The following is a 72,089-nucleotide window of genomic DNA, read 5'->3' on the forward strand; positions in this document are numbered from 1 at the left end:
ATAATAAGCAACAGTAGTCTTCCATCTACGAGAAATTCCTACCAATAAAATAACTAAAACTTTTGTTGCAATTCCTAAGTGTGCAGAAAAAGTGCAGTATCCAATCATTCTTTGTATTGATGGATCAAACACTTTGCTAGGTTTTATTGATATTTCATCAAGTACCATTACACATTCTCTTTCTTCTGTGGTCATACAAGATACTTCAGTCTTTATCATGTGCAACACTTCTAGTAGAATACCGCTATTAAATTTTAAATAAAATAATTGTCTTTGCAATGTCCGAATGCTAAGATAAATAGGAAGACGCTTAATAAAATCGGTGTAACCTTGTGTTCCTCATTTCATTTTAAAAACAAAAGCATCTTTTATAGTAGAAAAGCTCCACTTTAATCCATTATTTGATTTTCTATTTAAAGCTTCTATTTGATCTGGATGCAACTTTTTGTCAAGAATACCATAAATCTTGTTTTTATTTCCTTTCAAACGTTTTACTTGTTTGTAATGAGCTGCATATTTGTGTTTAGTGTCAGAATACATTTTATGAATGAATGAATGTTTATTTTCTTCAGCTACATACAGCCAGGAAGAGGGACTTGGTTTACAAAAAACCTTATCTCACACATCCTTCCATACTATACATGCATGCATGCGAGTTCCCCCCGCCCCCTATGCCCTCTGAAATCCCTTTCTCTTCTCCTCCTTTCTCTGTTTAACTCTTTCTTCTCTTCCCTTGCCTTACCTCTTCCTACTTAAATCTAAAATATAAATAGCTAGAGATCTTTCTTTGTACTGACGTTTCAGTTTGTACTTTGCTTGTAAAGTCTACTTATTCAATAAACTAATACTAAAACTATTACTAAATTATTATTAGATGGTCCTTTCCTATTTCTTTATCTTTATATGCATTATATACATTACGCCCTTGGCCTTGTATCCTACCCTACTACAAACTAACAAATATACAATATACAATATAATACAGATGTTACACTATGGTACAGTATAAATACTTAAATAAATAAATAAAATACCTTCTGATACCCTCCCCTTCTAATACAACGTGTTAGTACTACCTTTACAATATACACTATACAATTATACAGAGAGCTTATATGACTACTCGTGTGAAATTTTTCTAAAATACAAACCCTACTCCAATTCCTATAATTTCTAATTTTTCTTCTTTTTCTTACTTTTCTTTGTTATTTGAAAATCTTATTTCTCCTTTTCCTTGGTTTTCCCTTCCTCTTTACGCTTAAGCTTCTCTTTTTCTTTCCAAAACTTAATTAATAACTCTTCTTTCTTTTCGTCTAACTCCTCATTTTCTAATTTTCTTATTCTATCTTTTACATTCTCTCCTAATCCTACAAACCAATCACCTATTACCTTACATTCGCCTGTAAAATGCTCCATATTGTCTTTCCCCTCCTTACAAAATATACAAATCCCATTTTTCTCCTCCAACCAGTATTTATTATCATTTTCCATGTTTCCGCATCTTAATCTAATTAAAGCCCTTATTCCTTCTCCTCTTTTACCTCCTTTTACTATTCTTTCTTCTATGTATCCTGGGACACCATTTTCTTTTCTGAACTCCTTGTATCTTTTATTATACTTCGCTTCTTTTATTTTGCTTTCTTTTTCTTGCGCTTGTACATCTTTTTCTCTTTCTTTTAGCTCTTCTATTAGATTTCTCTCCGACCTTGGCATGTTATCAATCGCTATTACTCCCCAGCCATTTCTATTATAATACTTTTCTCTTTCTTTACCATATAATTTTTTCCATCCGTTCTTTCTTTTTTCTCTCCAGCATATCTTTACCCATCTCTTCTCCTCCATTTCCTCAATCTTTTCTTCGTACTTTTTTGCTCTAAATCCCCATTCTCCTCTTAACTTTCTTAAACCTAACCTAACTCTTTCATTATTAAATATCTTGCAGTACAAAAATCTAGTTTGAACATCCATCTCATATAATCCAAAAGTATCTTTCCTAACTCTTTCCTTTCTTCCCATCCTCATATCTCTACTCCGTATACCATCACGTTTTCTACCAAGTATCTAAATAAAATCCATCGCCTCGAAAAATCGTTTTTGTACATTCTTTCGCCTATATCCCATACTATATTCGCTGCCATCCTTCCCTTTCTCTTTAGCTCTTTTATGTGACACGCATAATCCCCTCTTTTGTTAAACGTAAAACCTAGATACTTAAATTTTTGTACTTCTTCTAATTTCCTTTACTTTCCATGTCCATTATCTTTTCTTCTCTCTTCCTCCACTATTGAAAACTATAACTTTCGATTTTTCTACATTTAAATCTAGTTTTCTATCTTTTAGAAATCTCTTTAACGTTCCCATCATATCCACCATGGCTTCTTTATTCTTTGCTAGTAAAATCAAGTTGTCTGCATACGCCAAAGACCAAATTCTTTTCTTTCTTATCTTTACCTCCCCTACCCTCCTTACATCTAAATACTTATCAATATCCGCGATATACAAGTTGAATAGTATCGGACTCAGAACACACCCCCCCCCTTTTTTTTGATAACGGAGAGGAAATTCGTTACCGCATACCCCAGGCCCCGGGGGAGGCCTAGTGGTTATGTGGGGCTCTTCCCCGCCGACGACATGTCGACGGGGACATACCCACTAAAACCTCTCCGGGTGTCCTGCCCTGGTTCATGACTGGGGGGCTCCGGGAACGCGTGCAGCATGCTTCCGGAGCCCCCCGACAGAACACACCCTTGTTTTACTCCTTTTCTTGTCTTAATCTCCTCTGTTAGTCCATCTCCCGTCCTGATTGTTGTTATCGTTTTTTTGTATATTCCCTTCAACCTGTCGATTATGCTTCCGTTTATGCTCTACTCCTCCATCAGTTCCCAAAGCTTTTCTCTGTTTACGTTGTCAAATGCTGCTCTTAGGTCCACGAAGAAGGCGAAGAAGGCGAACTTTCTTTCATTTCCATCTTCCTCTCTTTCTCTCTCTCTTTGGACAACATGGCTCAGTATGAATATGTTGTTCACTGTCTTTTTTCCTTTCCTAAAGCTTGCTTGGCTCTCCGATATTAGCTCTCTCCTCTACTTCCTTTTCCAAATTTCTCTTTATAACTTCTGCGTATACCTTGTAGGCCGTACATAACAGCGCTACTCTATAATTTTCCGTCTTCTCCGTGTCTCCTTTCTTGTGAATTGTCACAATTACACTTTTCTTCCAGTCTTCCGGAATCTCTTTCTCCTTCCAGATTTCCTTTACTATATTCACAAATCTTTTCCTTACTTTTGATCCTCCGTATTTCCAGGCTTCCATCGGAATCTCATCAATACCTGCTGCTTTTCCTTTCTTCAATTTATTTATTACCGTAATTATTTCTGCCTCCTTCAGCTTTTCTTCGTCCGTTTCCCTTACTTCTTGTTTTTTTGCTTGTTTCTTCTCTTCTGCTCCTCTTCTTTCCTTTTCCTCTTCTGGCACCTCTTCTTTCCCTCTTATTAGTTTTCCAAAATGTTCTGTCCAAGCCTCTTTACTTATCTCATTTCCTATCCAATTTCCTTTTCCTTTTTATTACTTTCCATACCTCCGCCTCATTCTTCAACTTCCTCAGTTCTTCTTTTTCTTTTGCTTTTCACTTTTTCTTCTTTTTTTCCATGTGTTCTCTATACTTCTTTCTTTCCTCTATAAATCTTTCTCTGTTTAGTTTTCCCGCTCTCCAACCTCTGTAAACTCTGTGGACTATCCTTTTCCTCCTTGTGCAACTTTTGTCCCACCATTCCTTGTATCCTAGTCTCTTTTTCTTTCCTCCTTTTACCTTTATTTTTGTCATAGCCTCGAGAACAAACTCCTTTAGCGCCTTCCATTTTTCTTTTATTGTTACCTCCTCTATTATCTCTTCTTTTGGTTCTGTCTCATTCGTTTTTTCCTTATATTCCTTTATATCTTTTTCTTTCCACCTACATCTCCATCTTTCTTCTTTCTTCTCTCTTGTCCTCTTCTTCTTCTCTCTTCCTGTGTTCCTCTTTATCTCCAAGACCAGGAGCATATGATCCGAGTTCGATCGGCCTACGATTTTAAAATCGTTTACAATTTCTCTACAATATTTGCTTATTACTACGTAGTCTATTAATGAGCTACCCTTCTCTCCTACATATGTGAATTCTCCTTCTTTATCCCCTTTCATTGTTCCATTCATAATGTTTCCCCTTATTTTCCCTACTAAATCTATGAATTCCCTCCCTCTATTATTAATTACTTTGTCTTTGCTTTTGCGTACTACTCCCCATCCTTCTTCATCATTCCTTCCTTCCGTACCAGTTCTTGCATTAAAGTCTCGTCCTATTATTACATATTCTCTTTTGTTTGCTTCCACTATCCTCTCTATCATGTTGCTTGTTGCATCCCAGTTTCTGGTGACGTATATCCCTATTATTATAAAACACCGTTTATCTTCTTTATTCCCGATTTTTGTTACTAACATCCCTTCTTCTTCTAATCATTTTACTTTTAGCTGCTCTTTTCCCCACTCTTTACTTACTCCTACAATAAAACCTCCTCTTGCTCTACCCCTCTTCTTCTCTCGAATCGCAAAGCTGCAATTCCATGAATGTGTCGTTGGTAGTCTCTTCCTAATTCTTTCCCATCCTTTCTCCTCCAACCATGTTTCCATTAAGCATACATAATCCATTTCTCCTATAAATTTCCAAAACTTTACATCTTGTCTCCAGATACCTGCTATATTCCAAAAGGTCAGTCTCCTCCTCTTTTCATTCTCCTCCTTCCTTTCTTCCTCTTCCCCTTCCTTTTCCTGGCTTAGTTGAAATCCTCCCGTCTCTTATCTTCTCCGTCTTCCACTCTCCTCCTTTCCTTTCCCCTCTCTTTCTCCTCTTCTTCTGCCTTTCTTTCCTTTCTCTCTCTTTCCTCCTCTATCTCTTCCCAGTTTCTCCATCTATCTCCTATCTTTACTCTTCCTGTCCCTATTTTTATTTCTATTCCCTTCTCTCTCTGTTCTCTTCTCCATTTGTGAATCTTCTCTTGAGTCTTTCTCTTCTCCCATGATAAATCATTTACTATGAAAATTCTGCCTCCTCTCAACTTACTCTTGTTTATCATGATCTCTTTTTTTTTTATCTTCTCCTTCCACTTTTGCTATAACTACTGTTCTGCTTATCCTACACATCCTTATTTTGCATTCTACTCCGATTTCATTCTCCAAAAACTTCTCTATCCATGTGTTCTTATCCTCTTCTTTTTCTAATTCTTCTCTTCTTCTACCCAGCCCTCTGATGACTATATTGCTGCTTTTTTCCTCTCTTTCCTTCTCGTGCATCCATCTTTTCAGTTTGTTCACCTCTCTGTCGCTGAATCTGTCATCACTACCTATTGATTTTATACTCCCCCTTTTACTTATTTTAGACGCTCTGCTGCTTCCTCCTCTTTCACTTTCTCCTTCGCTGCTTCTCAGTTCCTCTTCCTCCTTTTCTCCTATGAACTCCTTCCTGACCTCCTCCTTCCATCTTTCAACATTTTCCATTCTCTCTACCACATCGCAGAATCTTTCGTCCCAGATTTTCTCTTTGTTCTTCGTTTTATATAATTTCTTCTTTAACTTCTTTATCTCTTCTTTTAGTTCCTTCACCTCTTCTTTCCATTCTCTTCTCATCTTCTCTCGTTCTCTTTTCCAATCTATTGTCCTTGTCCCTCCCGACTCCTCTAACCTAAATGAGACTTTTTTACCATTTGATTTCTCCTCAGTTACCAACTTTCGCTGTCTCAAATCTCTGCTCCCTACCTTACCGACTTCTTTATCTCCCGCCTTGGTCGTCATCCTAACCTCTCTTCGCCGCTACTACCTATCTACCCTTCTAATTTCTTACTCATCTCTTCCTCCCTTCTGCCTTCACTCACCCTAAAACTACCCCCTCTCCTGTTTCTCTCTCTCTTCTCCTAATGCCCTCCGCTGACTTATTTAACTACGCAACGCCTACCGAATCTCGCACGCTCTTGCCACACATCCACTCACTCGCACGCCACCTAACCAAGTCCAAAATACATTTTATAAACTTTATTACTAGCTTTTTTAATAATATTATGCTGCTTTTCAAGGCTTTTAATTCTCTTCTATTTCTCTATCTCTTTAATGCCTCAACAATTGTTACAAAATTATCAGCAGAAATATTGTTATATTCAAATTTATTTGTTTGAATACTGATATCAAATATATCTGTTTGATTGCTGATATTATGACGTTCAAATGTATTAATTTGAGTACTGACATTATTATATTCAAATATATTTGTTTGAGTGCTGATATTATGACGTTCAAATGTGTTAGTTTGAGTATTGATATTATTATATTCAAATATATTTGTTTGAGTCCTGACATTTTCTGTTAGATTAAATTGTATAAAACTTTTGTCATTTTTTATAGGTATATTAGATTTGTTAACTGGACAAAATAAGAATGACTGTGTAACTTTTATTGGCATAGAGTCATTTAAAAAAGAATAATCAGGATGGATCAAAGAAATATTATTACTTGATTCAGATAATATTATTACTTGGTTCAGTAATTCCATTATCGACTGTAGAGTCTCTAACAGAAGACACTTGAGATAGCAATTTCTTTGATAAAACAGATGTTGAACAATCTGAATCATGTAAAACGATTGATTTTTTTGCATGAAAAACATTAGTAATATCCGATAAATAAACTTTAGTTTTGGAAGTTTGAAATCCTTTCAATAATGTCTTTAAATTTTCTCTGCATTTTCCATGTATTTTAATGTTTCTCTTTGTAGCTTTAGATTTTCAAATGATTGGTTTTCTAATGACTCTTGTTGCAAACTGGGTAGCTGTATTTTTTAATATTTTTTTGCCATCCTGTCACTTCTCATAACAATTTAGAGCAAAGTGCAACTAAAAATATATATACAAAATAACAGATATATGTTATATTATGTAAAAAGTAAAATCATATTACATTCCCAAATAGCACAAAATATTTATAAAACATTTACTAAATATTTATAATATTTATTTTAATATTTTATAAACATTTATCATAAATATTTAATAAATGTTTTCATGGCTGTAGATTGGACTGATCATAAATATTTATCATAAACGTTTCAAAAATATTTATGACAAATGTTATGGTAAATGTTTTGAACACATTTATTAATTATTATGATAAATATTATAACAAATATTTTGAAAATGTTTATTAATTATTATGATAAATATTATGGTAAATATTTTGAAAATGTTTGTTAATTATGTAACGTTACGTCTTTCCGCCGTGCCACCACTCCGGTCCAAACGCCGAACGCAACGCGTAACACCGAGCACGTGCACGCGCTCAGCTAGGCGTGCCGTGATCACGCGCTACCATGCGTGCCACGCGCCGCGTTCGGCAAACGGTCCTACTCCGGCCGGCCCTACCGCGCGCGCTGATTGGTACTTGCAACCGCGCGGACCGCTATATAAGCCGGCAGCGGGCAGCCGAAATCAGATCGCTCCGAGCCACCGATCTCAAACCTACTCCGCTCCTGCGCCGGGTATTCTCGACGCTCCTTAGCTTGGGCATTCTCAAGCACTTCCTCGGGAACGGGCATTCTCGTTCTAACTTTCTCGCGACGGGCATACTCGTCGGTCCTAACGGCTGGGAATACTCGGCCGATCCTATCCTCCGTCCGCGACGGGAATACTCGTCGTTTCCGCGGCTGGGTATTCTCGGCCAATAGAAACCGTCCGTCCCAAAATTCCGTTCTCGGGGATTCTCGAGACCAGCACCGTCGTCGAGGATGCTCGACGCCGTCCTCTGGCTCATTCCGCAAACCTGTTCCCTATGGGGTGACAACACTCCGCAGGGAGAGACCGCTTAGGCCTCTACCGTTGACCGCTCTCGCGTATCGCGGAACTGTCCGCTGCACCGCGCACTGCCGATTCCGCGATCGCGACCGTCCGTCGCGCGGGCCAATCACGGCCCGTTTAACCGTAAGTTAAGTTAGCCGCTTCACGGCAACTCCGATCATTGTTTCCGAGCGCCTGGCGCATAATGCCTGTCCGTCTGTTGCGATAACTATCCGAGTCCGTTCTTTAGTATTAAGTGACACCGCGAATCATATTTTCTTGTCCGCGGAACCGATGATTGTTTAACCGAGCAACCCCGATTGCTACCTCCGAGCGCATAGCGCATAACACGCGTCCGTCTGTTTCCAGAGTTGCTAAAATCCGTTTCTTCTAAGTGTGTAGATATTAAGTACGCCGCGAATACATTGTGACCGAACTCTTAGTTTCACGCGAGCCAACGACCGCACAATTAAGCACTCCAGTGCCGTACTATTCGTGGAGTTCGGTATTATCCGATAACGATATCGGGACCTGATGATTCTTTTGTACTAAACCATAGCAAAATATATTTAAACTATTTCGTTTTCACTACCAAACCACGGCGTTATCATTTGACACGAACCCGGACATCCGGCGAGCACATCCGAGCAACCGATCCTGAACCTAAATCCCGTAATCGACACCGAGAAACTACCAGCGTTACAATTATTATGATAAAGATTTGTAAAATTTTACTTTTTTTATTAAATTTATATAAAATTTTTTAGTATTAAAAATCGTATCAGCAAACAAAATTTTTTAAATATTTATTGTTGTGTATTTTAAATATTTAAAAAAACATTGTCTGCTGATTGGGAATAGTAGAATCCAACTAAAAATTATGAATTAATTTTAATTTTATTTATTATTTAATAATTACAATATTAATATACATAGACAATTCTTATCATTCTCGGTTAGACGTTAGTGGGGAAAAGTTCCTTCCACATGTTCTGGAACTTAATTCGTGCATAGATATCAATAAAAACGCCGCCGGCAGACAAAGTTCAGGCGCCACAACTCTCTTAAGCGGTAACACCACCTTTGAGGCCCTAAAATGATATCTAAGTTTGGGAATTTATTGTCAGCAAATAACTTTATATAAAAAAAGCTTAGAGGACTTTATTGTACATATATTGACAAGTACAAAAATATTTTTTAATTTTCTTTTATGCACAAAATGGCGGCGTACTAGCCCATTTACAAAATCGTCTTTTCTTAAAGATGAATTTTTGCGTGCAAGTTTTCTGCGACATGGTTTATGTTGGAACTAAACAAAAAAATTTTCATTATCTACACATTCAAAACTAAGGAAGTACGTAGGGATTTTTAAAAATATTAATTTTTATCAAAATGGCAGCTATTTATAGAAAAAAATGGATTTTTCACCCAAAAATTTGTTTAAAAAATTCTGATTACAAAAAGAGTTTTCAACATATCGCAAAAAGCCTACATATTTCCCAGTAGAATAGTTACAAGAAGATTGTGTTAAAATTTCAAGTCAATCGGATAAAAATTGTAAGAGTAACCTTGCACGCAAATTTGAAAAACTGTGTTTGAGAAAAACGCGTTTAAAGTTTTGATAACTGATTTTTTGTGTATAAACTTAAAAATTTTTAATTTAATTTAATCTGCGATGCCTGCCCTATAAAGCTGTCCTTTCACAAGTTCAGCAGCCTCATTATATTTCTTTCTTGTTGCTAATAATGATATTCTGGTCTCTTTTGCTTCTTGGGTGAGACTGCATGCGCTCGGCAAGTACGACGCGCCGCGCATCCAATTTTTGGCAATAATAATGACAAATAATGTCCACCATAAGGTTTTAGACTTGCAAAATTTGTATTAAACTATTATAGCCATCATTATAATAACAAACAGCCAAGTTTGTTGCATAAACACAGAAAAACTAATGGCGTTGCATAAACACAGAAACCGACGCTCTCAAAACTATTTACTGATGTAGTACAAGTAATAACATCTATATTGTGTTAGACAAAGGTCTATTTTTGGTATATAAATAAGGCCCAAATAACTATGAAGCATAGAGAAGACGGGGCCGATCCAAATCGCTTATAGCTGCTTGGTAGGCGCATAGAGACGATTTATTTAATCAGCTCAAACACTATAATACAGTTTGAATTTTGTTCTAAAACTACTTACAGCATATTTTTATAAGTGTAAACTAATGATTTAAAAAGCAAAAAAAATCGATTTTTTTAAATCTCAAAGGTGATGTTACCCCTCAAATTTATTTTTTTGAGGAATATATATACTCGGCATACACCGCCTATTTAATGTACTAAACCTCCTTAAGGATTACTAATGGATTATACTCAATTTACTTAAGGGTCTCAAGGGCTTTCAGATCTATGCTATAGATATAGACACACCTCGGCATGACTCGCTCAACGTGGCTCAACAGGAACAGGAAGTAGCTGCTCAGTTGCCGGTCGCCAGTCGGCCACAGATCGTTCACGTGACGCTGTTGGTATGTTCTTTTCGGTTTCACTTCAAATGCAGTTGAAAAGAACAGACCAGAAACTTACGATAGTGGCCTAGCTTACATCGAGCACTTGATACGCGTATGTACTATGACTCGTAACTTTCTGTTAAATTCTTTCTATTAAATCTTACTTTCGACGATGTGTGTATACATGATACATATATTTAATAATCTCGATTCATATTATACCAGTTTAGTATACTATTTTTTAAATTCATTGCCGAAATTAAGATAATTTAATAAAAAATTACTATAATAGTACGCGTATCAAGTGCTTGATGTACACCCAAGGACTTTGATTCTGTCCATGGGAAAATTTTCCAAACTAAGAAGTCACCACTTTCTACATACTCGCAGTTCATGATTAATGAAACAACTAGAGCTTATTGGTTGTTACGTTAATCATGAACTGTAAGTATGTAGAAAAATAGCGACTTTTCAGTTTGGAAGATTTCCCCATGGACAGAATCAAAGACTTTCGTTGTACACTAGGACAGTAAAGAGGAACCGATAGTACATACATACATCGAAACAGTATAAAAAAGAATAAGAAAAGCTACGCAACAATATCATCACTAATTATTTTATTTGTATTTATCATAAATATTTCGGAAAATATTTAATAAATATTTTAACAATATTTTAGATAAAGATTTTTATAATCTTTTCCGTCATATATATAAAATATTTATAAAATATTTCTATATTTATAAAAAATATTTATGATAACGTTTATTAATATTTATCATATATATTGTGTGCTATCTGGGTTAGAATGTTATATGAGTCGATATTCATAGTCGGTACTTATTTCAAAACTGTCTTAAATATAAGAATCAACTATCAATGTACCGGCTATACATAAAAATGATTAGTCGATGAGATAATTACTTCACATATACGACTATTCGTATTTTAGGGTTCTATCCAGGTCGTTTGATTCTTATCCAAGATAGCCAAGATAAACGTTGTTTTTCACATTTTGAAAAGTAAAATAATCGTAACCCCTGACTTTGTCTAATAGGGCAGCCAAAAACATCTTTGTAATATTAATATTAATTATAAACACTATAAACAAAAAAATAAGAAACAAATATAAATCAAAGTTACATAACCTTTTATTTACAATAATAATTTTAATTTTATAATTAAGGCCCGAACGTTTTGGCACGATCTCAAACGATCGGAGAACCGCTACGTGCGAGTTGTATATATGATAATCAATTCTCGTCTGGCACGCAGCTGCCAAAAGTATACGCATACGCGCGCATGCACACATCTTGCACGTATCGATTTTCCGTGCGCGTCATGGGATCGTGTCTAAATATTTTGGCCTTAATTATAATTATTCTTATTTTTTCTTGCTTGACTTTGCTTGAGAGTGGTTTTACATGAAGCGCGGAAACGCGGAAACGCGGAATCGCGGAAATAACTAGATTCCGCGTTTCCGCGTTCCGTCGTTTCTTTCCGCATGTTTGAGCGGAAAAGCGGAATCCAACGGAATCACACTGGTGTGTGCCGATGTGCATGTGTAAAATAATTCGAGTTTGTAATGGACGGCCCTGTAAGTATAATTTAAATAATTATTAATACTCAATAAACATAATAGTGCTATTATTTCGATAGAAAAATCTTTGTAATTTCTCACTTTTTTTGACATAGATATAATTAACACGTAAAATCTAAACTAAAATCTTAGATTTTGTATACGGATTAAATACGTAAATTTTTGTAAAAAAATTGTGCTGAGATTAATTATACAAATACACGTCAATTTACATAAACAAAGTTCAATTATACATTTGACATACGTTTTTGACCTCCAAGTTGATCATCTTTAGTAAGCATAATAAATATTATAATAAAGTTGAACAGCACAAATGTTTAAAATTATATCCATTAACGATTGGTACTCAATATCTAAATTAATAAAATAATTGTATTTTTGTTCACATGCAACGAAATGTGGCTACTGCGGTTTTAATCGTATCCCACGCAACACAAGGACATCCTTTGGACGTCCAATGGACGTCGCGGTCGGACATGTCTTGACGTCCAGATGACATACCAATTGTGTCTTGTAGACGTCTAGGAAACGTCCTTCGGACGTACAATTTACCGCCTTCTGACGTCAAATGGACGTCATTAGGACGTCTCAGCAGGACATAAAAAGGACTTTTATGGACGTTGTTTGGACATTATTTTATATTGCGCGATTAGGACTTTATTTAGTAAAAAATGATATTTATTAGTAAAAGTAGTATTAACCCTGCCGAAAATGTGCGATTAAAACCGATTAAAAAAAAAGTAATCCGAATCGATCGAGATTTCTGCACCGAAAATATGGTGTTAAGACAAATTGAAAATATTATAAAATCGGAACCCAGATAGATTTATTAAAACAGAATAATACATTAATATAAAACGTTATAAATATTTAATTTACAAAAAAATATTTCTTGTATCCTTTTCGTTAAAAAGGACTAAAAAAAGATTAAATTTGAATTAAATATTTAATTTTTGTACAAGATTAAATAACAATACAAATTGTTATTTACATGTAAAAATTATAAAAATTTATGTGGAACAGCGTTCCACACACACGTCACATTTGAAAAGACTGAGAGCGAGTATTCGTCTCGAGGTTATAACAAACAGCTCCTAAAAGTCTTACTGAAGTTATGAGCTGGGGAGTCGGCCGCGGTGGCGCCTAGATATAACGCCCGTGGCCGCATTCGACTCACGAGAAGATCTCTCGCGGCGTGGCCGCCTAGCGGTGGTGCCAGCACTCACTTGTTAAATTCATTTCAATCCGAAATTACAGGATTTCATAAATTATAATTAAATCGAATTTTAATATATACATGTATTTGATTCACAGAATCATGTAAACAGATATGATTCTGTAAATCAAATATATATACCTTGCTGCTAGATGTATAATTACTTTCTTTATATTTTAAGTTTACGTTCCAAAACGTTTTTTCCAAGAAAAATTTTACTTGATATAATATACGTTATTATTTATTTATATTTCGAGTAAAACTTTCCTAACAAATAAAATAGCCATTAAATAGCATATTAAATTAATCGTTATAGTATTATACATATGTATTAAATATTACATAATTTAAATATTATATATAATGAAATATTAAATATTAACGAATAATATATTTTATTAAAAAGCTATATACTGTATATTAAAGCTTCTCATATTATCAAAATTTGTAGTTTATGTTTATATATGGTTAAATATATCTTTTGTTAAATATTTTTTAACACGAAAAATTATCTTTATAATTTTATAATTTATAAAATTCTTGTGTTATAATAATAATGATAATAATGATAATAATAAAAATACTCAACTTCGTTGACATATATGTATATAGCGGACCTTTTCGGAACGTACCACCAATATCTGCTAGACATTTAAAGGACGTTCTTAGAACATCTTCAAAATGTCTTATTTAATATAAAGAACAACGCAATTTTCGAATGCATATTTATTATGTATGTTGGAAACATGTTTAATATACATAATATGTAAAATATTACGAATCATCCCAAATATGTCCTGCGGATGTCCTACAAACGTCATACTGCAGCTATGATAAACTAGGATGTCCTTCGGACGTCTTTGGAACGTCCTATGGACGTACGAGATACTAGGACATTACAAGGACTTTTGTGGACATGTATTGAACGTCCAGGGACGTCCATGTGTTGTGTGGGATTTCCACAAGTAAATTGTTGCTATCACCTTGCAGAAGTCTTCTTCTCTCAGTAAAAATAGGCCGTATCCATATACTTCGGTCTTTTCTTGTTTTTTGCAATTTTCTGTAACCTAAGTACAAATAAAACATTGGAATAACTTTTTTCTTAGTTATCTCTGCATATCTAAATTATCGGTTTATTCTTTGCTTGCATGAGATACTTCATAATAATTATCAACATGATATTTAGATCCATATTATATACACTATTAAAACATTAAAATAATTGGAGTATGTAGAAATATACTTTTTTCTTCAATCGGCTCCGGATAAAATACTACAGCCGTTGGAGCCGCATTGACAACGGATTTTAGGGTGCATCCCGACGGAGGAAAAAATAGCGGAACGGAACAGTTACGGAAAGGAGATATGGTGGGAGGTCAGCCAATCAGAGCAATTCCGTTTCAGTTCCGTTCCGATTTTTGACGACTAGGCTCCTCACGTATGAATGTTTGACGTAACGAAATTAAAACGGAAAAATTAACCTCACTTTCGTGAAATGTTTTCGTAGACAACACGTGTCCCAAGTGAGAAACAAATTTAAAAAAAGTTTTCTGTCGATCGTATCAGTTTTTTATGTTCAAGGAGCATGTCGTCATTGGTAAGTAATAATATATAAATACATAACATGTGTTAAGAACGCTGTCTCACATGTGTACGTTTTCACGTAAATTCAATAAAATTATATTTTATTAACTAGGACAGATTTAAATGTGGTTACTGTGGCTGGGTTGTTTGGCGTTACAAAAATGAAAGAATTTCTCACAGTTGCCTTGCAAACTGTGATCACTTATTCATGGATAACAATAGAAACCTCTTTATAGATGGTATGTATGCTTGTGTGTGTATATATACATTTGATTCAATTGATGCTTATACAATATTCTATGAATATTTTCCAAATTGGGCATCAAATGTATGTCAACAGAGCATAATTTGTCCTCGTTGTTCATCAAACTTAATCTGAATTATTTTAATTCTTTAGAGACACATTTGCATTAGACAGATAGCAACACTGCCATTGAAATAGATACTGCTGATAAAGAAAATATTGCTGAGAATTTTGAAAGCACTGCCCACGATAATTTAACAGAAAACATAGATGAAGATTTAATAGCTACAGTAAAAGAGAGACCAGCCCTGTATAACTATCGAATACTCGTAAAGGAACGAGGAAGGAAACAGAAAGATCATTTGTGGCAGGAAGTCAGCAACTGTTTAAAAGGTATCATTTATATATATTTAATTATGTTTCTTTATTTACGAATACTTTATCTCTATGTGCACGAACGCACGCGCGTACACACACACACACACACACACACACACACACACACGAATGATTGATTTTTGCACTTGTTTGTTTCGCAGAGAAAAAAAGGGTTAATGCAGAAGACTACGAAGAAGCCTATGAAGCGTATGACAATGTATCAGAGTTGTCTGAAAATGTTCAACGAGTAGAAAACGAATATTTCGAGAAAAGAGTAAAGTGCATAAAAAAGTATTATTAATTAATAAAGTAAATGATTGGAAAAGATCACAATTAAGTTGGCACAAAGAAATACAAAGACGACAATTAGTGAAAACTTTCCTACTACATCGTTTTTTGAAAAGAAAAGAAAAAACACTAATTTTGGGTTCGACCAATCTTTATTGAAGAAAGGAGATTTTATCAAGGAGATAGTGACAATTTAATTATAGAGATGGAAAATGATTCTGAAAAATATTTTGAATATTTGAGAATGACTAAAGAATCTTTCAACAAATTATTGGAGTTGCTTAAATCAAAGTTAACCAAACAACATTTTCTAAGAACTCCAATATCGGCCTGTACACGGTTACAAATCTGTTTACGTTATTTAGCGTCAGTTGATACAATGCATTCGATTTCTTTCGCTTTTCGAGTTGGATTAAATACAGTCTCCAGAATTGTAGCGGAAACTTGCGTAGCTATTTGGGATGTTTTAAAAGAAAAAGTTTTTCCTGACATAACAGAGGATTTGTGGATCCAAAAAGCAAAAAATTTAAAGCTTAGTGGGATTTTCTAAACTGTATTGGAGCAATTGATGGAAAACGTATTCAAATTCAGGTATATATCCACACACACACACACACACAATCACACACACACACACACAATCACACACACACACACACACACACACACACACACACACACATATACAGGGTGTATGATAAAGGTTGTCCCACGTTTTAACGTAGGAGTTGACTTACCGACTTGCACTTGTAGTTCACTAAACGCTCCTTAGATGGCAGATGCTTTGGCACAGTGTGGGAGGTTGATATAACTTGACCGCTCCGTTGTGATGCCCCACAACATCAGTTAATCGGAGGGGATGTAATGAGCACCGAGAGGATAATAACCAAAGATTATTATATTTTGCGTCTCAGCTTTACAATGGTTGAGCCGTTTCTAACGGTCTCTAATGCACGCCTCTTGTACGTATGTTGCTCGGCGTAATTCACTCGCCTGACCGCTTTGTCGGTTGGTAAGGTAATACGGCGCCGTTATCGGCATAGCCTGCAGTACTCCCCCCTGAGTGACAACGCTATGAACGTAAAAAAAAAAAAAAAATGTGTGTGTGACCTCTATTTACCAAGGTGGATGAGGTGCGGTGTTTACAATATACTTATAACTAAGCTTACATTAGACGCGCTTACAATAATTGTACGCTTGTAATATTTGATATGATTATAATAGATGCTCTAAAGGGGTTGAGTGCTTACAATACTTTAGTCGCTTGAACTAAAAATGTTTGAGAACAAAAGTAAAATTTGCGGTGCATAACGCTTACGTTAATTTAAAAGTTACTTGTTTCTGTGGACCCGAGTAAGTCTTTGGCGACGTTTCACTCAAAAGGGTGGGCTACGGAGTGTCGTCTAAAATAGGTACGTTGATACTATCACGTAAGAAGTGTGCAGGCTTGAGTCTTTTGACGGAAACGGCTTGAGGTTTGCCGTGGATTTCGAGTGTAAAGACTTGGTCGAAATCTCTTTTGAGGACTTTAAATGGACCGGTATACGGTTGTTCGAGGGGTTTTTTTACTGCCTCGCAACGCAAGAACACATGGGAACATGAATATAAATCTTTAAAATGAAATGGGCGTTTTTTATTGTGGTGTGTCGCCGGGACGGGTTTTAATTGACGCATGTATTGACGGAAACCTTCGACGAAGATTTGCGGGTCAGGAGTGAAATCGTCGTGTAAGAAAAATTCGCCTGACACGCGCAAGGTTGTGCCGTAAATGAATTCCGCTGGCGACGCTCCGGTGTCTAGGCGTACATGGGTGCGTAACCCGAGTAAAACTGTCGAAAGTACGCTAACCCAGTTTGGATTGTCGTGGCACATTATGGCTGCTTTTAACGTGCGGTGCCACCTTTCAATTAAGCCATTCGCGGCGGGGTGGTATGCCGTGGTACGGATTCGTTTACAACCTGCGAGAGATAATAGTGCGGAAAAGAGTTGCGACTCGAATTGAGCGCCCTGATCCGTCGTGAGAATTCGTGGTGCGCCGAATCGCGTGATCCAGTTATCAAAGAATGCTTGTGCCACTGTTTTTGCGGAAATTTCGCGGAGGGAAATGGCTTCCGGCCAGCGCGAAAAACGATCTATAATAGTTAAACAATATTTATAGTTTTGACAAATAGGTAGAGGACCTATAATATCCATGTGCACGTGATCAAAACGCTAGTCAGGAGTGGTAAAATGCGCAGGGATTTGTTTAACATGCCGTGTAGTTTTACATTGTTGGCAGTGAATACACGCTCGAGCCCACTCCGCAACGTCACGATGTAAATTGGGCCAAATATAACGCTGGCGAATTACGCGATCAGTGACTTTCGCATTTGGATGTGCAGGGTCGTAAAACATGTCAAAGACTTGTTTTCTGAGCGAAATCGGGATGTACGGACGGATGGTTTCACCCGACATTTCGCAGTACAATTCCGTGTGAGGTGGTCCCCAAACAAACTTCTTAAACTTAAAAGAACAGTTTTTAAAATTTAGCAAATGTTTCAGTTCGTTATCTTGCGATTGTTGTTTGGCTAACTCGACTAGTTCAACGTCAACGGGAAGTTGTAAAGCTTCTACGCGTGACAGGCTATCTGCTACCGAGTTGTCAACGCCGGGTAGATATTCTATATTTGTAGTAAATTGAGCGATGAAGGATAGTTGCCTAATTTGTCTAGGCAAGGCCTTGTCCGCTCGTTGGTTGAATACATAAATTAAAGGTTTATGATCTGTTAAAATTTTGAATAACCGGCCTTCCAGAAAGTGTCTGAAAAATTTGATCGCCTCGTAGACTGCGGTTAGTTTGCGGTCATAATTTCTGTATTTCCGTTGAGCTGAGGTGAACTTGCGTGAGAAAAACGCGAGAGGCTTCCATGAATTGGATAGCTTTTGCTCAAGGACGGCTCCCATCGCGGTGTCTGATGCGTCTGTAACAATGCGCGTTTCGGTGGTGTCGGATGGGTGAATTAATAGTGCTGCATTTGCTAGATCCTGTTTGGACCTGACGAATGCAGTTTCGGCCTCCGGGGTCCATGTGATTTCGCGTTTATCGTTCTTACGCGAATTCGTTAAGAACGCGTGGAGGGGGGCTTGTATGCTCGCGGCATGTGGCAGACTACGTCTGTAAAAATTTAACGCGCCTAGAAAACGTCGTAATTCGACAATCGTGCGCGGTTTGGGATAATTTTGGATGGCCGTGACCTTTTCCGTGGTAGGTTTGAAACCATGGGAGTTAATGAGGTGGCCTAGGAAAGTTATTTCTTCGACGCCTAAAACACACTTGGCTGGGTTTACAATTAATCCGAACTCTTCGAGTCTGTGGCAGACTATGCGCAGATGTTTCTTATGCTCCTCTATTGATGAGGAAGCGATAAGAATGTCATCTCTGTATGCAAACACGAAGTCGAGATCTCTAAGTGCGCGGTGAATATACCGCTGAAAAGTCTGAGCGGCGTTGCGAAGACCGAATGTCATTGAGACGTATTCAAATAGACCGAACGGGGTAATTATCGCGGTTTTTTGTATGTCTTCTTTTGCTATTGGCAACTGGTGGTATGCTCTAAGAAGATCGAGAGATGAGAAAATTTTTTTACCTTGTAAGTTTGCGGAAAAATCATGTAAATGTGGTACAGGGTATTTGTCCGAAATCATTACGACGTTTAATCGACGGTAATCGCCGCATACGCGCCATTCGCCAGACTTTTTTTTAATTAAATGAATAGGGCTGGCCCACGGACTGCTCGAGGGGCGGCAGATTCCTAGTTCCATGAGGCGTTTAAATTCAGCCTTAACCGCTTTTAATTTATCTGATGTTAAACGTCGAGGCCGTTCCGCGGTCGGAGGGCCGTTTGTTAATATGTGGTGTTCAACATCATTAGATCTATGAAAACTTTGTTGGGGTGCGCCTGTAATCTTTGGAAACTCAGCCAGGATATTAGAGAACTGATTTGAACGATCGACTGTTGATAAACATAAATTTGGAACCATACTAATGCTGCCCGTGGTGAACAACTTGGTTGTGCTATCGGTAAGACGACGCTTACTCAGACTAACATCTAAACCATAATGTTTTAAAAGGTCTGCGCCGATTATGGAAAATGGGACGGCTGCTAAACGGAAGTTCCATGTAATATCTCGGCAAAGGCCGAGGTTAAGCGTGAGACGACGTTCACCGAACGTATCGATGCGAGTATTATTTGCAGCGAACAATTTGAGCTCTGAAGGAGCTTTTCTCTGTTCCGGGGAAGCGGCTAGAACCGATATTTCTGCGCCCGTATCTACAAGAAAACGACGACCAGAAGTGCGATCGCGAACATGAAGGCGGTTACTTTGAGGTCCACCTTTCTCGACCGCCTCAATTCGAGAAGATGGATTTAGTTTTCCGCTGATTCTGTATTTGGCCAATGTTTGCATGGTTTTCGGCATGCAGTCGCATCTTTACCGTATTTCTGGTGTGCAAAACATAAGCCGGTTTTTTGCTCGTCGCGTTGTTTTGAATTGTCGCGTGAACGCGGTGTAGGCCAATCTCGTTTAGGTTTGATAACCTTGTTTTTGAGTGCATCCATTGCCTTTAGAGAGTTCTGAAATTTGTTTTTTTATGTCAGATAAATCATTTGTGTTTTCATGTGAACGTGATTTAGCTATATTTGGATGCGCCTGTATGGGGGCTATCGTTAAGTCGGGGCTGCTTATGTCCGCGATTTTGTCCGCGATTTCAGCCATTTTCTGTAGGTCGGGTTCATTTATTGTTATTAGAATTGCTCGTTGAGATTCTGGCAATTATTCTAGGAAAAGGGATTTTAAAATAGCTGTAGTGCACTGACCGTTATTCAATTGACGCATGTGACTTAAAAGATGTGAAGGTTTTTGATCGCCTAGGGGTTGACCCTTCAATAATTGACGTAACCGCGCTTCTGATGAGGTTGAAAAAGTTGACAAAATTCGCTTTTTTAGCGTTTGATAAAAGTCTTCGGGAGAGGGGTCTGCTGTAACGAGATCTCTGACATGCTTAACAACCTTGCTCTCTAGAGCGCTAATAAGAAAATCGGCTTTGGTGCGATCTGTTTTACAATTTGCGACTCGGAATGTCGCTTCAACTTGTAGGAACCAAGTTTCCAGGTCATCGCGCCAAAACGGTGGGATTTTAGGCACGCGGTACGAGCTAATCTGGGTGTCATCGTCTGGATGGGTGAGAACCGATATTATATACGGCGCTTTAGACTGACAAGGAAACACAGGGAAGTATCCGCCTCAGATTAAAACAAGTTTTTAATATGTTGTAGTACAGATAAAAATAAGGGACACGTATTTTTTTATACGTGCCCATATGCACTTTAAGGGGGTGCGCACGATTGGACACCGCACGATTGGACACCACCACTCATGGCGGCCGATGCCTAGAGTTTTTCCACTGGTCAAGCGCTGTGAGTGGTGGTGTCCAATCGTGCTGTGTCCAAAAGGGTGTCACCCCACTTTAAGGGGGTGAAACACCCCTTTGAATAAAATCGGTTTTTTTCTTTCGAAGCGTATGACGTCGAAACTATAAGAGATAGAAAAAAATGTTTTAAATAAAAGTTGAATGGCTTAAAGAGTAATTTATAACAGTGGAAAAAAAATATCTTTTTTTAAATTCTTTTTAATACTTTCCCCCACCACTTACCTATTTTTTTCAAAATTTTTATTTTTTTTATAAGCAAAATAAAGCTTATTTTATTACGAATTCAACGGTATATGATAAAGTTACGATACAACATTTCCATTTTCCAAAAATAATTAAAAACCTCTCTATACGCACGGTACGCGCACCCGTCCGCGCGTTCGTGCGCTACGGAAGTGACTCCCTCTGATTTTGACGTGCCTTTAATATGTTGTACAGATTAAAATAAGGGACACGTATTTTTTACACGTGTCCTAATACACTTTTAAAGGTGAAACACCCCTTTGAAGAAAATCGGGTTTTTTCTTTCGAAGCGTGTATCGTCGAAACTATAAGAGATAAAGAAAAATGTTCTCAATGAAAGTCGAATGCATGTTTTTCTTGCATAAGATGACAAAAACATTTTGAGGACAGTCTATGTCTAATATGAAAACGCAGACATTGAGAAAAACATTTACTACAAAGTAGAACACCACTACACTAAAGAATAAGAACAATTACGGTGTTGTAAGACATTAATTTCTTGTTTAGAAAATAATATGTAATTAATATAAGTTAAACATTTATTTACTGGTCTACATGATTCGACTAGAATAGTTGTTTTCTTCAACATTTTGCAGATAAGGAGACTTGGATTTAAAAAAATTATTACTCACACATTCCATATCTTCACTATCTAACGCCAGCTTATTAACTAACAACAAGAGAACTAACATAAAACTAATTAAAAAATTAGTTAGAAATTTCATCTTTTATACTGCATTTATACAATTCAATTAAAGTGTTTATTAAATTCCATTAATGTAGAAATATGCATAACTACGCTACTGGTGCGTGCACTTTGGGTCATTTCCTTACATACGTTACTCTTGAATCTATACATGTCAATACTGCCGAGACGTAAACATTCTATTTCAAGATAGGAAATGACCCTAAGTGCACGCACCAGTAGCGTAGTTATGCATATTTCTACATTAATGGAATTTAATAAACACTTTAATTGAATTGTATAAATGCAGTATAAAAGATGAAATTTCTAACTAATTTTTTGGGTGACACCCTTTTGGACACAGCACGATTGGACACCACCACTCACAGCGCTTGAGCAGTGGAAAAACTTTAGGCATAGGCCGCCATGAGTGGTAGTGTCCAATCATGCGGTGTCCAATCGTGCGCACCCCTAATTTTTTAATTAGTTTTATGTTAGTTTTCTTGTTGTTAGTTAATGAGCTGGCGTTAGATAGTGAAGATATGGAATGTGTGAGTAATAATTTTTTTTAATCCAAGTCTCCTTATCTGCAAAATGTTGAAGAAAACAACTATTCTAGTCGAATCATGTAGACCAGTAAATAAATGTTTAACTTATATTAATTACATATTATTTTCTAAACAAGAAATTAATGTCTTACAACACCGTAATTGTTCTTATTCTTTAGTGTAGTGCTGTTCTACTTTGTAGTAAATGTTTTTCTCAATGTCTGCGTTTTCATATTAGACACAGACTGTCCTCAAAATATTTTCGTCATCTTATGCAAGAAAAACATGCATTCGACTTTCATTGAGAACATTTTTCTTTATCTCTTATAGTTTCGACGATACACGCTTCGAAAGAAAAAACCCGATTTTCTTCAAAGGGGTGTTTCACCCTTAAAAGTGTATTAGGACACGTGTAAAAAATACGTGTCCCTTATTTTAATCTGTACAACATATTAAAGGCACGTCAAAATCAGAAGGGGTCACTTCCGTAGCGCACGAACGCGCGGACGGGTGCGCGTACCGTGCGTATAGAGAGGTTTTTAATTATTTTTGGAAAATGGAAATGTTGTATCGTAACTTTATCATATATCGTTGAATTCGTAATAAAATAAACTTTATTTTGCTTATAAAAAAAATAAAAATTTTGGAAAAAAATAGGTAAGTGATGAGAAAAAGTATTAAAAAGAATTAAAAAAAAAAAATTTTTTTCCGCTGTTTTAAATTACTCTTGAAGCCATTCAACTTTCATTTAAAACATTTTTTTCTATCTCTTATAGTTTCGACGGCATACGCTTCGAAAGAAAAAACCGATTTTCTTGAAAGGGGTGTTTCACCCCTTTAAAGTGTGTATGGGCACGTATAAAAAAATACGTGTCCCTTATTTTTATCTGTACTACAACATATTAAAAACTCGTTTTAATCTGAGGCGGACACTTCCCTGTGTTTCCTTGTGAGTATGAATTGACTACGAATGACTTAGCTCTACGCTAGTGAGTGTTGATACCTCGTAGAAAGTGTCCGGCTGGCTGTCCGGTTTGTTGGGTGCTGTTCTTCGTTGCTGGAAAAATCAGCTCGTCCAATGGGCGAACGGTGGCCATTATCTAGGAATGATCTCGATCGAAGGGTGATGAGATCCAAAATGGCGTCGAACTTGCTAAGATTCGCGGGTTCGTTTCAGTGGCTGTTCTTCTGAGTGAGGTTCAGGTCGAATTGCTGCCCTCTTAGTGCGTTTCAGGAACGGAAGTTTTGGATATTACTTCAGATGTGTGCGAGAACGCACCGGCTCTTGCGTTTCTTACTGAAGGCTTAGATGTTTTGCGACAGTCGGGGTCACCAGTTGTGGGAGGTTGATATAACTTGACCGCTCCGTTGTGATGCCCCACAACATCAGTTAATCGGAGGGGATGTAATGAGCACCGAGAGAATAATAACCAAAGATTATTATATTTCGCGTCTGAGCTTTACAATGGTTAAGCCGTTTCTAACGGTCTCTAATGCACGTCTCTTGTACAGTCGTTTTCATTATAGTTGCGACACTTTTTTTTTGGATGCATTTCTGAACGCGCAACTATAACAAGAGATGAGAACGACTGTAATTGCGGAGGTTAGCGCGAAATGTCAAATGTTGATATACAAGGTGTCACAAAGAAAATTTGGGCACCTTGGAGGAAATATAAGATAAGTATACTCGCAAATATTTTTCAAATAGAGTTTATAAAAAATATTCGCACATTTTTCGTATAGGATCGGCTTTGGTCTAATTGAGCTTTACATATTCGTCATTACAGCAACGATGAGCTGAGATGCTTAGATGTAGTTAAATAAATTATAACTACAATATAAAAAATTAAAATTTTAAATATTTGTTACAGTTATAATTATAATTTATTTAACTACATCTAAGCATCTCAGATCATCGTTGTTGTAACAACGAATTTATAAAGCTCAATTAGACCAGCGGCGGTGCAGAAGAGTCGTGGGGGTCGCCCCCTCCCTCCCCACTATCGAGGAGGAGAGGGACGACGGCGACCGCCACGGAAATGATGATGAAAGGGAGCGACCCCCCTCCCCTATGGCTGCCGGCCCAGCTTTTGGGACGCGCAGCCGTGGGAGGAGGGCCCCCCACCGCATTAGTGAACCCGGCGAGGCAGATCCGACCTGACGGTCCGGGGGGGCCGACTCCGAGACGTAGCTCGGAGCCGTACCCCCCCCTGCCTCGCCGGGGAGGGGGAGAGGGAGGATTCTCCCCCTCCCCCCAGTGTAGTTAGGAGGGCCGCGCCGCCGCACAGGGCGGCGCGAAGAGGCCCGGGGTTACGGCGGGGGCCGGACACCCCGGGCTTTACCCCCAAACCAACAGGGGAAGAGCCGGGGGGGGGCTGGTGTCCCCCTCCCCCGACCTAGGGCTGTCAGACCCAAGAGCCCTGCCGGGAGTGCCCACGTGGACGCTCCCGGCGCGACGAATCGGCCCACGGCCGACCGGGTCCGGGGGGCTCCGGAAGTATGCTGCACGCGTTCCCGGAGCCCCCCAGTCATGGACCAGGGCAGGACACCCGGAGAGGTTTTAGTGGGTATGTCCCCGCCGACACGTCGTCGGCGGGGAAGAGCCCCACATAACCACCAGGCCTCCCCCGAGGCCTGGGGTATGCGGTAACGCATTTCCTCTCCGTTATCAAAAAAAAAAAAAAAAAAAGCTCAATTAGACCAAAGTCGATACGGAAATGTATTTATTAATTAAAGCTAACTTTTTCTTATTTTTAGAAGAAGTAGAAGATACAAGGATGATATTGAAAGAAAGGTAAATAAGATTTTAGTTTAATTACGTAAGACGTAAGAAAAATTTTGTAATAAATATACAATTTATTATTTGCATAGGTATCACTTTCTGGTCCATTGATGCACCAAGCACGCAACATTTTGAAACAGATGGATGGTAAAGTGATGAAGAATGAATTTGATATTCAAATTCTTGATTTATTGGCGAGTTCTTGGCCAGACAGACCACCAGTTGAGAAAAGCTGGAACTATTGAAGGTAATATTATTTTAAAGTATGCGGCTCTTTATATTTTATTATAATATTTATCTATTGCATTATTTCTTAAAAGGATATGAAGACTAGTTTATTAGAAGAAGGGAAAACTACCTTACTCACAAAAATGTATAATACATATTATAGCAATTAGAGCACTGTGATTCGCTACGTTCACAAGATAGTTTTACATATAACATTGTGTATATCAATTTTGTAAGTACGTTAAAAATTTTGCAAGCAATAGGCCATTGCACGTCCGGAATGTTATCACTGGCTGTAAAGATCCAACCATAAGTTTGGTCTCTAGAATATCATCGATTGAACGCGAAATTGTATCGATTGAAATCGAAATTGTACAGGAGCAAATTCTGGTAAGCTTATGCAAATCCAAATTCTTTGGTGCATTCGTAAGTCGCCTTGAGTAGATTTGTTCAGAGTTTATCATACGTCTCGTACACTGGCAAATCCAATTGATTGAAACTGCAATTAAAAAATACAATTTTAGCCTTGTAATTTTATATCAATTTAATTTTAACTTATACACACATATACAAAATATACAAAATATCAAAATGTACCTATAAAGACGTAGCAGTGTATTTATGATACTCAATATTTGCTTTAAGATCCTCCTTTAAGATATTTACAGTAAGCAAGGTATTAAAACAATTTCTTTTTTCATATATTAACCAAATATGTGCAAATGAAAGCCTGTCAACTTGTCTTCTCTGTGAATTTGGAACTTTTGTATGCCGTTCATGCCTTCTAACGCAGCAAAACTTTGTAACTTTAGTACCAGTGATAAATTATAAGAACTTCGAACAATTCGCTTGATTAAAACCTCGCAATGCACCAGAACCATTGAATCTGTGAGTGGAAAAAAGATGGTATAATTCAAGTCTTTCAAACTTGAGCTAATACAAAATATCAAAATGTACCTATAAAGACGTAGCAGTGTATTTATGATACTCAATATTTGCTTTAAGATCCTCCTTTAAGATATTTACAGTAAGCAAGCCACCGATCAATAGTTCAAGTTCTTGTTCATTAAATATGAAAATTGGTCGTTTAAGCATAATATCATAAAATCCTTCCAAGAATAGACCTGTAGTTAGGAAGATTTAAAATATAAAAATAACGTAGAACGTGAAAACGTAATTAAACAAATAGTTAAAACAAACAATATCTTTCTACTTAATTTTGGAAAATTTACTTACTGCTTACAAATTGCTCCAGTCATTTTCATTTGACACATGAGCCTAATATATTCAAGTTTGGTCTTTTCCATAACAATAACTGTATTACGTCCATTTGGTATTAAATTTCGCACATTGTTGACGCCAAATTAATTCACCTAGAAACAACGCATGTATTAAGTTAGAAAAAATATATATTTTTTTTTTTTTTCTAACTTAATACATGCGTTGTTTTTAGGTGAATTAATTTGGCGTCAACAATGTGCGAGATTTAATACCAAACGGACGTAATACAGTTATTGTTATGGAAAAGATTTATATATACATATATAAAGCTAAAGATTACACTGAAATAATCATTTTTTACCTTCATGGAGAATGTAATATTTTCAATGCTGTCGCACAAGCAATGGGTGCAAACATAATTGGAATAAATAAATCACTTGTCATAAGTTCGGTGGTGCAACGAATATTTTATCCTCTATGTGACAGGATCTGGCTTCCCTTCTTCCAAAGACATTTTCGTGAGTAAGGTAGCTTTCCCTTCTTCTGATAAACCAGTCTTCATATCCTTTTAAGAAATAATGCAATAGAATAAATATTATAATAAAATATAAAGAGCCGCATACTTTAAAATAATATTACCTTCAATAGTTCCAGCTTTTCTCAACTGGTGGTCTGTCTGGCCAAGAACTCGCCAATAAATCAAGAATTTGAATATCAAATTCATTCTTCATCACTTTACCCTCCATCTGTTTCAAAATGTTACGTGCTTGTTGCATCAATGGACCAGAATTAAAGTGATACCTATGCAAATAATAAATTGTATATTTATTACAAAATTTTTCTTACGTCTTACGTAATTAAACTCTTATTTACCTTTCTTTCAGTTCAGTTTCTTCATCATTCTTGTGTCTTCTACTCCTTCTAAAAATAAGAAAAAGTTAGCTTTAATTAATAAATAACACATTTTCCGTATCGACTTTGGTCTAATTGAGCTTTATAAATTCGTTGTTACAACAACGATGATCTGAGATGCTTAGATGTAGTTAAATAAATTATAATTATAACTGTAACAAATATTTAAAATTTTTATTTTTTATATTTGTGGTAGTTATAATTTATTTAACTACATCTAAGCATCTCAGCTCATCGTTGCTGTAATCACGAATATATAAAGCTCAATTAGACCAAAACCGATCAAATACGGAAAATGTGCGAATATTTTTTTAAAAAATCTATTCGAAAAATATTTGCGAGTATACTTATCTTATATTTCCTCCAAGGTACCCAAATTTTATTTGCGACACCTTGTATACCAACGTTTGACATTTCGCGCTAACCTCCGCAACTACAGTCGTTCTCATCTCTCGTTATAGTTGCGCGTTCAGAAATGCATCTAAAAAACAGTGTCGCAACTATAATGAAAGCGACTGTACATACAGGCCCTTGGTGAAACTTTTTCTCAGATTTTTTTCGTATCATTTTTCAGAATATGTGTATAATTTTTTATAAAACGTTATAAAATCTAAAAAGTTAAAAAGGTATTTTTTTTTAATTGTAAAATGAGAAATCTTAGAATATTTCAGAATTCACATGAAAAGTTCTAAGAAAAGATGTGAACTTTTTAAGTATTTCTAATTGTAAGTATTTTCGAAAAATGTTCCAATTTGTATAAAAATTATGAGAAAAACTTTAACCAGGGATGTTTTCAAGAAAAATACGACAAAATATAAAAAATTTTTTATAATTATGGAATTGTTTTGAGAAATTTTTTTATTTTTTGTTGAAAAAGAAATGTAAGAAAATATTAGACAATCTAAAAAATTTCACATAATTTCACATGCATTCATTCTGAGAAACTATGAAATTTATTATTTTATATTATTTGGGAAAAGTGTTAAGAAATATTAAATAATTTGAACAATTTTTTAGAATTTATAATAGGATCGTTCTCATCGAGATATTATATTTTACGTTTCGGTGAAAAAAATGTGAGAAAATTTGAAAAATTTTTTTATAAGTTTACATATTTACTTACGAATTGTTAACATAAAAAATTATGAGAATTTTATAAAAAATTATGAGAAAAGTTTTTACTAGGGAAAGCTGTGCATGGTTATTATATTATTTCTGAAGTTCTTTAAAATAAAAATACTTCAAAGATAATATTTAAATTCAAAAGATTAAAAGTGTTAAAGAGTTGTGATAAAAATTGTGTGGATATTAAATATACTTAGTATTTTTTCTACGTTTCTATTTACTACTTTTATTTATTAATGATTAATAAATAGAAGTAGTAATCTGATTAATAAACAGAAGTAGTAATCTTAGTAATAAATGTAATATAACTAACTGTTACATCCGGAGGATTTCACGATTTCCCTTTTCGCATCCATTATATAAATTATGCTAAACAAGCTAAGGAATTGTCTGTAAAATTTACAATACTTATACCCGGAACTCCACGATTTCTCTTTTACAAAATAACACTATCACCCGGCTATTATAAGAAAAAAATCAAACATTGTTCTCGGAATATAGATATATATAATAACCACATATTACATCCGGAGCAATAAATAGAAGCAAAAAAAGGAAAAATCGTGCGACTACAAAATTACAAGCAACGATGTTTATTTAATAATTCATATGGACGAACAAAGCCTGGACTCGAAAGAGAAAAAATCTTAACGCTATTAAAGTCTGGCAACAATCAGAGATAAGATTGAGTCGCGAGGCCGGACGGAAACTATAAAACTATAAAATCAAAATTTACAACCCAGTTTTGTTTGTTCCAACCTATGTTTCATCACGAACGGAAAGATGATTCATATGGAAAGCAAGTCCCAAATAAACGGACGCGGTGATATAAAAAATCAGGACCGAACGTTCCAAGAAGAGAAACCGTAAGATAACGAATCCCTTAAGCGATTGGGTGATGCAACAACTCGCCCCTCTTAGAGATAGGAAAAATCGGGAGAAGATGGAAAATTAGCCAACGAGAGATCATCCGAGAAGATGATTGGTGGTGAGCATTGGTGAACTACCCAACAAATAAGCTCAAAATTTCGACAACAAGGAATCTCCAAGGAAAGGGAAAAAGCTCAAAAGGCTTTACCCAATCAAATCTTCATCTCACCCACTAAACTAACCCCACGCCCTTTTCCTAAGCCCTATAAAATGCGCAATTTCGAACACCTTGAGCATTCAAGTTCGCACTCACATACACGCGTTGCAAGTATCAAAGTTGTGCGCGTTATTTTCAAAATCGTTTTGAACTTAGAATCTGTGCTTAAGAATCACATACATTAAAACTCCGAGCAGCCCACCGTTGAAGCATCCCCAGAGCGGACAGCCTGCGCTGCGTCAAGCACCTTTCAACCCGCAGATTTCCGTAGTTCTTCCCTTTCTCTTCTCGTCTAACTAATAAGTAAGTTTTTTTTTCTCTTTTTCGGTTTTACTTCAATTTTCCATTCAACTCGCCAGGAATCAATCGCTAATGAGCAATCACAGCCGTTCATGTCCTAGCTCCTTGTTCCCAATATTATTATTTTTATTTCGGATTAATACAGCAATTCTCATTTTAGACAATTCCCGACTTTCTCTCTAAATATTTCTTGAATTTCTATGTAAATGTTTTATTTCTATTCTTAAATCTTAGGTTTTGATTTGATTCAATAGTTAAAATATGAATCTCAACGCATAATTACGATTACCATAACCGAAATTAATTAATTCCATCTCCTCCTGTGTATATAATAATGCGTATAGTTTAAGTTTCCAAAATTAATCAATCGCAATACCTATGTTAATATATATATACGAGTATATATATATTTTTAGTCTCTAGATCAATTATTCAATATGCACCGTTTAGCTTTCTCAATTAAAATAGATAATGGACACTAACATTAATTCTTAATTATTTGTAAGTCTTGATAATTAATTATGTTCTATCTTGTAATTTTTAATGTTTTTAAATCTCAAAAATAATGTTATTTTCATATTAAACAATGTACTTAAATTTTAATCTTTAGAATAATCATTACCTAATCGTTTTTATATTTTAAATAAACTAACTGATTACGTACTCCTGTTCGAGTTGATAATGATTACCTTGTTACACTGGTTTCTTTTTTCTATTAAGTAACAATAACCGATTATGTATTTATTTGCTAAGTCTTTTGAACCTTTATGTATGTAAAACTCAAGTATCAGAATATATGTTAAATTTTAGTTAAAAAGAAGCTCCAATGTAAAATTTTATTTCATCAACCCATCTCGTACTCACACACTAACCTCCCGACTCGAAAAGATTGCACTCGGTCCCGAGTTATAGAGATTGAATTCTCTGACTCAAATTAGGACCAACGATCGCACGATTCTGAAAAGGCGTTAAAGCGTGTCATTACACGTTGACGCATAATTTCGGAATCATCAAAAGTGCGTTCGGCTCATGCCGCACATCCCACTAGTGCGGTCACGAGAATAAAAGAATTTTTGTTGCATCCTTCCCTGCCTTTCTCAAGTCCCAGACATCTTTTGAGAGATAGTCTCTCTTTTCCTTAAGGCTGGATGTAACATAACCATGCACAGCTTTCCCTAGTAAAAACTTTTCTCATAATTTTTTATAAAATTCTCATAATTTTTTATGTTAACAATTCGTAAGTAAATATGTGAACCAATAAAAAAATTTTTCAAATTTTCTCACATTTTTTTCACCGAAACGTAAAATATAATATCTCGATCAGAACGATCCTATTATAAATTCTAAAAAATTGTTCAAATCATCTAATATTTCTTAACACTTTTCCCAAATAATATAAAATAATAAATTTCATAGTTTCTCAGAATGATTGCATGTGAAATTATGTGAAATTCTTTAGATTGTCTAATATTTTCTTACATTTCTTTTTCAACAAAAAATAAAAAAATTTATAATTTCTCAAAAGAATTCCATAATTATAAAAAATTTTTTATATTTTGTCATATTTTTCTTGAAAACATCCCTGGTTAAAGTTTTTCTCATAATTTTTATACAAATTGGAACATTTTTCGAAAATACTTACAATTAGAAATACTTAAAAAGTTTACATCTTTTCTTAGAACTTTTCATGTGAATTCTGAAATATTCTAAGATTTCTCATTTTACAATTAAAAAAAAATACCTTTTTAACTTTTTAGATTTTATAACGTTTTATAAAAAATTATACACATGTTCTGAAAAATGATACGAAAAAAATCTGAGAAAAAGTTTCACCAAGGGCCTGTATGTACGTGTAACTCGGTCCTGTGCCAAAGCATCTGCCATCTAAGGAGCGTTTAGTGAACTACAAGTGCAAGTCGGTAAGTCAACTCCTACGTTAAAACGTGGGGACAACCTTTATCATATACCCTGTATATGTGTGTGTGTGTGTGTGTGTGTGTGTGTGCGTGTGTGTGGATATATACCTGAATTTGAATATATTTTCCATCAATTGCTCCAATACAGTTTAGAAAATCCCACTAAGCTTCAAATTTTTTGCTTTTTGGATCCACAAATTCTCTGTTATGTCAGGAAAAACTTTTTCTTTTAAAACATCCCAAATAGCTACGCAAGTTTCCGCTACAATTCTGGAGACTGTATTTCATCCAACTCGAAAAGCGAAAGAAATCGAATGCATTGTATCAACTGACGCTAAATAACGTAAACAGATTTGTAACCGTGTACAGGCCGATATTGGAGTTCTTAGAAAATGTTGTTTGGTTAACTTTGATTTAAGCAACTCCAATAATTTGTTGAAAGATTCTTTAGTCATTCTCAAATATTCAAAATATTTTTCAGAATCATTTTCCATCTCTATAATTAAATTGTCACTATCTCCTTGATAAAATCTCCTTTCTTCAATAAAGATTGGTCGAACCCAAAATTAGTGTTTTTTCTTTTCTTTTCAAAAAACGATGTAGTAGGAAAGTTTTCACTAATTGTCGTCTTTGTATTTCTTTGTGCCAACTTAATTGTGATCTTTTCCAATCATTTACTTTATTAATTAATAATACTTTTTTTATGCACTTTACTCTTTTCTCGAAATATTCGTTTTCTACTCGTTGAACATTTTCAGACAACTCTGATACATTGTCATACGCTTCATAGGCTTCTTCGTAGTCTTCTGCATTAACCCTTTTTTTCTCTGCGAAACAAACAAGTGCAAAAATCAATCATTCGTGTGTGTGTGTGTGTGTGTGTGTGTGTGTGTGTGTGTACGCGCGTGCGTTCGTGCACATAGAGATAAAGTATTCGTAAATAAAGAAACATAATTAAATATATATAAATGATACCTTTTAAACAGTTGCTGACTTCCTGCCACAAATGATCTTTCTGTTTCCTTCCTCGTTCCTTTACGAGTATTCGATAGTTATACAGGGCTGGTCTCTCTTTTACTGTAGCTATTAAATCTTCATCTATGTTTTCTATTAAATTATCGTGGGCAGTGCTTTCAAAATTCTCAGCAATATTTTCTTTATCAGCAGTATCTATTTCAATGGCAGTGTTGCTATCTGTCTAATGCAAATGTGTCTCTAAAGAATTAAAATAATTCAGATTAAGTTTGATGAACAACGAGGACAAATTATGCTCTGTTGACATACATTTGATGCCCAATTTGGAAAATATACATAGAATATTGTATAAGCATCAATTGAATCAAATGTATATATACACACACAAGCATACATACCATCTATAAAGAGGTTTCTATTGTTATCCATGAATAAGTGATCACAGTTTGCAAGGCAACTGTGAGAAATTCTTTCATTTTTGTAACGCCAAACAACCCAGCCACAGTAACCACATTTAAATCTGTCCTAGTTAATAAAATATAATTTTATTGAATTTACGTGAAAACGTACACATGTGAGACAGCGTTCTTAACACATGTTATGTATTTATATATTATTACTTACCAATGACGACATGCTCCTTGAACATAAAAAACTGATACGATCGACAGAAAACTTTTTTTAAATTTGTTTCTCACTTGGGACACGTGTTGTCTACGAAAACATTTCACGAAAGTGAGGTTAGTTTTTCCGTTTTAATTTCGTTACGTCAAACATTCATACGTGAGGAGCCTAGTCGTCAAAAATCGGAACGGAACTGAAACGGAATTGCTCTGATTGGCTGACCTCCCACCATATCTCCTTTCCGTAACTGTTCCGTTCCGCTATTTCTTCCTCCGTCGGGATGCACCCTTAGTGTTCGTTCCGCGAATTTTTCCTTCTTGTATTACATGGAGCACGATTTGCGCGGAAAAGCGGAACGGAATGGTGAAAACTAGACATTTGTATTCGTTTCTTAAAATAATATTCACTTAATTTATTACAATTTTTAATAATATACTTACCTTTTCAACTTATTTATTGAATACAATCATTTAAATTAATTAACACCGTTAAAAATTTATAATTTATAATTCCTCATTCCGCTTTTCTGCTTGAAATATGCTTCATGTAATACAAGGCATCCAAAACGGAACAAAACGCGCGGAAATGCAAAAATCTTAGTAAGTCTCGTTCTTTTTGTCTTGCGCGTTTCCGCGTTTTCGCGCTTTATGTAAAATCACCCTGACTTCTTGGTTCTAACCTAAGTGTCGACCATGGCCTAGTTTACACCGAGCACTTAATACGCGTACTAACTCGTAATTTTCTATTAAATTATCTTATTTTTGGCGATGCGTGTATATATAATAGGCATATTTAATTATTTCAATTCATATTATACAGCTTAGTTTCTTTTTCTTTTTTTTTTATAGTAGTAAGGTACTTTATTCCTTGCGAAGTACATTGCGGACTTCCGCTCCGCTTACATAGTTTCAACATTTTTATTCCTCGCATCTTTTACAACGCACGAGAGAGAGAGAGAGAGAGAGAGAGAGAGAGAGAGAGAGAGAGAAATCACTCATCCATTCATATCTCCACACTCATTCTCTGGACCTCCGTTTCCGCCGCTTCCTTCCACACTTTCCTCTCTTCCTTCCACACTCTCATTCATACCCAGCCACTCTCCTCCCTCTCTCATCTCCTCCAGTTTTTTCATCCAAACCTCTCCTTCCCCCCTTCTCACCTAAAACCTCTCCTACCATCTCCTGCCATCCCTTTTCCGTCCCCCAATCCGTGCAATCCTTCCATATATGTTCCCACGTTTCCTCTCCCCATCCATATATCAGGGGTGACACTCTTTTGGACACAGCACGATTGGACACCAACCAAACATCTTGACTTATCTAACCAAACCAACGGAAAAACTCTAGGCATCGACCGCTGTGAGTGGTGGTGTCCAATCGTGCGCACCCCCATATATCCTACACTTTTTTTTCTCTTTCTCTTCCCAGTATCTACCTCCTCTCATACTGTCTCCTAACCTAAACCTCGCAATCCTTTTCCATCTTTCCTCTTTTCAATCCCTCTTCAAGTACTCCGGCACTCCCTTTTTCTTCACTTTGTTATACTATCTGTTGAACCTCGAGCTCCTAATTTTTTCCCACCTTTCCTCTTTCTGCCGCTTCCTCTCTCTTGTTACCACCTCTTCCCCCCTTAACCCTCCCTCTTTACTCAACTTTTCTATCTCCTTGATATTCCAGTTCTTTTTTTCATAGAAACCTCTTCTTTCTTTCTCCCATTTTTCCATCACCTTTCCCTCCTTCGCTCTACCTCTTATCTCCTCCCAACACAACCTTGCCAACTCCCCCCCTCCTTCTTCTCCCAGTTTTTTTTCATAACTCCATGCCCTCATTTCTGCCCTTCCCCTTAATTTTTCCCTCTGCATCTCCTCCCTTACCATGTACCCCGGTATGTACTTTCCCACCCCTATTACCCATTTCAAATACCTGTCCTGTATCCTCTCTACCCCTTCTCTTTCTTTTCACCCCCAAATTTCTGCCCCATAGCTAACCACCGTCGATACCAACTTATCAAATAACCACATCCTTCTAGCCCAGTCCTTTCCGAATTTTCTCTTTCCTATTCCACATACTTCTCTCACCATCACCGCTCCTTTTTTGACTCTCTCCTCTATATGTCCTTTCTGTCCCTCATTTGCCATCATCATGTAGTTCAGATATTTATACCTTTTTACTTCCTCTATTTCATTTCCTTTCCATTTCCATATTATCTTTTTCTGTCTCCCACCCCTCTTCTACATCTCATCATATTTGTTTTCTTTACATTTACTTCTAATCTTTTCTTCTACATATCCTTCTAATGTTTTTATTTACCCTTTCATCCCTACTTCATCCTCTGCCACCACCGCCACATCATCCACATACGCCAGGGAATAGATTTTTCTTCCCTTCACCTTTACTCCCCTGCCATCCCTCCTTTTCCAATTCCTCATCCAAATCCGCTAGCAGTAGTGTGAACATGCATGGGCTCAACGGACATTCCTGTCTCACTCCTCTACCTGTCCAAAAGTTTCCCCCCTTCCTTTCCCCCACCCTTACTCTACTTATTGTCTCCTCCAAAACTTCCTCACACCTCACCACCAGACTCTCTCTCACTCCCTTCCTCCTCATTGTCTGTATCAGTATCTCCCGATCCACCGAGTCAAACGCTGCTTTCATTTCCACAAACATAACTACTATTTTATTTCCGCTCTTTTCTTATTTATTAAATAATTTAACACGTATATGTGGTCTATCGACCTACCCCTTTTCTAAACCCCGTTTGACTCGGTGGTAATATCCCTTTATTTTCCACTTTTTCCCTCAACATCTCCGCCAAAACCGCCGCGTACACTTTATACGCCGTTTGCGTAAGCGTAACCCCCCTATAGTCTTCTACCTTTTCCCCCTCCCCTTTTTCACTATCGGTACCACTATCCCTTCTCTCCAATCTTCCGGCTATCCCTCTCCCTTCCACACTGTATTACATATCTCTCACAGCCATTCCCTTATTTCTTTTCCCCCATATTTCCATACTTCATTCGTAATCCCATCCCCTCCTGCCGCTTTTCTGTCCTTCAATCTTCTTATCGCCCAACCAATCTTCTTTCTACTAATCTCTTCTTCCTCGTCTACCCCTCTCCCCATTACCTCTCCTCTTATCCTCCACTTCACTACCCCCCACCACCCCTCTAAAGTGTTTTTCCCACTCCCCCATTTCAATCCCTTCCCTGACTCTCTTTCTCTTCCTCCTTCCTTTATTCACTACCTTCCACACATCCTTTTCGGATGTTATTTCTTCTATTTCCCTCTCCCATCTTTCCCTCTCTTTTTTCTTCTTCTCCTCACAATGTTCCCTGTACCTCGACCTCATTTCTTTATATTTTTTCCCTTCTCCCCCTCTCTTCCTCCACCATTTTAATTCCTCCATAACCTCTCTTTTCCTATCCCTACATTCCTCATCCCACCATCCTCTCCGTTCCTTCTTCTCTTCCTTCTCTACTCTCTCTAATGCCACTTCTACTTTTCTCTTCATTTTCCTCCAAACCTCCCCTACCCCCTCACCATCACTATTCCCAAGGTATTCCTCAAATTTCTTTTTTTCTTTCTCCGTCCAAACCCCCCTTCTTCCTCTCCCTCTTTTTCCTGGTCCTCTCTTCCCTCCGCCCTCCTCCCTCCATCCATACCATTATCGGCTGATGATCGGAGTCTACCCAATCCTCCACCTTTATCTTTTCCACCTTCCTTCTTGTCTTCTCATTCCCGATCACATAATCTGTTACGGTCCTACCCTTCCCTCCTGTATACGTCCATTCCCCCTTCGCATCCCCCTTTACGCTTCCATTCAATATTGACCATCCCAATTCTCCTATATAATCACATAGCTTTTTTCTCTCTCTATTCACCTTTTCATCCTTTGAGCTCCTTTTTCCCTGTTCTACTCCTTCCTCTTTATCCTCACCTATTCTTCCCCCTTCTCTCCCCGTCCTAGCATTGAAATCCCCCCTCCCCCTATTAACACTCTCACCTCTTTCTCTCTATCCTCCATCCACTCTCTCAGCTTTCCCATTTTTGTCCTTCAAATCTCTATTTACATACACTTCTATTAACCTTCACCACTCTTCCCTTAAATTTACTTTTACTGCTTGTAATCCCTCCTCTTTTCTTTCCTTATCATCCTCTTCTCTGCCTATCCCTTCCCTTATCCTCACAATCATTCCTCCCATTGCCCTCCCTTTCTTACTCTTCCTTGCCGCCTCTTGCACTTCCCACACGTATCCTTTTGGCAGTCATTTTCAAACTCTTTCCCATCCCTTCTTCTGTAACCAAGTCTCACTTAGGAACATCACATCCCATTCTTTTAGTCTCTCCCTGAAATCCTTCTCTTTGTTTTTCATGCCTGCCACATTCCAAAAGCCTATCTTATATACTTTTTGCTATCTTCTTTTTTCTTAATCCTCTTTTTCCTATGCTTTTCATTTTCTATATTTCCTTCTATTTCCTCCTCTCCCTCTCCCTCCGTCCACCACCCTGCTAAAAATCCTCTTTCTCTTTTTCCACCTCTCTACCCTTCTTCATCCCTCCCTTCCATTCTCTTACTTCTTTTCCGTGCCATTCCCTCAACTCATCCTTAATCTCATCCCATACCCATAATTTCTCCTCAATCCATATTTTCATATATCCCACTCTTACTTTCCTACCTTCCCTCCTTATCCTTTTCGCTTCCTTCTTTATCCACCACTCTATCCTTTTCTCTTTTTCTGTCAGATCATCCACTATTTATTCCCTTCTTTCCCTCAGCTTCGCTTTTTCTTTCATCACTTCAATTTTCTCTCCCACACTCGCTAATCTTACCCATACCATTTTCCTTCCCTCCTTATCTTTCTTCCCTATACTCCTTATCCTTTCCAATCTCGCTGTCGCCCCCGTCGCCCCTACTATCTCTTCTATCTTTTTTCTTAACCTCTCTATCCCTTTCTCCTTTGCTTTCACTCCTTTTACGATTATATTTCTTTTCCTCTTTTCCCTTTTCCTTTTTTCCCTCTCTAACTCTATTCTCTTCATCCTTTCTTCTAATTCCTTCATTTCTCCCTTTCTCCTTCTCTCCATCTGCTTTACCTTTTTTTTCCTTCCTCTTCTTATCCCCTTCATCTTTCTCCTACCCCCCCCTACCTTTCTCGATCTCTTCCACTCTTTTCTCTAAACTGTCTAACCTTTACCTCATATCTTCCATCCATTTCCTCATCTCTGCTTTCCCCTCTTTACCTTTCTTAATTCCGCCTTAATTTCCTTAAAACCCTCCCTTACCTCCTTTAATATCTCACTCAACCCTTCTTCTTCTTGCTTTTCCAGCTGCTTTTCTATACCAGCTTAATATACTATTCATTAAATTTATTACCAAAATTAAGATAATTGAATAGAAAGTTACTAAATAATACGCGTATCAAGTATTCGGTGTAAACAAAGCCATAGATCTAGTTTACACCGAACACTTGACACGCATACTAACAAGTAACTTTCTATTAAATTGTCTTAATTTCGACAATACGTGTAAATGTATACGTGATATCTATATTTAATTAATTATCTTGATTCATATTGTACCAGCTTAATATACTATTCATTAAATTTATTACCGAAATTAAGATAATTGAATAGAAAGTTTCTAAATATTACGCGTATCAAGTATTCGGTGTAAACAAAGCCATAGATCTAGTTTACACCGAACACTTGACACGCATACTAACAAGTAACTTTCTATTAAATTGTCTTAATTTCGACAATACGTGTAAATGTGTACACGCACCGACATAAATGGTGTCTCTCCGCGCTGACGCTCGGCTGCCGCACACACGCGAGCTACGCGAGACGCGCACGTATGTGTTTCGTGGCAGCGCGGCGGAGGTCGGGGTGCCGGCAGAAAGTAGTGGGGGGCCTTTCGATACCGCATCTTCCTCGCTCGACGCTGGATCGAGAGAGAAGACACGGAATCGCGGCGCTCGAGAACCTGACAGAAATGGTATCCCTTGCGCCTATACGGCTGGTATACGGGATACCGCGGTTCGTCGCGCGCTGTTGTAATTTTTAATTGTATAAAGAAAATTACTCGGATACAAATATTTGTTTAAAAAGTAATGTAAATAGAATTACGATTTTTAATAATAAATTAAAATTATGTCATCACAGCAATACAGCATTTACACAAAGAGAACAATTTTCTTCATCTAAGCAAATGATGTCTGTTTAATATCATAAATTCTTCCAAGAAGATTTTATATTGTTGCTTATATATGAAACAATAAACTGTTGAGTTGACATTTAATTTTTTTCTGTACTGTAATTACTATAATTGACGTAAAACAATACTCTGAGAGAAGAACCGAATGAACGTCTGATTTTTCTTAAATTTTGTACAGTAATTTGTAACGTCAAAATATGAAGAAGTCTGTCACTTCTCCGAGTATTGTTTTACCTCAATTACAATCTCCTTAGAAGAATTTATGATCTTAAACAGACATAATTTGCTTAGATGAAGAAAATTGTTCTCTTTGTGTAAATGCTGTATTGCTGTGATGACATAATTTTAATTTATTATTAAAAATCGTAATTCTATTTACATTATTTTTCAAACAAATATTTGTATCCGAGTAAATTTCTTTATACAATTAAAAATTACAACAGCGCACGACAAACCGCGGTATCCCGTATACCAGCCGTATAGGCGCAAGGGATACCATTTCTGTCAGGTTCTCGAGCGCCGCGATTCCGTGTCTTCTCTCTCAATCCAGCGTCGAGCGAGGAAGATGCGGTATCGAAACGCCCCCCTCTACTTTCTGCCAGCACACCGACCTCCGCCGCGCTGCCAAGAAACACGTACGTGCGCGCCTTGCGTAGCTCGCGTGTGTGCGGCAGCCGAGCGTCAGCGTAGAGAGACACCATTTATGCCGGTGCGTGTACGTGATATCTATATTTAATTAATTATATTGATTCATATTGTACCAGCTTAATATACTATTCATTAAATTTATTACCGAAATTAAAATAATTACTAAATATTACGCGTATCAAGTATTCGGTGTAAACAAAGCCAAAGAGAGAAGCAACATTGATGTCCGAAGCTCTGATTGGTAATCTGATTGATACTTGATTGGCTAAGCGAGCAGCCATATTGACCTTGTTTACACCGAGCACTTGATACGCGTACTAACTAGTAATTTTCTATTAAATTGTCTTGATTTCGGCAATAAATTTAAAAAATAGTATATTAAGTTGGTACAATATGAATCAAAATAATTAAATATATGTATTATGTATACACGCATTGTCGACAATAAGATAAATTAATAGAAAGTTACGAGTTAGTACGTGTATCAAGTGCTCGGTGTAAACTAGGCCATTGTGACCACAGCTGTTTGCAGAATGATACGAATGGTGTTTGATGACGTTAGAGCGGTCCCAAATTGGCGGTGAAGGACTCAATTGGATACTGAAGGTTATGGTGGGAGTTCGATGTCGCTTCTCTCTTTATATAGGACTTTAGTTAGTACGTGTATCAAGTGCTCGGTATAAACTAGGCCCATGTCGACTCGTCGACTGATATCGACTGTGGTCGACTGTTCAAACAGCGAGAGGGTTCCGATAGCGCACAGCCCGATAGCCCACCAACCAATCATCTTGACTTATCTAACCCAACCTACGGAAAATCTCTAAGCATCTGCCATTGTGAGTGGTTTGTGTGCTATCGGGATCCGCCGGAATACAAATAGTACACAGGGGCGGCGCACTCACCGCGCAGGTATGTCGTGAGGCGTCTGCTGCGCTTAGCTGATACAATACGGGAAGGTAGCGATAGCGCACAGTACTATTGCACACAGCCAATCACAGCGGCTGGTGCCTAGTGATATTCTTCTGTTCAAGCGCTATGAGTGGTTGTGAGTGGCTTGTGTGCAATAGTATTGTGCGCTATCGGTACCTTCCCCAAGTCTCAAATAGATTCGAAGTTCTTATTCTTTGCTTCAGTTGAGAATTTAATCAAGTTTATTGATTAGATTCAATTCTACTGTTCCTTCTGCTCTACTTTTGCGAATTTTAACAAGCAAGTTTCGAATAGATTTGAAGTTCTTAGTCTTCACTTCATTTGCAAATTTAATCGAGTTTATCGATTAGATTCAATTCTACTCTTCCTTCTGCTCTTCTTTTGCAAATTTTAACGAGTAAGTCTCGAATAGATTCAAAGTTCTTATTTTTCACTTCCTTTGAGAATTTAATTGAGTTTATTGATTAGATTCAATTTCACTCTTTCTCTAACTCTCTCTCGAGAATTCATTCAAACTTTTTTTTTACATGAGGAGAGAAGGGAAATCCTCATGGATACCCTTTCCTCCTGGGGGAGAGGAAAGCGGTTATGTCGGACTCTTACTGGCTAAAACCCCATGGTGGTCTTTTTTCACATGAGACATGGGGGGCGCCCCGGGGTTGCAAGGCATTCTCTAACGGGCGCCACCCGCGCTCGATCCCTGCAGCTCCCAGCAGTCTCGGGCTGAAAGGCCAGGCACATCTCGCCCGTTTGTCCCTCCAGCACGTGACTTGGCAAGGGTTACAAGACCTGGGCGTATACCCGGGCTCTTCTCCTCGATCGCTTCTTTCTCAAGGGAGCGGCGTTCGGGGCCGACTCCCTCCTTCTCTCGTCGCTCTCCTTCTGTGAGATAACAGACTCACAGAAGGAGAGCGCGGCTCCCCATTTCACCTTTCCTTTAAGCATGGCACTCATTATGGGAGAAGTCCGCCGTATTAACTCCCAGGGCCCGGAGTAAGACCCGACGGTCAACATCCCAAGCTGAACACTCCAGCAGGGTGTAATCTGCCGAGTCCACCCGAGCCCTGCAGTGGTGGCACATCCTGGTAGGTTCTCTGCCTTTTTGATGCAGGTACTCACCGAAACAACCATACCCGTTGAGCATCTGCACCAGCCTAAATGTGAGGGGTCAGAAGCGCCGCCGGCCTACCCATTCCTTCAAAACGGGCCCGATGGCGCCGACAGCAAGAAAGCCCGGCCCATCTAAGGACAGACTCTCGCCCCAATCTTCGACAGCACGTCGCCTCGCGTTGAGGTGCCACACTTCCTGCTCTTTTGGTGTCCAGAGTGCCGCCGCGGGGTCCCGATGGCGCGCGCATTTTCTGCGTACGCATCTGCGTACACGCGAGCCTCGAGTACCTACGGAAGCACCCCGGCCACCAGCATCGCCGCCACAGTATCCCCATGCGGCCCGAACGATCAGCTCCTGCTAAACGCTCTATAAGAGCGTCCTTAAACTGGCCGCCATATCGGAGTACCACTCGGGGGCGCCATACAGCGCGACCGAACGGGCTACCAAGATAGAGGCGGTGAGCTTTCCCTCCGGATCCCCCAAGATTGGGCATGAGCCTGCCAAGGCTGGCAGACATCATCCGCGCTCGAGGGACTAGCCGCAGGAAGTGCGGCACAAACGTCCATTTGCTGTCGAGGACGAGACCCAGATATCTCATCTGGGTCCTGATTCGGACTCGGACCCCCTCCACGGTCGGCTAGGCCCCGCGTGGTGGCCCCCTCATCCGAGGTCCGGCAAACCAGACGACCTCGGTCTTTTCGGGGGCCACGCGCAAACCCAGCGATCGTATACGACCCACTAGGTGTGCCCTCCCCCGCCTCTGCAAGGCAAGTAGTGCTCTTCCAATTTTCTCCCCAGGCCAGAAACAGCGTGTCATCGGCGTAACACACCACTCCCAGCCCGCGAAGGAGGGCGCTCCGGAGGACCCAGTCGAAACTTAGGTCCCACAGGAGCGGTCCAAAGACCGATCCCTGCGGGACACCACGATGGATCCCCCGTCTGTGGGTCAGCGGGTCCCGATAGCGCACATCCCGATAGCATACAAACCACTCACAATGGCAGATGCCTAGAGATTTTCCGTAGGTTGGGTTAGATAAGTCAAGATGATTGGTTGGTGGGCTATCGGGATGTGCGCTATCGGAACCCTCCCTCTGTGGGTCACCCCCTACCGCTCCGGGTAACAAATACTCCTGTCCCGGATGTAATCCCCGATCACCTTCTGCATATACGCAGGCATCCGATGGAAGCGGAGTGCCTGCCGTATACACTCCCACGGGAGAGTGTTAAACGCGTTGGCTGTATCATTTGACACAGCCAACACCACTCTCCCGCGGGAGACAGCCTCATCCGAGAGGTCACAAACTCGCCGAATAGCATTGACAGTGTATCGATCCTCCCGGAATCCAAACTGGCAGTCGGCCAGATCGGGGCCCTCGTGGGACAGGTGCTCTCGGAGGCGAGCAACCAGAATGCGTTCTAGCATCTTGCTCGCCTCGTTGAGCAGGCAAATAGGGCGGTAAGCCGAGGGTGACTCCTCGGCCTTACCCTCCTTACGGAAGAGCACCATGCTTGCCTCCTTTCATGCAGTGGGCAACCGCTCGGCCTCCAGACACTTCCCCAACAAGTGCCAGAGGCCGTCCACCAAAACTCCTGACACCAAGGCTAGGGCCTTTATGGGAATGCCGTCCGGGCCCGCAGCTGTTTTTTTCGCCCGGAGCCGTTTGGCAATCCCCAACACCTCGTCCCTCGACGGCGGGTCCCGATAACGCACATCCCGATAGCACACAAACCACTCACAATGACAGATGCCTAGAGATTTTCCGTAGGTTGGGTTAGATAAGTCAAAATGATTGGTTGGGCTATCGGGATGTGCGCTATCGGAACCTTCCCGTCTCTCGAGACTTAGTGCAAGTCCCCCCCCGGTCAGGCGCCGGCTGAGGGGGCACGCCGAGATGGGCCGCCTCCCCCGCCCCCGGAGAGAACAGGCTGGTGACCACAGTCTTGAGGAACTACTGGTCGAGACTCTCCATTAGGGGCGCGCCCGCCACCCTGAATTTGTTTCGTACAATATGATAGAGGCGCCCCCACGGATCACGATCGACCGTTTCGACCAGCTCTTCCCAGGTGGACGGAATTGGCCACGTGAGCGGCGAATATAATTATCAATTACAAATCATTGTCAAAGTTTTTTTAACTTTCCTTGTTAATTAATTAATTAGTATTAAGCGCTCCGTTCCCTCTATTTTACATTAATAAATATTCATTATAACCTCTTGTTCGACAATCCTAAACAAACAACTTGTAACGAAGTACATTAAAATATTATTATTTTTTTTTTTTAATAAACCAATGATTTAAATATAAAGAAATTTGATTGATTTCGCGACTTAATCCACCATCCCTTGTTCTAATAAGTTAAGCACAAGGTCCGATCCCAAGATAAAGCAGTTAAATTTGTTGCCTCAAAACAGGACTAAGGGACGCAGATCACTCGAATATTTGGTCTTTGGACCCCCCGCCTGTGGGCCATATATTTTGGGTTGACAACGCTTCGTGCGTGCCACAGTTGCACGCTCTCAAGTTGTTACGTCCCTCCCTTCTTTCTCCACATCTCACTTATCTTTCTTTAAACCTGGACGTAACAACAGCAAAAGGTTTAAAAGAAAAATAAAAAAAAATTTGATACTGCGGAGATTCAAACCCGGTCCGCCACGAAGGAAAAACGCTAGAATTTAGTCTTCTCAAGCACGACGCTCTTTTAGATAGTAATTCAATATTTTAGTACTTAACGTACAAACGTCCAAATGTTAAACCTTAATAAGGGGCGGAGCCCCTCCCCCGCTCAAGCATCTACTTTTCACGCAAAACTATTGAGAATTTAAAAAACTTATTTTAAAACAATTTTTCTATTATAATGACTAAAGTAGTAAAGTTAGATAAAATATGTATATGACCTTTTTTTTAGAGCTTATCACGAGCTTCATTTTTTGTTTGACACATTTTTTTTGTAAAATAAATATTTTCTGAAATAAGTAAGAAAAACTGTTTTTTCTTTCTGTAATGATATTTTTTTAATAAGACGTAAGCATTACTTAAAACCTTTTGTATGTTACTCAGTACCTTCCCATTGATAACATATGTCAAGATCAAAGTCGTCAGAGATTGCTCCCCTTTTGTAAAGGTTTACCGCAATTTTTTTAAAAAGTAAGGCCTATTCACGCTAACCCTTTTACACTTTTAATATACTTGTTTCTCCCTTTTAAATGAGCTATGATTCATCTCATTTGGTGTTTTACAGTTCTTACAGACGGACAAACGGAAAGTCAAAACGCGCGGACGGAAAAACGGTACGTATAACGCGAGATTCGGAACGGTCGGATTTAAACGCGGTATCTTACAAACGGTGTTTATTTACAGGTGCGCGGAATTCCAAGCCGAGGTTCTCGGAATTCGGAATCCCTGTTGACGCGCTGGTGCCGTAGCCTTGCCGAAGGCCGTGGCCACGGCCGGAGACGTCACACGCACGGTACAGCTGTACTTATACCCGATCGCGACGCGCTGCGGTTAATACCGCGATGTTCGGCGGCGATGGTAATCGACTCACGCCAAGATCTCTTGGTGGAGGCGCGGAACTCCACACCCCGAGTCATGAGTCGATACCGAGACAGGATGGCGGATCGGGAAAGTGCCGACTACCAAGATCTCCTGGTGGAGCCCAAGATAGACTTGAGCCCGTGAACCGGCGGTCTAGGAAGCGGATGGCTCGTGTCAAAATTGCTTGACTGAAGCTAAGTTCACTGAACTCCGTTGAGCGTTCAGGATATACTTCGTTCTCGGACGGAAGGCGGACGGAGAAGAAGCCTCGACTATAGAAGCGGCGGCGCTTATATAGTTGAGTCTCGAGGGCAGGTACGGTGCGGGGGTACGGAACGGTACGGTATCGGTGGGAGGATCCCTGCCGCTCGAGATCGGTCCAGCGGCCGCCACTACGGTCGAGCGCGTGCGCGCGGAGATCTATCGACGCACGGATACGTATACGCGCGCTACGCCGGTGTTATAATTTTTATTGGCGCTGTGCGCCGTTTTTACGCTGTCCGGCGGTTGTTCGGCCGGACAGCCTGAAACGGTGGACGGTCCAAGGGGGGGTGCGGAAAGGCGGTGTGTTACACCACCTCCTCCCCCTTTGAGTAGGCCTGAATCGAAAGGCCTAGAAGCAGTCATTTTTCTTGCTGTCTTCGATGGCGGGCCGGATCTCCTTGCTGGATCGAAGCCGTCCAGCCCGGTCAAACCGCAGTCTCCAGCGGCGGTTCCTTACTCGCACGGTGTAAGCGCGGCTGACGTGGACCGCAAAGTACGGCACAAGTCCACGACGGTGCCGGGAGTGACCTCCACGACGATCGGTGGCGGCGGTGCGGGGCCCATAACCCGGTCGGGTTCGAGCATCGGTCGCGACTGGTGTCTCCGCGGTGCGATGACCCGCGGGACCGGCGGTGGCGGTCCTCTGAGCCACGGTATCGTGGCTGTTTCGGCCGTAAGGTTCGGCGGTGTCGTGCGGTTTTGACGGATGACGGCCACAAAGGTGTCCCCTCGGTCCGGCGGTGGTTTCGGCGTTGCCGTTTGTCTCATTCCGAGCCGTTCCGGATCGTAGGGCTCCGGCGTTTCGTCTAAGAGCTCGGCGATTTCGGCGAGTATTCCGTCTTGCTCCATTTCTCTTCCGAGAATGAGCCGGCTGGTTCTCGGTAGCAGCGCGCGTATTCTGGCTACCGATGCGCGCGCTTGTTGCCGGTGTTTGTCCACGTGTTTCGGTTGTGCGGCCGTGTCGCTCTTGCCGGGTCGTCGCTCGGTTCGGCGGCTGGATCACGAGTGCGCCGCATGCTGCGTCGTTGTCGTCGTCGTCGGTGTCGGATTCGGCTTCTCTTTCCTCGGTCGGAGCGGGGGCCGACTTGAGGTCCTGTACATGGATGTGTTGGTAACATTTGCCTCCCGCGCTTCGGAGATCGTAGATCACGGGCGAGATGACGCGGCGTACTTTCAGCGGCCCGATGTATCTTGGCGCGAGTTTCGCGTTGAACGCATCCGCGCAGCGGAAGAGGAGGTGGTCACCCTTCCACACCCAATCTCTCCGTTTCGGTCGCCATTCTCTCCGACGCAGATTATATTGCTGCTGCCGTTGAAACGCGCGCGCTAACTTGATCCGGACGAGCTCGTAGATCTCGCGCAAACGGTGTTGCAACGCGTGCGGTGGTTGTGGTGCGCCGGCTGGCGCGCGTTCCTGCGGCCGTCGCAGCTCGCGGCCATGATTCAAGAAGGCCGGCGTATGCTCCGTAGCGTCATGAATGGCGGTGTTGTACGCGAACTGCAATTTGGCGAGGCGCTCGTCCCATTTACGGTGATCGTGGTTCAGGTATTGCCGTATCATGGTCTTCACGGTGCGGTTAGTGCGTTCGGATTGCAGTGCGGGGCGTACGCCGGCGCAAGACGGTGGCGGATTCGCAGTGCTCGTAACAGGTCGGTCAGGGTTGCGGAGCGGAGCTGGGTGCCATTATCGGACCAAATTTCTTCCGAACATCCGTGTCGCAGTATTACTGGGGAGGGTCCCAGATGCGCACAGGCCCAATTGGACACCACCAATTATAGCGGCCGATGCCTAGAGTATTTCCGTTGGTTGGGTTAGATTAGATTACGTGATTGGTGGTGTCCGATCGGGTCTGTGCGCATCTGGGACCCTCCCTATTACTGCTTTGGTCAGCGCGGCGGTAACGTTCGTGGCGGTAGTGCGTCGGAGCGCTCGCATTTCCAGCCACTTCGTAAACCGGTCCTGCATGGTCAATAGCCAGGTGTGCCCCTTGGTCGATCGGGGAAGCGATCCCACCAGGTCTATCGTTACGTGTTGCCACGGGTGCGACACGTCGGTCGGGTGGAGCATTCCGGTCGGCCGCCGTTGCTCCGGTTTATGGGCCAGGCATGTTCGGCACTGTCGGACGTAACGCGAGATTAATCGGGCGGAACATGCCCGGCCAGTAATAGTGGCAGGCAATGGGAACGATCATTTTCGCGGTCCCGAGGTGCCCGGTGGTCGTGGTACGTCGTGGTACCGGTGGAGGAGATCGGTGCGATTCTCGCGCGGCACGCACTCTTTCCACTGTGTGTCGTTCGGCGCGTCGGAAAAGTCCAGCGTATGGAGCACGTGTCGGTAGAGGCAACCGTCCTCTATACGGAAGTCAGGGGCGGCGTCCGGAGTGTTGGAGGTGATGCTCCACCACTTCCGGTACCACGCGCAGGCCGTGTTCGCGGCGGCGTTAACGGCCGTTTGCCGTCCGCAACTTTGTTTAAGCTTAAGTTAAACTTTGTTTACCCTTTTCGGTATTGCACCTCGAAGTTGAACTGTCGGAATTCGAATGCCCAGCGGCCTAGACGTCCGGTCGGCGAGTTTAGTTTTTGCAGTCACCACAGTGATGGTCGGTGACTACCTTGAAGCGGTAACCTTCAAGGTAGTCTCGCATTTGGCGGATTCCCCAGAGTACAGCGAGACACTCAAGCTCGGTCGCGCTATAGTTTTGCTCGGCGTTATTGAGCGTTCAGCTCGCGTACGCGATGACGCGCTCGACCTCAGGGAAGTACTGGGTGAGTACGGCGCCCAGTCCTGTCGTGCTCGCGTCCGTCTGCAACACGAACTGTCGCTCGAAATCCGGGCAGGCTAGGACGGGTGCGGACGTGAGCGTTTTCTTCAACGCGTCGAAGGCCGCTTGCTCACGGTCCCCCCACGACCAGCGGGCGTTTTTTCGCGTGAGCGCGGTGAGCGGTGCGGCGACGGTCGCAAAGTCGCAAATGAAACGGCGGTACCAAGACGCAAGGCCAAGGAATTGCCGGATCTGCAGCACGGTTTGCGGAGCTGGCCAGTTTACGATAACCTTCGTTTTCTCCGAATCGGTTCGGATTCCGTCGCGGTCGATCACGTGTCCCACTTTAACCGCTCCGTGCAGAAACGGCATTTTTTGGTGTTTGGTCGGAGTCGCGCTTTGCGCAACCGGCGGATAACTTCCCGCAGTGTGTCGAGGTGCTCGTCGAACGTCTTGGTGACGACAATGATATCGTCCAAGTAGACGAAAACCCGCGGTTCTAGTTCCGGTCCGAGTATGTCGAGCAAACGCTGAAACGTGGCCGGCGCAAAATAAAGCCCGAACGGCATCACTTTAAACTGCATCAACCCCCGGCCCGGCACGGTGAAAGCGGTAACGGATCGGCTTGCCGGTGCCAGGAATATCTGCCAATAGCCGCTCATTAGGTCAAGCGTCGAGAGGTAACGCGCGCCTCTTAATTTGTCGAGCGTAGCCGGTATCTGCGGTAACAGGTAACCGTCGCCATAACCTCGTTCACGCGGCGGAAATCTATACAGGGGGAGGTTCCGATAGCGCACAGTACTATTGCACACAAGCCACTCACAACCACTCATAGCGCTCTTGAACAGAAGAATATCACTAGGCACCAGCCGCTGTGATTGGCTGTGTGCAATAGTACTGTGCGCTATCGGAACCTTCCCTCTATACAGAACCGCGGTTTTCCGTTTTTCTTGCGCACGATGACAATCGGCGAGCTCCACGCGCTACGGGACGGCTTGATAACACCCGCGCGTACCATTTCGTCGACCTCTTGGTCGATGCCTGCATCGCCGGATTTCGAGGACGGTAGCGCTGCTTGATCGGCGGATGATTTTTGACGCAAATGACGTGTTCTACGCGATCGGTTGGTCCGCGTACGCGGTCACTCTTCGGTAGCTCCTCGGCGAGGAAAGCCTGCAACTGCGCGTCTTCCGCGGGTTCGGTGCTAGCGACGGTCGTCGGGCAAGCGGCGTCTCGCGACGCGCGGTCGTCCTTCCGGTGTAACGGCGGCGGAGGATTAGTTATTCGTGCTTGTGCCATGACATCGACGCCGATCAGCATGTCGACGTCGAGTCCGGGTAGCACGCGGAACTCGTGTCGGAACGAGCGTGCCGGAAATACGACCGGCAGCACGAGGCAAGTCTCTACCAACGTGCTGGAGCCGTCCGCGAGGTAGATCCGGCGACGGGTAGCGTTGTGTACCCCTTTCCGCGAAGGCGTTCGGCGGCGTCAGCACTCAAACGAGCCCTCGGAACCCGAGTCCAGCAGGGCTGTGAGTGTGGTGTCTCCAACGGGGACGTCGATGTTTGGTCGCGGATTATACTTTATTTAGAGGACCGGGGAGCGGTTTCGGTGCCCCCGGTCCTGGTGGCGTTTCCCGGCGGCGGAGGGCAGTCGCGGGTAAATACGTTGTCTTTCCCGCACTGGGAACAGAATTTGCGGGCCGCGCGGCGGCATTCGAATCGCGTGTGGCTGCGCTGCTTGCACCGCCAGCAGCACTCGTTTTTGTCGTAGGCGGTAGCAGCGGAATTCGCGGACGGTTTTGGCGCGGATTGGCGCTCGCGGCACTGTGAGCTGATGTGCTCAAACTCCTCCGCTCGTCGCAGTAGTTCGGTGGCGCGGTGGACGTCGTCGCGGCGGACATATAATTTGTACTTGGGGTGCATGTTGTCGTAGAGGAGGTCGAGTTGCTCCTCCTCTACGTAACCCCCAGCGCGACGCATCATCGTTAACACGTCGGTCGCGTATTTTCTGTACGGCTCGTCCGGAGGCTGCGTTCGAGCTTGAATGTCCCGTCGTAACTGGGAAAAATAACGACGCGGCAGTACTCACAGAATTCTTCGAGGAACTCTTGCCACGTCTCCCACGCGGTCCGGTTGTTACGATACCAGAGGAGCACGTCTCCCCGTAGCATCTCTGGTAGTCCGCGAAGAAGCAACGCGTCGTCGTATCCGTACTCGGCTTGCAATTCTTCTATACGTTCCAGGAAGAACACCGGGTCCTTCCCGTCAAAGTGGCACCCCCATTTACGTATTTGGTTCATCATTTTCGCGGGGGGGTGTGACCGGACAAACGGACATTAATTTTATCATTTTCACTGTTAGGGTTATTTCCCTTACCTTTCGGATGTATCCTGCACGGATCTCACAGTCGCCAGGTAATTTGACCTAGTAATTATCAAGGTACAATGTCTTATTACTGTTTCTGTTCGTTACAGCAATCCTCGTAGCTGATTGGCTGGGCTCGTCCTTCCTGTCTACGGTCGTCGTGGGATTGATTACGCACCCGCGTGATGTTCGTCGGTACACAGGTAAGTAGTATTGTTTGTATTTATGCACTGAATTTAACGTTTATGCATTTGTTATTATAGGAACGCACATGGAAACGAGATCGATTCGTGCCGGGTATAGAGAGAACAATGCTGACTTAACACAAATCTCAAGTTTATTGTACACTCACACGTAAAATAAATTGTCTAGTATTACAGTCTGATTGATATGTACAAAGTTCTCGTATAATAAAAATAATGCGTATCTTAATATTAGAGCGACTTATTCGCGTCGTGCGCGATGATGCAAGATTGCATCATTCGCACCGGTATGCGATGACAGCCATGTGTCTTGCTTGGTGGTCTGAGACCTACTACTCTGTAATATGGCGACGCTTGGCGTCTCTCTCTCAGGTCCCTATTTGCTGTCGCCATGTATTAATGCGCCTTGCAATATGGCGGTGATGCCATAGTCATGCGCGGGAAAGTTTATTTGAATTTATGGCTTTTATTCTTATAATATAAAAGCAAAACAAAATAACATAAAATAAAACGAAAGAATGTGTGTGTGCGTTTAAAATTAGCTTGTTAACCCGATTACCGCTGTAGTGTATTGTTATACAAATAAATGTTTGAAATGTGATAAACGGATTTTGTGGTGCTTTTGATTTAACCTTAGTTTTCTTTTGGTTTGTCGAACAGTACTTGGTTGCTGTTCCGGGTCTTCTTCTTTTCCTGGTGATGCTGTTGTCGCGTCGACCTCCCTGGTGTGGTCGTTTGGCGCAGCATTGCGGTCGTTGTGGGATCCCGTGGTAGTTGTGGATTCCGTTGTGTTTGAACCGGTTTCCGCACTCATTTGGTTACTCTCCAGAGTGTTCTCCTTGGTTTGAGGGTCCATTTTGGCCTTTGGTGAGTATTTTACGGGGGGCAGCCCTTCATTTGGGAGTCTGTTTAATGTGACCACGGGTAAATTTACCCGTGGTTGCAGGGAGCGATCCTGCGACATAGCGCGAAGTCACTCCCCCCACTGCCTTGCCGGGGAGGGATGAGGAACACTAGTGTTCCCCATCCTCAAGAGTAGTAAAGTGTTCCGCGCCGCGTCTTTGCGGCGAGAAGGGGCTCGGGGTTACGGTGGGGGCCGGATACCCAGAGCTTTACCCCCAAACACCAGGGAAAGAGGCGGGGGAGGGACGGTGTCCCCTTCTCCCGACCTGAGGCTGACAAGGCCTAAAAGCCCTGCCAGGGGCGCCTACCGTTAAGGCGCCCCTAGCGAGCCGAGTTGGCCATAGGCCGACCGGGTCCGGGGAAGCTCCGGAAGTATGCTGCACGCGTTCCCGGAGCTCCCCCGTAAGGACCAGGGCAGGACACCCGGAGGGGTTTTAGTGGGTAGGCCCCCGTCGACACGTCGTCGGCGTGGGAGAGCCCCACATAATCGCCAGGCCTCCCCCGGGGCCTGGGGTATGCGGTAACGCATTTCCCCTCCGTTACCAAAAAAAAAGGGTTTCTCCCAGCCTCGGGTCGAGCCCACGGAAATAAATTGGCTGAAAGAGGAGGAGGAAACCGAGAATCCCTTGAAGCCGGTCATTGATTTGGACGAACCGGAAGGCCGTGTCCAGATCTCGGATGTTACGGGAGACGAATCCGACCTCCCGGTTTATGTACGACGCAGACGGGCCCGTGGCCAACTTCGCTTGGACGGAAGTGGATTCTTCAGGTCCCTTTCCCCACTTTCCGACGGGATGAACACTGAGAACCGACTCCAGGGGGTTTCCATGGAGCAGTTCAGGGTCCGCCGAGTCAACGTCATCCGGAGTTCGAAATCGGAGGGAGAGAGAACGGGGGTGAGCAATGCAAGGCCTTGGCAGCGCCTCAGGATTCTCCAACCTTATTTACGACGGACCAACAACGGCAGATGTCAGCTAGGAGTGATTTCCAGGAGTACAACCGCCGACTTGGCTGGTTTGGCCAATGGGTGGCTCCGGGAGGTTGAGAATGCCCGGGCAAAAGCATCCACGAGTTGCCCACTGAAGGGCGACCTGTTCGGACGCATCAAATTAAACAATCATCTCGCCCGGGAGGCGCTCATGACGCTGGCGTACCGTGCTAGCGTTATGAGTCGTCTCGGGCGAGATAACGGAGAGGAAGACACGACGGCCGCGGTCCGGGAGGAGAAAATTCGCTTCCTCCGGGCCAAGGTCGCCGAATTAAGGGGGCAGCTGGGGGTTGCCAAGCGCGCCCTGATGCTGCAGAGCGGCCTTTCCTCGTCCGCGGCTGTCCCACAGCCGTCAATAAGGAGAAGGTCTGCACTCCCTCTGCCGCCTCCGGCGGCCGCTTTTGCTCCCGGCTCTTCTCCTTTCAAGGAGCGAGTGCTGGGGACGTTTGTAGGGGCTGGAGAGGCGCCTATCGAGGGTGAAGACAAGGGCTGTTTTGGCCGCTGTTCCCACCAGCATCAGGAGCTAGAAAAGAAAGGACGGAAAGGGGGATGCGGGGGGCTCCGCGGGAGGAGCCTTCCGCGCCTACCACAGAGCCGGCAGCCAAGCCCGGCTTCGATGCGCCTACAAGCAATCGAAGCTGGGTAGAGGTCATCGGTACGAGGAAAAGAAGGAGGGTACACAGGGAGGACCGAAGGATATTTCCCCCCTTCTAATATCCTCCTCCGAGTGATTGGAGGGAGTTTCCCCCGCTACATAAGAAGGACGGGGCTCGACCATCGGGGTTGATGGCATCTGACCCCACTCCAGCTACCAAGCCCAACAAAAAGAAAAAAAGGGAAAAAGAAAAAGAAAGTTGCATGATCTAAAATCACATAAAAATGTCAATTGTTAATAAAATAATTATTTGAACAGTAATGACTTTTTAGTATTGTTGCAATGTCGTTGCGTGGATTTTCTATCACACATAATATCTGCGCAACGACGCTATAGCAACATCGAATTGTCGCCAAGTGTCACAGAATATATCTACATTAAAAAATATTTAATATTTTTTACCTTAATAAAACAAATTTTTTTTTCGACCGGCTGTTTCAATCTCTCCTCAAGTCAGCACAGATAACAGGAAAACACTTATTGCGTCAGCAACCCTGGGTCACACCCAGATAAGCTCCAGCACTTCGTTTACAATGTGCAGAATGTGTTTTCTTTCGATATGCATTTTCGATCTCTCCTCAAATCGGCACAAATAACACCGATTGCGCCAACAATCCTGGGCTGCACCCAGATAGGCTCCAGCACTTCGTTAAAGATTTGCAGGATCTAAAATCACATAAAGATGTTAATTGTTAATGAAATAGTTGTTTAAACAGTAACGACTTTTCGGTATTGTTGCAGTGTCGTTGCATAGATTTTCTAACACACATAATATCTATGCAACGACGCTATAGCAACATCGAATTGTCGCCAAGTGTTACAGAATATGTCTACATTGAAAAATATTTAATATTTTGTACCTTAATAAAACTGATTTTTTTTCCAATTGGCCTCTTCAATCTCTCCTTCAGTCAGATAACAAAATAACACAGAGAACACTGATTGCGTCAACAATCCTGCGCTGCACCCAGATAGACCCCAGAACTTTGTTTACGATGTGCAGGATCAGTTTTCTTCCGATAGGAAGACTCTTTGATCTCTCCTCGAATTAGCACAGATAACACGGAAAACATTGATTGCATCAGCAATCCAAAGCTGCGTTCAGAAACATCGGCCGGCTGCACAAATGTTAAACAATTAAAGATAGCATTCTATCTTTAATTGTTTAACATTTGGTAAACAAATAAGGGTAGAATAATATACCTAATATTTCTGGACGCAGCCCTATAGAAATTCGGCCATGTCGGCCACGCATTGATGCCGGCAATGCCGAAGAGTCGAAAAAAAACCGAAACTACGTATTGGAATTACATATGAAGATGGCATTGGTGTACAGTCGTGAGTAGAGTCCCTAGAAGTAGAAAGTCTGGACATCTGCCCCTAAAATGTCGGTGATGAATATGTCAGTGTATGTACGTGAGCTTTATGTGTGTGTATGTTTATCATTATGTGCACTTGAACGTGTTGTATGCTGTTATCGCATTGGTTAAAGAGGGTTAAACAGGGATTCGTATTGGTGCTGCCATTTTAGGTGCAAAATCACGTGCATCCAATCACGTGGAACCCCGAGATGTCCAGACTCTCTACTTCTAGGGACTCTAGTCGTGAGCTAAAAGGTTGCAACACATTTTCTTCGATGGTTTTTGGAATGTAAACTTGCTCATCGATAGGCGAACGTAATTGGTTCTTACCTGTGGATCCAACCAATTACGTTCGCTGATAGATGAGCAAGTCTACATTCTAAAAATCATCAAAGAAAATGTGTTGCAACCTTTTAGCTCACGACTGTACACCCACGGAATTTGATTCTGTCCATGGGAAAATTTTCCAAACTAAGAAATCGCTATCTTTCTATATACTTACAGTTTATGATTAATGTAACGACTAGAGCTTATTGGTCGTTACGTTAATCATGAACTGTAAGTATGTAAAAAGATAGCGATTTCTTAGTTTGGAAAATTTCCCCATGGACAGAATCAAATTCCATGGGTGTACGTAGCGTTTTTACCTGGCGCGCATGGCTTACGACCTGAGAATATACGCGTGCGAAAGAAAAACGTACGCATTATTTTAGTACGTTTAATACGACCTAAGAACAGACGCGCGCAAAAGAAAGACGTATGTACAGTATCATTTTAGTACGCTTAGTAAGGCTTAAGGATAAACGCTCATGAAAGAAAACAGGATAATGGCCTAGTTTACACCGAGCACTTGTAATGCGTACTAACTAGTAATTTTCTATTAAAATATCCTAATTTCGCCAATAAATTTAAAAAATAGTATATTAAGTTGGTACAATATAAATCAAGATAATTAAATATATGTATATGTATACGCATCGTCGAAAGTAAGATAAATTAATAGAAAGTTACGAGTTAGTACGCGTATCAAGTGCTCGGTGTAAACTAAGTCAATACCGTAAGCGATGTTTTAGCGATGGCCTCCGTACGCTCCGAATAAGACGTATCAAATGGGATGATAAGCAAGATATCATGTGCTGTTAGAGATATATTTATTCAATTTGAAATACACCCAGATAACAAAATGCGCGCATAGTGAGTTTACGGAGCGCGCATGCCGTGCGGATTATCCGCACGGTGTGAGCTCACGATATCTGACAGATGCGTCATCATATGAGACTCATATTAGTCGCACGCATGCGGTACTCATGCGTGCGAGCGATATGAGCCTCAAATGCGTTCTTCAAATGAGACTCATATTGCTCGCATGCATGCATACGGCACTCAAAAATTCTAATCATTGCCCATTTTTTTCACGTACTTTTAATGCATTATATATCAATATTTTTATTCATTTTTTTTATTTACAATTAAAAATTAATATTATTATATACAATGTTGAAACTATTTAGAATTTGGACTCTCGTGCCTGAGCCTAGTGGCCTGATGGTTCTAAGATACGGATGCCATCTCTAGGCTATTGTGTTCAACCCTTTTTTATGTATCTCTCTGCGCATTTTGTCAGTTGAACACCGACCTGCGTTTGTAACGGTTGCGTACATGCAACGGACGTATTGCACGTATATTAACATAATGCCAATTGTTAAATAAATATCCATAGAACCTTAACAGGTTATGGGCCCAGGGCGCGTGAGTGCATAATATTTTGTGAACAATTGGCATTTTGCGTTGTATTTTGGATAAAATTAAACATTTTTCCTGCGTACGCGTCGTGTGAAACACGTGGTCGAGCTCAAGATGGCTAGTGATGAGATTTCGCTACGTAACATCGTGAAGTTCAACGGTACGAATTTCCAACCGTGGAAATTTCAAATGAAAACATTGTTCGATTACAATGAATTATCGGCTATTGTCGAGGGAAGTGAGATGCTTCCTGAAGAAGCTACAGGCGCGAATGCGGCGGCGAGAAATGCCGAGCGCGTGGCCTGGAAGAAGAGGGACGCGAAGGCGCGCTTCCTCATAATTACGGCGTGTGACGAGATACAAATGGAGTATCTTACAGTGTGTGATACTGCTCATGATATGTGGAAGAAATTATCGACGATCCACGAACAGCGATCATCAACGAACAAGGTGTCGTTATTAGAGGATTTCCATGGGTACGCGATGGAGCCGGGCTGCACTATGGCGCAGCACGTGGCGCGTGTGCAAAATCGTGCCTTCCGGCTACGTGATATCGGGAAGGAGATCGACGACGACACGATCATGGCCAAAATTACGTCGACGCTACCGTCAAAATATCGTGCTTTTAAGACCACATGGGCTAATGTTCCGGAGAGTGCGCAGACCATCTCAAATTTGCTTGATAAATTACTACAAGAAGAAAAGAATGTACTCAAGGAGGAACAAATCAGTGAAGGGCTCGCTGCTATGGTGGTCAATCCAGCGAAAGGCACGAGGGGCAACGCGGAAAATAAAGGCGGGAATAAGGGCAAGCAATTCAAGAAAGCCGAGAAGAAAGGAAATGCTAGATGTTTCCGATGCTCTGAAAAGGGACATTTCGCATGGGAATGTCCGACGAAACCGAAGAAGAAGCCTGCTGAAAATGGCGGTGCTTCCGGTAGTGCATCGAGTGGCTCTGGTGCAGCGTGCGCGTTCGCGTTCCCGGCCATGTTTGATCATGAGAATATGGCGTCGGAAGACACGTGGTTTTTGGACAGTTGTGCATCACTACATTCCACGTTTCGTCGAGAGTGGATCAGAGACTATAAAGATGGAGCATTTGAGAGCATAAAGGTGGGCAACGACGGAATTTGTCCTGCGAAGGGATATGGCTACGTCGAAATAATGAAATGCGTCGATGGAAGATACGAAAAGGCTCGCATCGATAATGTGTTTTTTGTGCCGACTTTGCGTAGGAACCTTTTGTCTGCGGGACGCTTAACGGACAAAAACATATGTGTGACTCTCACGGAAAGGAAAGCGGAACTAATGCACAATGGCGTTAAGGTAGCTGAGGGTGTGAAAACGTCGAATAATGTGTATTGCTTAGCATTTAAGACTATTCCTTGCAGCGAGGCGAATGCTGCAGAGTGTAATTCAGATTTAAAGACGTTACACGAGAGACTCGGGCATGTGAACATTGGGACTATTGAGAGGATGGTCAAACACAAATTATTGCCGTCGGTCAATCTCAAGGAGGTAAAGTCATTCTTTTGTGAACCATGTCAAATGGGAAAGATGCATCGAAAATCATACAAATCGACCGAGGTTGGACGTGATACTAAACCAGGTGAGGTCATACACAGTGATGTGGTGGGACCAGTGGAAGTTGAGTCAATTGGTCGATCGCGCTGGTATGTAAATTTTAAAGACGATGCTACTGACTTTCGCGTGATTTGCTTTATGCAAAATAAATCTGATGTATTTGAAAAATTTAGAATATTTGAAGCTGCGGTGCGAAATCGCTTCGGAAGATCTATTAAAGTACTTCGAACGGACCGAGGTCGCGAATACGTCAACAATGAAATGAAAAGATACTTGGAGAAGAAAGGTATTGAGCATGAAGTGACAGCACCGTTTACTCCTGAGCAAAATGGCAAGGCGGAGCGTGATAATCGGACGATTGTTGAGTGCGCGCGTACTCTTCTCCACGCGAAAAATCTACCGAAGATCTTGTGGGCAGAAGCAACGGCTTATGCAGTATATATTCTCAATCGTATTGCTAATCGGAAGGACAGAGATGTGTCACCTTACGAGATGTGGACTGGAAAGACACCAGATTTATCGAAATTGAAAACGTTCGGTTCCGATGCATATATACATGTTCCAGGTTTATTCCGTAAGAAATTTGACTCAAAAGCTCAAAAGGGGATCTTTGTAGGTTTTCAAGGCGAATCAGGGAACGCAAGAGTGTATCTGCCAACAACGAGAACTATCAAGGAGTCGAAAGACGTGACGATACACGAGAAAGATGTTCCAGTGAGCGACAAGGAGGCGGCGGAAGTACAAGTAAAAATTCCGATTAAAGAGGATGTTGGTCCTATGATGGAACAAGAAGTTCAAAGAGCAACTATGCTAAAAGAGCTTCCGATGATTGAAGACGAACAGGCTAAGAAGGCGCATAAGCTCTTGATTGAGGAAGCAACGAGTGAAGGTATACGGCGTTCGCAACGGGAACGCAGAGCACCGGTTCGCTATGAGGCGTGTTGGGCAGCGATTGAGGAGCCGAGAACATTCGTCGAAGCTATGACGGGGCCAGACAGTGAGAAATGGGAGAGAGCAGTAGAAGAAGAACTACATGCACATGAAGAAAATGGTACGTGGAAAATCGTGAAAGATGTTGGGCAGAAGACGATAACATCCAAATGGGTTTTCAAGGTCCAAGATTTAAAGGACGGCCGGCGTTACAAGGCTCGTCTTGTCGCACGAGGTTTTATGCAGACACCGGGAATAGATTACAATGAGACGTTTTCACCGGTGGTACGTTACGACTCGTTGCGAGTATTGCTGGCGATGGTGGCACAGCACGATCTTGAATTAGTACAATTCGATGTCAAAACGGCCTTTTTGAATGGAAGGTTGAAGGAGAATATTTACATGAAGATTCCAGATGGTCTCAAAGTCGAGGACGACGAGAAGGACTGCGTCCTGAAATTGAAAAAATCGCTCTACGGGCTGAAGCAAGCGTCAAGATGCTGGAACGAGACGTTCAACGAATTCCTGTGTAATTTCGAATTTGTGAAAAGCCAAGCAGATCCGTGTGTGTTCAATGGTCGCGTCAAGGGCAGTGCGGTGATTTTAGCTCTGTATGTAGATGATGGGTTAATTTTATCGAAAAACAGTGACGCTATAGAATATACGATTAAGGCTTTGAGTGATTTTGTAACCATAAAGATTCTAGACGTGAGTAATTTTTGCGGGATGCAAATATATAGAGACTCTAAGAATGGAATTGTGTTTGTAAATCAAGAAAAATACATTGAGAAAATGTTGGATACATTTGGAATGAATGAGTGCAAGAATGTGAGCATACCGATCGATAAGGCTTCGATAGACAGTGTTCACGGCGGAGATACGAATGATTCTTCTAAAATTCCATATCGCGAGGTAGTAGGATCGATAATGTTTATAGCGGTTGTTAGTCGACCTGACATTGCATTCGCGACGAGTTTTGTAAGTCGGTTCTTGTCAAACTACAATAAAGCGTGCTGGGATGCGGTGAAGAAAATTTTACGTTATCTATCGGGTACGAAAAGCGTAGGCATAATGTATCGAAAAAACAAATTCGATGTGCCTGTGAGCTATAGTGACGCGGATTATGCCGGAGACTCTGAAACGCGCAAGTCGATGAGTGGTTGCATGAGTTTTCTAGCTGGGGGTCCAGTGATTTGGTCCTCACGTAGACAGGATTGTGTTGCTCTAAGCACCACTGAATCTGAATTTATAGCGGCGAGTGAAACAGTGAAGGATATCGTGTGGTTGCAAAAATTGCTGACCGATATCGGGTACGAGCATAGAATGCCGGTCGACTTGCGGATAGACAATCAGGGTGCTATGAGACTCGCAAAGAATCCCGAGTTCCATAAGAGAACCAAACATGTTCACGTTAGATATTGTTTCATACGTGACATGTGTGAAAAGAATATTGTAAACGTGACATATATTAAAAGCGAGGACCAGGTAGCTGATATTCTGACAAAACCTTTGGCGCGTGTCAGATTTGAATACCTGCGAGACAGAATGAATGTGAGAGTGAGAGAGTCAAATTCTGGAGAGAGTGTTGAAACTATTTAGAATTTGGACTCTCGTGCCTGAGCCTAGTGGCCTGATGGTTCTAAGATACGGATGCCATCTCTAGGCTATTGTGTTCAACCCTTTTTTATGTATCTCTCTGCGCATTTTGTCAGTTGAACACCGACCTGCGTTTGTAACGGTTGCGTACATGCAACGGACGTATTGCACGTATATTAACATAATGCCAATTGTTAAATAAATATCCATAGAACCTTAACATACAATCTTTAATAAATTAGCATTAAAAATATTAAAAGCATAAAAAGTACTTGAAAAAAATGCGCAGTGATTGAAAGTTTATATAATATTTTGTAAATTTGTTAATATATGGGAGGGTCCTGTTTTATCACGTTGCAATTGACCACTGCATTCACAGCAAACGGTGTCTAGAATTTTTTTACTATTCAAGCACTGTAGTGAATGGCTGGTGGTCAATCACAACGTGGTTAAAAGAAAAATTAACAGGCACACAATTAATATTTTGATATTATTTTCAAGTAGAATTTTACTTTAATGAAATTCTAATTCAAAATTTAGTTACAAAGATATTTGAAGTTAGAAATACATACATTTTTGTAGAATTAAGTCTATAATAATTAGAGATTGTATATTCTAAAATTTTAATTTAAATGTAAGTAAATGATAGTTTGTTCAATTAGCAATATCTGCAAATATCTAACATATTTTATATATGTTCATTAAACGAAACGTCCATACACCTCTTCGAGAGAACTTATAAAATAATATATGCGAGGTCTGTCAACAATAAAATATGAAATGCTTGCTCTCGTATTGTTTTCAATGTTTGGCAATATTATTCCACAATTTCCTAGAAACAAAGAAAAGAATAATATATAAAAATTAAAACATTTACAAAATATGAAAACCGAGTTTGATAATTTTACAAGTATTCTATAAATATTATTTCGTTATAGTCAACGTTGCAAATACACTGTACTACGAAATTAAATTCTATCTTCATACTTGAATCATATGAATAATCAGTCAATATAAAATTTAGAAAAAATTAACAAATTGAAATTGTTTTATCGGTTTTATTACAATTGCTCTTGTAATATTATAGAAAATATAAATATTTTTAATTATTTACCTTTATACTCTACGATTTTGGTAGTAGCCGTTAAATCAGAAGTTCTAATTTACCAATGGCAATATTATTCCACAATTTCCTAGAAACAAAGAAAAGAATAATATATAAAAATTAAAACATTTACAATGTATGAAAATCAAGTTTGATAATTCTACAAGTATTATACGCTTTATCATTAAATCGTTATAGAAAATTAATTTGCCCTTACAATAATTTAATAAAGTTTGTTAATAATAATATAATAGTAATCATAATAATAAGTAAAAATTTTGTAATAATAAAAAATTAGTTCTTATAAGCTATTTTAAGAAGAAAGCGTTTAAAAATTATTGAAATAGAAATGCAAATTAAAAAAGTTAAGTTATGTAAAATATATTATACTTATACCAAGTAATAAATATGCTACACATAAAAGCAAATTTAAGACCCAGACTTTTATTAATTACCCTAGTCTCATATACAATATATTTAAAATTTTTTCAGATTTTTTATTTGCTTATAAAAAACTTGTCACTTAAAAAAAATTAGGAAAAAATTAATTTTTCTACAATTTTTCCTCTATTTTTCAGATTTTTTCCTTTTACATATTATACTTAAATCTTGTTTTTTCATACATAGCATTTTTATGTCTTATACAATTTATTTCCTCACATTTTTATTTTTGCTTACAAAAAAGATTAGATTCTTTCATCCAGTTTTGTGATTTCACGGTTCTTAAGATTTGCAAATCTTAAAAATTTCGTAAAATTACGGTAAGTTATAGATGAAGATTTAAAAAGATATAATTTGGAAAATTAAAATGAGAAAACCAGAAAACACGGTATAAAATTGTTTTCTTATACTTATTTTTCAAACTATTTTTTAATTTTCATCTATAATTTATCGTAATTTTATAAGATTTTAAATCTGCAAACTTTGTAATAAAATTACAATTGGAGAAAAAAAATTACAGTTTTTTTTATAAACGAATAAAAAAATTCAAGGATTGTGAAATAAATTTTATGAGATATTCTAAGAAAGTATAATATTAATGCTGTGTATGATAAAATATGAAAAAATACGATATATTTGAAAGCAAAAAATCTAAAAATAAGGGAGAGAAACTTATATATATTTTCTTCATTTATTTTTATAAAAAAATGATCATTTAATGAGTAAATTATTTAAGAAATTACAAGATATTTTTAAATAAAATATAAGAAATTTTTGAAAAATTATAAAAAGTTTTTTTATCAGAGTTACGCGTGCCCCCATCACATCGTGAAGGCGGCGTGATACGTTCTTGTGCGCACGGCGGGATTATCATGTTATCCTCACGGGGTGATTGCACTATGCGAGCTTTTACGCGTACACGCGTACGCTCATCACATTCCGTTTGTTTTCTGTTCCTGAACTCTCTAAATAAGTGTACACTTAAAATGAAATAGATAGATGTTTCAAAGTTAGCGAAAGCAAGAAGGAACGTTCCAGTGCAGTCTAGTGCAGGAATAGAAAACAAGCCTATTGTGAGGGCACTGTGATGCACTTTTGCACGCACAACGTGATTATCACGTCGTGAGGATAACGTGAACTCACGAATTGTTATCTGGGCATAGCCGACTATTGCATATATCACTTAAAAAATTATTATTAAAAAAAATGGGAAGTATTTAACTTAGAAAAAGTTTTTATTTCTAAAGTTAATATTTAAATTAAGTACAGTATAGAGATTATAAATTTAGTACAGAGATTAATTTTTTATAGTATTTTAAAGTTTAAAATAGAATATATATATATATATATATAAAACACAAGTTATAAACATGCAAATAACAGAATTATAATTTTTGTTATTAATGATATATCATTAATCATTGTTAATGTATTACATACCTTTGGTCGTTCTAAATAAATTAAGACTAAATCCGTAGTCATAAAGTGACGCTAGAAATTTCAAAACTTCAACTTCTTCGTCTTCTTCTTACGCTGGCCTATGAATTTCCAATTCTTAAAAGAATTAAAGTTAAAGAGTTAAAAGATTGTAACAATACGCCCCTCCACCGTCCGACTACCCGACCTGTCCAGTGACCGAGCATTCTCGATCGCTCCCTGAAGACAAGCATTCTCGTCGCTCTCCTGTTCCTCGACGGGCATTCCCGTCGCTATCCTCGGCCGAATATTCTCGACCAGTCGACTCCGATATCCTCAACGAGCATTCTCGTCATTATCGCCGGCCGAGCATTCTCGACCAATCACCGTCGTTCTTAAGTACCTTCGTTGCCACACCGACACTGAGCCGACTTTTTGTAACCTAATCATCGACAGGGCATCCGCGCCCTGTCAATCCAGCGCTCAGCTGCATGGGGTGCGCTCAGGCGAACCGCGGAGACGAACACCCATGGAATTTGATTCTATCCATGGGGAAATTTTCCAAACTAAGAAGTCGCTATCTTTCTGCATACTTACAATTTATGATTAACGTAATGACCAATAAAATCTAGTCGTTACATTAATCATAAACTGCGAGTATGTAGAAAGTGGTGACTTCTCAATTTAGAAAATTTTTCCATGGACAGAATCAAATTCCATGGGTGAACATACTGGCGGCAGACCGCATTCACGACGCACGCGCCCTCGCGATTGCGCTAGCCAATCACACCACGTTCCGCGGTTCCCCCGATCAAACGGACCAATCGTCCGCATAACCTGTCTCCGATTAATATTACGTTCACGTAACCGCGAATAATTATGTATTTAAATTAGCCTTAAGCCGTTATTTGGATTAGACGTTAGTACTTTCCGCGTAGCTTTTAGTTATTTTTGCGTATCTGTCGCCATGCCTGCAAGCTGCTACTCTTTTTCTATTCTTTGATTGTTCTTTTGTATCAGATATTACGCGCTCTTTTCATTCTGCGGCGTTCTCAGACGCAAACTACTGTTTTTCACCACACTATGTTGACGACTACATTTATGCTTCTAAAATAAATCCTTTTCTTTTGCCAACTTAATCAACTGGGTACAATCAATTCGAACAACTGACCAACCAACGAGCCTGATCCGGTCCGATCCCGAAATTCCCGCACCGCACCACTCACACCGGGGGAAAATCGCGTACCGTTACAAGATGTCAAAAACTGGATAAAAAGACACCAACTTAACCTCCAAATCATAGTTGTGGGCTTTGCGGGAACATATATTACACACATATGTATACATTTCAAACAATAACGCACTGTCGACTCACACCGACTATCGTTAACAACTTACCGAGACCTCCGGTAACAATCGCAAACGCATCGATACGGCTAGTCAATATATTTGGGATTTTTACGATTTTAGTTATCAAGAATGTCGATATCTGTAGTTACAGAATAATCTTTTACGATAATCATGGACATCGATAGTTAACGATAGCAATATTTGTCGTTAAGGAGTTACAGATTACCGCTACAGGCCAGAAATCTGAGCTTTAAACGTCTACACTTATCCATCCGGACGAGACGTAGGATAATTAAATAATTAAACAAACTTACCGTGAAGTTCGATTATAATTATGCTGTCTCGTCCAGATGGATAAGGGTGCATCCCGACGGAAGAAGAAATAGCGGAAGAGCAGTTACGGAAAGGAGATATTGTGGGAGGTCAGCCGGACGAGAACCGATAGCGCACGTTGCGATAACCCGGGCGAATCCCGATAACACACGTGATCGATAGCACACCACCATTTACAGTAACCGATGCCTAGAGTTTTTCCGTTAGTTGGGTTAGATAAGTCAAGATAATTGATTGGTGGGCTATCGCACCGCGCGCTACCGGATCCCGTCCCGATAGCCTACCAACCATTTATCTTGACCTAGCTAACCCAATCAACAAAAAAAACTCTAGGCATCGGCCGCTGTAAGTGGTGTGTTATCGGTTCCGTATGCTATCGGGATCCACCCAGGTCAGCCAATCGGAGCAATTCCGTTTCTGTTCCGTTCCGCTTTGATGAGTGAGCTCCCCACATATGAATGTTCACGTAACGGAATTAAAACGGAAAAATTAACCTTACTTTCGTGAAAAGTTTTCGAAGGTAACGCGTGTCCAAAGTGAGACAAATTAAAAAAAGAAAGTTCTCTACGACCTGTGGATCGTATCATCAGTTTTTTATGTTCAAGGAATATCATTAATGGTAAGTAATAATACATAAATATATAACATGTGTTAAAAATGCTGTCTCACATGTGTACTTTTTCAGGTAAATTCAATAAAATTATACTTTATTAACTAGGAAAACAGATAGATAAAAAAAATGAAGATTTAATAACTATAATAAAAGAGAGACCAACCCTGTATGATTATTGAATACCAATAAAAGAACGAGTAAGGAAACAAAAGGATCAGTTGTGGCAGAAAGTCACTGTTTAAAAGGTACCATTTATAAGTATTCAATTATGTTTCTTTATTTACGAATATTTTACTATTTCTTTATGTACACACACGCACGCACGCATGCACGCGCGCACGTACGCACGCACACACAGGGTGTCCCATAACACTTTATAAATACTTCAAGGAGCAAAAGAAGTTAAATTTTGAACTACAAGTTTCTTTGCCAATTTCGGATTATATCATTATTTATCGAGTTATTAACGGCTAAAATTGATCAATCAGATTGCGCTCAGCCAGAGTGCCCAGAAGCGTAGCGTGCCGTAAGGTTTCTCGCGCTTACTGTAAACATTTCTACCCCCCCCCTCTCTAACCGCCCACCGTGGTCCGACTGAGGAAGCATCCATTTGGACACAGTACAATTAGACACAAACCAGGGACTCCGTGCGGAACTGTCGAAGCGAACGGTCGTTCGCCCTTTCTTGTGAATTTACATATATCAGTGAACAAATTACTTCGTCTTCTTGAACTGAGCTAAACAGTTTCATCATCACCTACATAGTTGCATCTCGACTCAGAGACATAAGAAGTTACATTTACACATACATTATCTCCTCGCAGAGGACAACTAGAGAGAGATAAATGGAAATCTGAAATAGTTAATGGCGGAAGGTGTGGCCACCTATATCACGCCATGCGGCACGAGGCAGTCTGAGCCGCCATTTGTAATTATCGCACGGAGTTTGTGAATATTATACGGGGGATAAATCAAACTAATTGCACATCTAGATCCGTAAAAAGAAACGAGGATCCATTTCCAAAAGAGAAAGAAGAACTGTATTAAAGATTATATTGTTGAACGCTCGACCGGAAGCCTCTTACACGTCCTTATCAGCAAAAGAGGAAAGGACTAAAGAAAACGAGAATCCTCTACCAGGAGAAAAGGAACCCCATTAAGGACTACAACATTGGATCCTTGACAATCCGGAAGCCAGTGAGTACTCCCGACTACTTATCTTAGCATTAAAAAAAAATAATAATAATAATATTAAAGGTACACATATAAATGCAAATTAGAAAGAATATATAACTATAATTTACTTTGGTTAGTTATAAAAAAAAAAGAACACAATAAAGTGGGACTATGGTCACATTCCTTACTACTTTCTTTTAATCTGAACAGGATCATTATACAGGGTGATTCAGAACGACCCATGTGTCCCTGTAAAGACGTGTTCTTGAATAAATTCTGAGACTATTTTTCCTATACGAAAAATTTGTCCGATACTTACTTTTTGAATAATAAGAGGATAAAGTTAGCGAATCACGGGCCGTGTACACATGGTAGACAAAGGCGGCGCAACTCACCGTCCGACGCGGGCGCTTACCTGTGTCGGACGGTGAGTTGCGCCGCCTTTGTCTACCATGTGTACCCTTCCCGTGATTCGCTAACTTTATCCTCTTATTATTCAAAAAGTAAGTGTCGGACAAATTTTTCGTACAGGAAAAATCGTCTCAGAATTTATTCAAGAACACGTCTTTACAGGGACACATGGGTCGTTCTGAATCACCCTGTATACCATTCTTATATCTCATGAGTCTGCCTTTCAAAAACTATTCACGGAGTTAGTGAGTCGCAATGAGTAATTTATAATCAAAATTTTATATAGGAACGGAGCTCATTCACTCTTGGAACAAGATCTAGCTAAATTTAACAAAGTAACGGAATTTATAATAACCAATAAATTTGCATATTGTCAAGTAGTTGTATCTAATACTTTGCTTCAAAAAAAAAAAAAAAAAAATATTACAAGTATAATCTCTACAAAATTGCAAAACAAATGCTCAAATAGTACATTCCAATATATACCCTCCCCCCCAAAAAAAAGAAGAAAATTGAACATTCTCTGACCCAAAGAATGTGACCTTGTAGCGGCCTGTCATGGTAAATACAACTGGTATGGTTTATATATATCTATAGATATATACCGGAATTCAAGACATTTAGCCGCCCTGTCTCCAAATAAACATACAAACACTGAAAAGTTCTCTCCTTTCAGTTATAATTGTTACATATCTTTACACTCTAACCATGGTATGCAAGAATATACCAAACCATTAACGTCCCATATATAATAGATATAAAATCACTAAATCAAATATTACAATTTCTACCTGTATTTTATATCTATATTTATATTACGACTTATAGTTTATAAACTAGTCAGAAACATCTAAAGCAATACATCTGAGATCTCCATCCAAATAAACTATTTTAAGAAACGCAAAGTGAATAATATTACTACCTCATAATCACTCAAAGCTTTATCAACATGTTCAAACGCGAACGCTCCTAAATATTTGTGCCTTAACTTTATTCTTAACAAACGGTATATTAACTTAGATATACACTTCTTATCTCCTTTATGATAACTATTGTGACGTGACGCTCCGCAGCGCCGTCCCGGAGAGCGATAAGGCCGTGGAGGGTATCCTGGGTTGCGCCTCTCTCTCCCCCGGGAGGGAGACGGGGACGAAAAAACCCCGTTGAAATACCGCCTCTTACCGCTCTTTGATTTTAATTATCCGCATGTTTTTTTGTTGTACCGTCACGTATATCTTGTTAAGAGCGTTAAGGCGTACCCGAATCAGCGAAACCTGAGCGGACGGCAGTGCGAAATGTGTGTGCCCGACGAAGATCCGAGCGGAGGCGTCAACGAGGAAGCCGAAGGAGCGATGGAAGGCGCACCGCCGCTGAACCCGCGCCGGAAAGCTAAGTTGCGGTTCCGCCTATTTATTACTACCGCCTATCTTCCCGAACAACGCCTGTATTAACGCCATCCTTTATTGTAGCGAACCTTGCCGGAGAAGCCTCCAAATAAAACCAGCGGACTGCAGGCCGCTGAGCCATCATCCCGGAGAATGCCGTCAAAAGGCCTGGCCAGCCCGACGACTGCAACAGGGAATAGAATGCGAACCTGGAGCGTCAACGCAGAGAAAGATTTCGGAACGTCCCGTCCGTCCCGCCGACCGCTGAGTAGAAGAGCGGCAGTCGCCATGACAACGGCGCGGAGCACCGAGGGAAAGCGAGAGGGCAAATCGCAAGTACCGGAGCAAGGGAGAAGGACGCACGACCGCTCAAGAGAGACTACCGCTAGGAGCGAGAAGGATGCGCGTGGGAACGCGAACCAATCATCGGCGAAAATCGGCGAAGAGGGACATTGTGACGTCACGAGAAAATTCGGCTGAGCCCGACGAGCCGGAAAGCGCGGATCGGCTTATCACTGTCGTGTGCGCCACCGCAACGAGAGGTACAGCCCAGGAGCCACCGATCATCGCCTACCGATATCTCATTGTAAGCCGCCGCTCCGGTAACCGTAAAGGTGCAATTTCACGCAGCGAGTAAAAGCTGGCATTTTACCCTCACTCAATCGCAACGCAAAGCAGCGTTAAAAAGCTAAACGCTATCGCCTCTATCCTTTTCATGTAGCGAATAAAAGCTGGCGTTTTACCCTTACTCCACCCAACTCCACCGCAACGCAAAGCAGCGTTAAAAGCGGCAATTGTTAAGTACATAATCTGACATAACCGCAAAAATGGAGTTGGAATATTATAATCAATATATCGAGTATGTAAAATATTATAAACGCAGTGGCGGTTATTGTTGAAATTAGAAGACGACGTATAACTGTTGCAATTGCTGCAATGTATTTGTTAAAAAAAGAAAAAGAAATAGATATAAAAAAAAGTTTTGGGTAGCTCCGATTTTTGTAAATCGTAATGAGTACAGTTTCTTTTTTGCATCGGGCCGAAATTGTTACTAATGTATTTACCGCTTTTAAGATAAAAATAATATGAAATTTTATCTATGTAACATTCATCCCTCCATACAAGAGTGCCGATATATTTCTTTACTTTCTTGTATGGTACAAACAATTGTTTTACACACACCACAAGTATATGAGGGTATAACAGAAGTATAACAGAATTTCCTACAATATAAAAAACACAATTATTAACACATATAACAAATAAAGCTATCTAACATAAATAAAAAACAAAAAGCAACCTAGGCTAAAAGTTTGCTTACTATATGTATATAATATATATTAATTTTGTTTGTATTTTCAGATGATGTCGATTGATTTAACTTTTCAGTCATAATTTTTTTCCTATATATTCACTTTTGGAAGGTAATTAATTTGGAATGTAATATTTAAATTTCAGCGTCGTTTTGCTAAAAGTTGGACTGTGTCGAACTTTGAGCGTTTATCCTCTGAATTTGCCAAATTGATGAAAATTGGTGGAGAAGGGATAAACGCCAGCGTTTAGTCGCTAAAAGTTGAACTGTGTCGAACTTTGAGCGTTTATTCGCTGGATTCACCAAATTGATGGAGAGGGGGTAAAACGCCAGCTTTTATTCGCTGCGTGAACTTGCGCCTTAAGTTAAGTCCTTGAGTGAGGGTCGATCTCCGCGCATTTCCCGTAGTCATACCGTATACCGCACTTAAGTAAGCGGTGCATCCCGCGAGTAATTAACTGTGCCGAAGTGACGACACGTCTAGCGAGATCGACCGCAGCTCAAGTATCGTTGAGTCCCTCTCGGGGTGGGAGGGTCCCAGATGCGCACAGACCCAATCGGACACCACCAATCACGTAATCTAATCTAACTCAACCAACGGAAATACTCTAGGCATCTGCCGCTATAATTGGTGGTGCCCAATTGGGTCTGTGCGCATCTGGGACCCTCCCCTCGGAGTAAGGACACTGACAGTCACTCGTATCGTCTAAATTGTAAGTAAAATCGCGTATCGCCTTGTGCCACGTAATTGTAAATTGTCGTCTCGTATCGAGCCGTAGTATTAAGGATTATCGTACCGTATCGTGCCGTACCGGGGGATTTCGGAGCACGATTGTGCTCCGGCCGAACCCGTCGTGGAGAGTTTTTGTGATAGCGGGATCGCTCGGTGCGTGAAATTCGCGCGGTTCGGTCTCGGCGAGACGCGGTACCGTTCGGCCTCCGCGAGATTCGTAACGCCGCGGAGTTGCCGCGAGAG

At 40.5% G+C, this 72,089-nt stretch overlaps 1 protein-coding gene and 4 long non-coding RNA genes across 9 annotated transcripts; 3 read left to right on the plus strand and 2 right to left on the minus strand.

Annotated features, from left to right (window-relative positions):
- The first annotated feature begins 14,378 nt into the window (after window positions 1–14,378).
- On the plus strand, window positions 14,379–15,643 carry LOC120357435. 2 transcript variants are annotated; one of them, XR_005574435.1, is made up of 4 exons: window positions 14,379–14,767; window positions 14,867–14,993; window positions 15,152–15,391; window positions 15,538–15,643. It is a non-coding gene; the product is annotated as an uncharacterized LOC120357435 (long non-coding RNA). The 2 variants fall into 2 exon arrangements; XR_005574434.1 differs by having other exon boundaries at window positions 14,379–14,993.
- A 9,931-nt stretch (window positions 15,644–25,574) lies between these two features.
- Window positions 25,575–34,572, minus strand: LOC120357233. Of its 2 annotated transcripts, none has more exons than XR_005574392.1 (4): window positions 33,555–34,572; window positions 33,157–33,396; window positions 32,290–33,008; window positions 25,575–25,630 (listed from the first exon to the last, which is right to left on the minus strand). It is a non-coding gene; the product is annotated as an uncharacterized LOC120357233 (long non-coding RNA). The 2 variants fall into 2 exon arrangements; XR_005574393.1 differs by lacking the exon at window positions 25,575–25,630 and having other exon boundaries at window positions 32,903–33,008; window positions 33,555–33,681; window positions 33,781–34,565.
- Window positions 25,792–26,998, minus strand: LOC120357231 (E3 ubiquitin-protein ligase HUWE1-like). Of its 3 annotated transcripts, none has more exons than XR_005574390.1 (3): window positions 26,857–26,998; window positions 26,578–26,744; window positions 25,792–26,119 (listed from the first exon to the last, which is right to left on the minus strand). XR_005574390.1 is itself a non-coding variant. In XM_039447252.1 (2 exons), exons 1-2 carry the CDS (start codon window positions 26,925–26,927, stop codon window positions 26,325–26,327), a joined length of 324 nt encoding a protein of 107 aa, XP_039303186.1. In that variant the 5' UTR covers window positions 26,928–26,998; the 3' UTR covers window positions 26,290–26,324. The 3 variants fall into 3 exon arrangements, 1 of the variants encoding a protein (XP_039303186.1); XR_005574389.1 differs by lacking the exon at window positions 25,792–26,119 and adding an exon at window positions 26,350–26,506; XM_039447252.1 differs by lacking the exons at window positions 25,792–26,119; window positions 26,578–26,744 and adding an exon at window positions 26,290–26,577.
- On the plus strand, window positions 26,201–26,792 carry LOC120357232. The gene is made up of 2 exons (XR_005574391.1): window positions 26,201–26,296; window positions 26,657–26,792. It is a non-coding gene; the product is annotated as an uncharacterized LOC120357232 (long non-coding RNA).
- A 31,886-nt stretch (window positions 34,573–66,458) lies between the features above and the next one.
- Window positions 66,459–68,245, plus strand: LOC120357258. The gene is made up of 3 exons (XR_005574419.1): window positions 66,459–66,835; window positions 66,902–67,074; window positions 67,654–68,245. It is a non-coding gene; the product is annotated as an uncharacterized LOC120357258 (long non-coding RNA).
- Window positions 68,246–72,089: the final 3,844 nt, after the last annotated feature.

Source organism: Solenopsis invicta, chromosome 3 (genome assembly GCF_016802725.1).
Source record: "Solenopsis invicta isolate M01_SB chromosome 3, UNIL_Sinv_3.0, whole genome shotgun sequence".
Classification (NCBI taxonomy): domain Eukaryota; kingdom Metazoa; phylum Arthropoda; class Insecta; order Hymenoptera; family Formicidae; genus Solenopsis; species Solenopsis invicta.

Bases quoted from the DNA above. Each gene is read 5' to 3' on its own strand.
- LOC120357231 (XM_039447252.1), bottom strand. From the start codon at position 26,927: ATGGAAAAGACCAAACTTGAATATATTAGGCTCATGTGTCAAATGAAA. The intron at 26,578-26,856 runs GTAAGTAAATTT...ACGTCTTTATAG, and splicing joins ACTGGAGCAATTTGTAAGCA to GTACATTTTGATATTTTGTA.